The 72,089-nt window shown below is 41.9% G+C and overlaps 1 protein-coding gene across 2 annotated transcripts; it reads left to right on the plus strand.

Moving 5' to 3' along the window:
- Window positions 1-5,594: 5,594 nt before the first annotated feature.
- Window positions 5,595-47,089, plus strand: LOC306882777 (NACHT, LRR and PYD domains-containing protein 3-like). 2 transcript variants are annotated; one of them, XM_079437657.1, is made up of 12 exons: window positions 5,595-5,618; window positions 5,743-5,873; window positions 8,355-8,441; window positions 8,547-8,648; window positions 8,956-9,048; window positions 9,235-11,028; window positions 12,283-12,453; window positions 18,459-18,629; window positions 22,461-22,631; window positions 42,119-42,289; window positions 44,613-44,791; window positions 45,138-47,089. In XM_079437657.1, coding segments are annotated over exons 2-12 (2,991 nt in total). In that variant the 5' UTR covers window positions 5,595-5,618; window positions 5,743-5,823; the 3' UTR covers window positions 45,140-47,089. The 2 variants fall into 2 exon arrangements, with proteins under 2 accessions (XP_079293783.1, XP_079293784.1); XM_079437658.1 differs by having other exon boundaries at window positions 5,617-5,873.
- The last annotated feature ends 25,000 nt before the right edge of the window (window positions 47,090-72,089 follow it).

A 72,089-nucleotide genomic window follows, 5' to 3' on the forward strand; every position in this document is an offset into this window, starting at 1 on the left:
CAATAAAATGCACCTGTGTTCGTTGTCCATAACATACGCCTGCCCATACCATAACCCCACCGCCACCATGGGCCTCTCAATCTACAACGTTGACATCAGCAAACTGCTCACCCACCCGACGCCATACACGCTGTCTGCCATCTGCCCTGTACAGTGAAAACCGGGATTCATCTGTGAAGAGAACACCTCTCGAAAGTGCCAGATGCCATCGAATGTGAGCATTTGCCCACTCAAGTCGGTTACGACGACAAACTGCAGTCAGGTCGAGACCCCGATGAGGACGACGAGCATGCAGATGAGCTTCCCTGAGACGGTTTCTGACAGTTTGTGCAGAAATTCTTTGGTTATGCAAACCGATTGTTGCAGCAGCTGTCCGGGTGGCTGGTCTCAGACGATCTTGGAGGTGAAGATGCTGGATATGGAGGTCCTGGGCTGGTGTGGTTACATGTGGTCTGCGGTTGTGAAGCCGGTTGGATGTACTTTCAAATTCTCTGAAACGCCTTTGGAGACGGCTTATGGTAGAGAAATGAACATTCAATTCACGGCAACAGCTCTGGTGGACATTCCTGCAGTCAGCATGCCAATTGCACGCTCCCTCAAAACTTGCGACATCTGTAGCATTGTGCTGTGTGATAAAACTGCACATTTTAGAGTGGCCTTTTATTGTGGCCAGCCTAAGGCACACCTGTGTAATAATCATGCTGTCTAATCAGCATCTTGATATGCCACACCTGTGAGGTGGGTGGATTATCTCGGCAAATGAGAAGTGCTCACTAACAGATTTGTGAACAATATTGAGTTCAGCTCATGAAAAATGGGGGCGAAACACTTTGCAAAACTGTAGGCACAATTCACTGCACAACACTCTTTTTGCAGAACTTTAAACACAACTCACTGCTTACACTCAATTACCAAATTTACAACACACTCCTAGCAAAATTATACACATGTATGGCTATCATTAACACTATTTTGCCAACTGTCTGGCACACTTTCACATGTGAAAACTGTTTTAGATAATTACTGCACTTTGCAATCAGCCTAAGCACTATAAGTAAGCCACAGGTAAGCTGTCTGTGTGGAGTACAATGGAAGGAGCAGTAAGAGTGAGAAGAGTGAGAATCAGAGGAGGCCGAGGAGGCCGAGGGAGAGGACGTGGAGGTGAAGAAGCGAGAGGGTTAGAGGACGTTAGAGGAAGAGGAGAAGGAGGAGCAAGAAGAGGATGAGGAGGGGAAAGAGGAAGGGTAAGAAGAGTAAGAAATAGAATAACTAATGACATCAGAGCTACAATAGTGGACCATGTCATCAACCATGGGATGACCCTGAGGGAAGCTGGCCAACGGGTTCAGCCTAATTTGAGCCGCTACACTGTGGCAAGCATCATTAGGACATTTCGAAATGAGAATCGGTAAGTACTTTGTAGCACTGCCATACTCTAATGAGAAACACAACAGTACCATACATGCAAAAATACTGAAATTGTTACTTTACAGAATTGCTAGACGTCCAGATGTTGGGGGCAGAGGAAGAATGTTCACTCCAGAGCAAGAGACCCATATAGTGAACATGGTGATTGCCAATAATGCAATAAGACTGCGCGAAATACAGCAGCGCATAATTGATAATGACACCATCTTTCAAAATATACACAGTGTAAGCATTTCTGCACTAAGTCGTGTACTTGCGCGCCACAGAATAAGAATGAAGCAAATTTACAGAGTTCCTTTCGAGAGAAACACAGAACGTGTAAAGCAACTGCGATATGACTATGTGCAGGTAAGCTATAGTGTCATTGGTTCTGAATTTGGAAGTGCATACTGTAGTGCTGTGCATGGGCCTGATGTGTTGCATTTGTTTTGTCTTGTCCAGAGAGTGATGGAACTAGAAGCAGATGCCATGGGACATGAGCTAATTTTTGTAGATGAGGCCGGTTTTAACCTCAGTAAAACCAGGAGACGTGGCAGGAACATTATTGGACACCGTGCCATCATCAATGTCCCAGGACAACGTGGTGGTAACATAACCATGTGTGCAGCTATAAGCCAAAATGGTGTTGTTCACCATCATGCAACCATAGGCCCTTACAACACTGCACACATTATTGCATTCCTGGACACCTTACATGACATGCTCACTGTTCAGAGACCAGAGCATACCCGATATGTCATCATATGGGACAATGTTAGTTTCCATAGGGCTGCTTTGGTCCGCAACTGGTTTACAGACCACCCATCCTTCATGGCACTCAACCTCCCTCCATACTCTCCATTCTTAAATCCCATCGAGGAGTTCTTCTCTGCCTGGCGCTGGAAAGTGTACGACCGTCATCCTCATCAACAGGTAGCCCTTTTACAGGCAATGGAGGAGACATGTGGAGATATTGACCAGGCATCATGTCAGGCCTGGATACGGCATTCAAGGAGATATTTTCCCTGGTGCCTTGGACTGGAGGATATCGCATACGATGTGGACGCAATTTTGTGGCCGGACCCAGAAAGACGACATGATGTAGGCTGATTGTCTTTTTTTTTGTTGTTGTGAAATTACTATTTTGTGTTCTGACTTTGTCTTGGTTTTGATGAGTGTGAATAAACACCAATACTTGAAGTTTGGATCCTTGTATGTTTACATGACACTATGACAAAAGTATGACCTCAAATTGACATCTGTACACAGAGAAAGCAAAAGCCAGATGTGTTTTGTATTCATACCATCAGTGTGTAGTTGGCACATTGTGTGCTTAGTAGATGATGGCTTGTTTACTGTTTGATACGAAAACACCATTTTTACGAAGGTGTGAAGAGTTAATCTAGCTGTGTTCGCTTTTGCAAGAGAACTACAATGGTTTGATAATTGGGTGAAAGGTTTTCTTATTTGTGTGTAGAGTTTTGCAAAAATAGCCAATAGTTACAAAAAATGTGCTTAAGCAATCAGAAAAAACTGTAAGCTTGACAGTACCCTCCCTGACTAAAACATGCCTCAAAAAATATGAATAAAAAGTATGATACTACTAACTATTTTCTGCACCACTATTAAAGAGACCTGAATGGATTGCACATGTACAGTATTTGTGAAGCATTCGTATAGTTTGTATTTTTTATCTTCTATTTTTTAGTTTGTATAGGGTAATATTTATGTGAAGCATTCGTATAGTTGTATTTTTTTATCCTTTATTCTTTTAGTTTGTATAGGGTAAATACTTATATATAGTATACTTATAGTTAGGTTTATAGTGTTTTTTACTTCATTATTGTATGTCTGTATTTATGTAGCAACGTGGTCCTGCGAGACACGACATTTCGTTCCACTGTATGTCCCCACATGTAGCAGAATGACAATAAAGCTCAACTTGACTTGACTTGACTTGACTTGAATGATGTCATTTCTGGTAAATTATGTCACATATGGGTGGAGTCTAAAGTATTATGGGCGTAGAATGGTTAGTGTGATGGGGTTGAGTTCAGACTAAAGGACATAACTTTAAAGTCAATTTTTTATAAAATATTTTGCATTTTTTTGGAAAAATATTTTTTACAAGAAAGGAAGACAAATAAATACTTACATTGTTGCCAAAAATCACAGACACAATGCACATTTAGTTAATAATTTTCTAAGTACAAACTCGTTGAAGTGCTTCAGGGACATGACAAAATGTTTGGTTTAAGATAGATATAAGACATTATTTTATGCAAAAAAATATTAAAATGCAATAATTATTTGTATTCATTATAATGGGCATCCCAAAGTTTTCTGAAAAGCTTCTAACAATTAATTTTGGTGAACCACCACTTTAGAAACTTTGAGGGACTGAAATATTACCGAATCCCAGGAATGACCAGGAAACAAGATTCTGGTCAGTGCAATAAATGTGGACTTCCAGAAACTGTACTAATCAATTGTTTGGTGTATGACACGGAAAGAATTCAGTCAAAGAATGACTTAATTTCTGTTGGCACTCTTTAAACTCTTTAACTCTTTCTGCAAACTCTTTAACTTTGCAGAATATACTAAACAGTTCTTACAAAGGTAATGAAGCTCTTTTAATTCTTTTTTTGTTGAAAGTATCAAAGTTATATAAGAGAATATAGAAAGGTAGTTGTTCCTCTCTCCCCGGGGACATTTTTTGGGGACAGACTGCATTGGGTTCCTCGGAGTGTGCTCTTCCTGCCTGAAGAGGAAGGAGGTCAAGGCTTGGTGCATCTAGGATGGCAACTTTTCGACTATAGTTTGTACAAAGCTTTTTAATGAGCTCTACAGATTTAGTTTGATGAAACATGGCTAAAATGATTCTACAAAAAGTGGATGGACTTGGACTGGGCAGAGCTCTTTTTCTTGTGGACCCTAAGAAACTGCGCTTTAATGGTTGGCCTTGTTATATACAATAACAAACTCTCTTTTTTGGCTGCTAGAGGAACTTAAAAGGAGCTCTCTTGGATATAACAGATGATGTAACAGGCCTTACACAAATGTTGTCCATTAATAAAACTTTTAAACTGAGGAACCTGGTCAACGTAGCTGGACCTGAACTGAACAACATAGCAGTGGCGGCCTTGCTGGGGCTGAGATCAGTTCGCCATACTAAGACAATTGTGTACTTGTGGATGCAAAAGCTTGCTCAAGAGGAACTTGATTTGTTATCAGAATACAGGACAGGCCTTCTAGTCCCTGATGAAAGAGATCCTTTTCCAATACGTGGGACTTGAAGGACGTTTCTGGTACTTTGTTGAACATTGATGAACTGCAAAATTTGGATTTGGAGACTGTTAGTGGAAAAACAATGTATAAATATTTTGTTAAAATTTCAAATAAAGCTGCTTTGAATGAGAGGGTTGATACAGTGTGGAGGGATACGCTTGGGTTGGGAGAGGAAATAAAGCCAATTTTGAGTGTTCTTTATAAACCACCATTGAATAAGCGTTCGGGTGATTTGCAATGGAGAATACTACATGGTGCTGTCGGTATAAATGCTTTTGTGTCTGTTATAATGTGCTTTTTGTGGTTTAAGGGACACAATTTTTCACTGTTTTATGGAATGTGTAAGACTCGCCCCACTTTTTTCTTTGCTGAGTCGTGTTTTTAGATTTTGGTGAAAAATTTACGCCCAATGCTTTTGTTTTGGCTGCAGGTTACACTAAAAGAAATAGGATGAAATGGAAATTGATTAATTTTCAGATTGCGGAAACTAAATTGGCTGTTTATATAACAAGGAAAAATAGAATAGAAAACCAGAATGGTCAAGACATTATACTCCTTTTTAAGGCTTATGTCAAATCAAGAATTCTTGTTGAATTTAATTATTATAAAGCAATGAAAGATTTGCATTTGAGTTACAATGGTGTTTTAATAGCATCGTTTGTGCTGTGGTGGAAGGGGAACTAATCTTTACTTTTCTGTGGTGTTGAGTTGTATTTTTTTTATTTCACTAAGAGTTTGATCCTTGTTTTTTGATAATGATTTGTGAATAAAAGTTGTTTCTAAAAATAAAAAAACCTCTCTCTCTCTCCTGATATTAATGTCTCCCAGTAGATGGCGGATTTTGTACCAAAGATGGTTTGCATTAAACGTCGAAGAAGACGAAGAATGCGTGCGGCGTCACTGGCGCAGGTGAGTCTCTGCAGGTAACTTTCGCTTTCATTTTCTCCTGAAGGTCGTGTGTTCTTTGATGTTTGTTTTTAAGCAGATTAAGTGGTTTAGTTGTTGTTTCGTGTTGTCTGAGGTTGATTTCATCATTTGTGTTAACAGATTGTGTATTTGAGTGAACTCTCAGGATGTGTTCAGCTGAATGATTAGTTTGAGTAAGTGTTTGAGATCTCTCTCTTCATCATGAATCAGACACAAACACCCCGAGATCAAGAGCTTTCTCCAGGATGCAGGTACTTTACAGACTTACTATATTAACACTAATAACAGCAACACCAGAAACAGACATCAGAGAATTAATCTTATTAGAACACAAATAATACAAATGATCATTTAAGAGTTTGAAGTATTGAACTGCTTTTCTGAAACAGGCTACAAAGTTTAGTCTATAGCAGTCGCGCAGCTTCATCTGTGACAAGTTTGTAATTTTCCAAATGGATATTATTTATTAAACGACAGGGTACAACGGGGCAAAAGGCTCCTTTGATATTATTTTCATCTAAAAACATGGCGTAACACTTTCCAAAACATCCGCTTTTCAAGATGCAGGTGTTTATTTGTCTGATCTTTGACTCGATCGCGCGCAGCAGCACAAAGTTGATATTAATATTTTATGTTTTTTTTTTTTTAAATGTAGATTTAAGTAGCAAAGGAGAATCGCTAAAATTAATGCATATATTTTGAAACCAAGATCTTCTTCATGATTTTCAGTTTTGTTTAAGATAATTAAAGCAACAGGTTTTAAATAACGAAAGAATATGTAAAAGTATGGTATTTGGGGTAAAGCGCCCCTGCTGTTGGGGCTAAAGGCACTCAGTAATTAACATCATAATTAATAGATGGCTGAATAATCCATTTGTTGACATGACATGGTTCGATTCTGATGGTAAATATCATATATTATGTTGGGTGTCCATGTTAGAGATAATCACCTTGTTTAGAATGAAACCATCATATTTAAAAACATGATATTAATCATATCATATAATAAAATATCATTTGTTGTTACTACTGTAAATATATATTCAATTATAATTGGATCTCCTTCAATACTTTCAGAATCTTTACTTATTAAAATGATTTTATTTCTGTATTTTAAATATATTTTTTATATTAACATATTTTAATGACAGTAGGCCTATATTTATTGAACTATTTTATTTTATTTTTTTCAAATTAAGCAGAAAACAGTACAAACTTTGCTAAAGTGATTGTTTTGAACAAGTATTAACTTAGACATTATTAAGTATTTGTGTGGGGTAAAAGGGCCCTCTTGCCACCTCATACATTTATAAGATTTTTAAACAAAATAAACAACTTGAATGATTTATTTTCACACAAAATCTGTTGCTCCATTAATGTTCAATACAATGTATATATTTTTTCTGCAATTATACATTTTATTCAAATTTCTTAAGGTGGGCCTTTAGCCCCGTTGTACCCTACTAATAAACGTCTTATTTCACTAACTTTATTTATCAAAAATATTAAACGCTTGTTTTCATGGTCAATTACAGGTCGTTTCTTAGTTTTCCCTCTTCCTATAGGTGCATATCATCATACGCTTGTCAAAATGATGATTCGTCCGTTTCTGTTATGTTTACGACATAAGGGTATAATAGTAAAATACACGCATTTGTGAAGTTAAATATTAAAATAGCCTAGTGAAGCAAACATAAATCAGATCAATTCTTGAGCACAATTCAGACCACCTGCGGGTGCTGGATTTAATGCATTAACTAACATTAGCAATATATTTGTTACCGTGGCTATTCATCTATGTTAACCTGCTCAGGCAAATGTTAACTTTTTAAATGTTAACTTTTAATTTTAATAATGTCCTATTAGTACATTTTGAAATGAACATTGACATAACAAATTACTAATGTTAATGCATGCTTTAGAAGTACTGTGTAATGAACCTTGGTGCTTTATTTTTTGTTGGAAATTTGACATTTTCATATGCTACTACACACCTGGCCCACCCGGTTTTAGACCCACCCACTTACATTTACATTTATTAATTTAGCTGACGCTTTTATCCAAAGCGACTTACAATTGCTATATATGTCAGAGGTCACACGCCTCTGGAGCAACTAGGGGTTAAGTGTCTTGCTCAGGGACACATTGGTGTCTCACAGTGGATTCGAACCCAGGTCTCCAACACCAAAGGCATGTGTCTTATCCACTGCGCCATCACCACCCACTTAAACATTTCTGGCTATGCTAGTGGTCTATAGACCACAGAGTCTATATGTAAAAATATCTTGAATTATACCGTTAAAAGGGTGACAAACTGAGATACAAACATTTACAGAGAGATTATGAAAAATATACAAATTAAATTCATAACCTTTCAACATAAACATAATAAGCTAATGCTTAACAGCAACTTCTTATTAGATTTTTACTTAAAACATTAAGACCATACAGCCTCTTTATAAAGTGATTTTAATGTTTTATTTTTAAGGGTCCTTTATTAAAATGAATGTCATCATTAAATCTTTTCAGCAGAAGAGATCAGAGCCAGAGCTGTGTGTGTTTTTGTTTTATATTCATGTTAATATGGTATTCATATTAGTAATTATACCAGAGAGTCTATGAAAAAAATTTATGGTTTCTGTATCAACATAGTAAAAATGAAAACATCTTTCTTTGTTTTTTTAATCAAAGGTTAATATTAATTCATTAATTGAAAGGATTGTTTGTTATAGTTCAGTTGATCAGAAGAGATCAGAAGCAGAGCCCAGCTGTGTGTCTATGAAGAGTGACGAGTCTATAGATCATACACAACATTTCAGGTACAATATTTCATTAACAGACAGAATTGAAATATTTGTTTTGGTGTTTTATCATGTGATTATTTCATCTGATATTTTATCATTTGCTCTCACTCTCTGTTATAGTTCAGTTCATCAGAAGAGATCAGAAGCAGAGCCCAGCTGTGTGTCTATGAGGAGTGACGCTTCTGTGGATCATCCAATTGATTTTAAGAGTGATGACACAAGGTTTAACCTCAAGTATTAAATTGTTTGGTAAAATATATGATTATAGTAAGATATACTAAATTAAACTGGCATAATTATACAACACTATAATAAATACATATGAGCAGAAGTCTGGCTAGAAAATGCTGTAAATTAATGACAGCAATCACAGAGCAGAGAGTAGATTATTATTCTTTATTTCCATTTATTTAAATTGTATTTAATTTTTACAGACCTTGAGCAGGAGCATTTTTAATAAAGTCACAACTGTTATTAAGGTAATGAGAAAAATGTTACCAATGTCAGAGTGTTTGATTCTTGATTCAAGGTCAATCCTGCAACACAGATCAGTAACAAAACCCGTCTGTAAGAAATATGACCAGCCTATGAATCAACCACAAGACACGTATCCTGGTGTAAGGTAAACTGTGGGATTTATTAATGCAGTGCATCATCACACATTACTCAAATACATCATTAATAACTGACATTTCATAAAGCCTATGATATGTTCAGTGTCTCATAACACAGAAAACAAAAACATACACTTTACTCTGTACATTTACCTCTGTAGCTCATGTAATAATGTGGTATATTAATTTTCCAGCCATGAAGTCCTCAACACGTTCAGATCAAATCTGCTGAAGAAGTTTGAGTGTCTGTATGAGGGAACAGCGACGCAGGGTAACCCAACACTCCTGAATGAGATCTACACAGAGCTCTACATCACAGAGAGTGAGAGTGGAGAGATCAGTAATGAGCATGAGGTGAGACAGATTGAGACACAATCCAGGAGAGCAGCAACAGAGGACACAGCCATCAAATGCAATCACATCTTTACACCTTTACCTGGACAAGACAAAGCCATCAGAACTGTGCTGACAAAGGGAGTCGCTGGCATTGGAAAAACAGTCTCTGTGCAGAAGTTCATCCTGGACTGGGCTGAAGGGAAAGAGAATCAGGACGTCCAGCTCATATTTCCACTGCCTTTCAGAGAAATCAATCTGATGAAGGACAAAACACTCAGTCTTTCAGATCTTCTTCATGTGTTTTTCCCTGAAACTAAAGAAATGGAAATATCCAGTGATGAATATAAAGTGTTGTTCATCTTTGATGGTCTGGATGAGTGTCGTCTGTCTCTGGACTTTAAGAGTAAAGTGAAACTGTGTAATATATCTGAATCAGCCTCAGTGGACGTGCTGCTGATGAACCTGATTGAGGGGAATCTGCTTCCCTCTGCTCTCATCTGGATCACCTCCAGACCAGCAGCAGCTGATCTCGTCCCCTCTGAGTGTGTCCATCGAGTGACAGAGGTACGAGGCTTCAATGAGCCACAGAAGCAGGAATACTTCATGAAGAGAATCAGTGATCAGAGTCTGGCCGATACAATCATCTCACACCTGAAGTCATCAAGGAGCCTCTACATCATGTGCCACATCCCAGTGTTCTGCTGGATCTCAGCCGCTGTTCTGGAGAAGATGTTGAGTCCAGCAGAGAGTGGAGAGATTCCCAAGACTCTCACTCAAATGTATACACACTTCCTGATCCTTCAGACCGACATCAAACGTGAGAAGGACTATGAGAAGAAGGTGAGAGATGAAGACATGATCCTCAAACTGGGGAAACTGGCTTTCCAGCAGCTTGTGAAAGGAAACCTGATCTTCTATGAGGAAGACCTGAGAGAGTGTGGCGTTGATGTGAGAGAAGCATCAGTGTACTCAGGATTGTGCGCTCAGATCTTCAGAGAGGAGTTGGGCTTGTATCAGGGGAAAGTCTTCTGCTTTGTTCATCTGAGCATTCAGGAACATCTAGCAGCTCTATATGTGCACCTCTCCTGTACAAACCACAACAGAAATGTGTTTGAGCCAATCACCAAACAGAGTTTATGGTCTAAAGTGAAGGTCTTGTTTCAACATGTTTCATTATCTGAGCTGCATCAGAGAGCTGTGGATGAGGCTCTACGGAGTAAAAATGGACATCTGGATCTTTTCCTGCGGTTCCTTCTGGGTTTGTCAGTGGAGTCTCATCATATTCTCCTACAACGAATAATGAAGATGAAAAGAAGCAGCTCTGACAGCAATGAGAAAACAGTTAAGTACATCAAGGAGAAGATCAGGACCATTGACTCTCCAGAGAAATCCATCAATCTGTTCCACTGTCTGAATGAACTGGGTGATCGTTCACTAGTGGAGCAAATACAACAGTATCTGAAATCTGGAAATTTAAGTGAAGCCGAACTCTCTTCATCTCAGTGGTCAGCTGTAGTTTTTGTGTTGTTGACATCAGAAGAGGAACTGAATGAGTTTCGTCTTGATAAATTTGTTAAAGAAACGAATAATCCTGAAAATATGAAAGTTCTTCAGAAGCTGCTGCCTGTGATTAAAGAATCCAGATCAGTTCAGTAAGTATCAATGAAAACAATCACTTCACTGTTAAAATATTAAGAAAATCAGAGTCAAAAGCTCATAAATCTTCAGTGCTGTGGCTATTATTTTAGTGATCTGCATTTTGATATGTTTTCAATACAGAGACACTGTAAAAGATTTCTTCAGGCAAAGTCAGAGAAGTTGCATATAAATAATTCAGGTTTTCCAGTTAAAAATGTTAAAATTAAGATAAAGAAGGAATTTAAATATTTCTCATCTGGCATAAAATACCAAACAAGTGGAGAAGCAGCTCAAAACTCCTCAAATCTGACGAATCAGTTAATGGAGCAAAACAGCAGCATACTTCAACACACACTTTTGAAGAAACAGTTGAAACACATAAGGTAGTTAATTATTATAATTGTTATTTTTATATTTTTTTTAGTTTTGACATTTTACAGAAGGGCATCTGGAATGACGAGCTAGACTCAAATTTATGAACACATGAACTATCTGCCAGTTCACAGTCCAGCATGTGGATTATTCTTAAACATGTTAAACCAGTTAGAAGTTGAATTATATTAAGTTACTTTTTATTCAATTACCATACAATTACATATAATTACAATTTTATTCTATTAATAGATAAATGTTGATTAAATCCAGTCTTAACATTCTTTTAAATTTACCCATGAAACTTGGATAATTTGACAATGCATGTGCAGTTTTTCTTTTCTCTTAGTATTAATTAATTTAATTAAATTGGAATTGCAAGTTGTTGTTCATTGCAGCACGTTGTTTGATTGCTTTTTTGATAGCTGTTTGATAATGTTTCACATGATTTTCATGACGTACATTAAAACCTTTAGAATCTCTATTGAGTTCAACACATTTCTATTCAGTTTTAAGCTGCCAGATGAGACCAAACATGACACAATGATCAAATGTTTGATCACAAGAGTTAATAAATGAGACGTAATGGGGAACACGTGGCTCCTGTGAAGCAGATGTCCTCCTGTAGGTGTTTATTAGAGCAGCAAGTGACTGTTTCTCCAGACAGATCCGTCCTTATATCACTATGAAACAATATCTCACATTCAGCTCTGTGTGTCTATTCAGTCCTGAAGCACATGACAGTTTCAAACAGCAGCATTGAGCATCAACATGCATAAATCTCATTCTATCAGCAGCAGTATGTGGCAATGCTTGTCATTATATCTCCTCTCCTGCTCAATAACAAACTACACACACTTCAACTACAATTCACATTCTGTCATTGTTCTCTACAGGTTGAGTTATTGTGGCGTCACAGATGAAGGTTGTGCTGCTCTGACTTCAGCTCTGAGATCAAACCCCTCACACCTGAGAGAACTGAGTCTGTCTGAGAATAAACTAGGAGATTCAGTGAAGCTGCTTTCTGATGTACTACAGGATCCTCACTGTAAACTGGAGACACTGTGGTAAGATCATATATGACACACTGTAAAGTATACTGTATGTGAAGTGCAAAATAAATTACAATTTTAAACACAAAATTACAAATCCAAAAATGAAAAAAAAAACATTAAACACATTGCCAAATCTAAACCCAAAACAAGTCAGAAAACGTCTCAGGTTATGTATGTAACCATGGTTCCCTGAAGGGAACGAGACGCTGCGTCGAAACGCATATGGGAACGCCTTCAGCGTGACCAGGCTCTGAATATGATGTGTAATCAGTCAAACAAGGGCGAGGCGTCACGGGCGGGGTGACGTCACGACCAGGAAGCATATAAGCACGTGCGGCGGAGCCGGCTTCAGCTTCAAATCATGAAGCAAGCGCTGGCAGGGATGCCGGAAGTGTGGCAACGCGACGCAGCGTCTCGTTCCCTTCAGGGAACCATGGTTACATACGTAACCTGAGACGTTCCCTTCAAGGAACTTCGAGCTGCATCGAAACGCATATAGGAACGAGATACCAACGCCGCCAGACTGACAAGTCCCTGCCTGGTGTCAGGACGAAAGGACAGAGTCGAGGTTATAGAACCTAACGAAAGTCAGGGGCGTGGACCACCCAGCTGCGTTGCAGATGTCCTGCATGGAACACCTGCCCAGAAGGCCTTGGAGGCCGCCACACCTCGGGTTGAGTGCGCTCTGACTCCCACCGGCGGGGGGAGCTCAGAGGCCTCGTATGCCAAAGCCATGGCACCCACAATCCACCTACTAAGAGAGGGCTTCGTAGCAGGAAGACCCCTCCTAGGCGAACTATAGCACACGGGCAGCTGGTCCGACTTTCTCCACAGGGAGTCTTCTCCACAGTGCTCGCACTGGACACATACGGTTGTGCTTCTCCTGGTCTGGCTCCCCGAAGGGAGGAGGACAGAAGGCCTGCAGTACGACCGGCTGTGGAACGACCGATGGGACCTTCGGAACATACCCAACGCGGGGGTAGAGGAATACTTTCGCCGAACCGGGCGCAAAGTGAATAGAGGCCGTAGTCAGGGCCAGAAGGTCACCCACCCTCCTCAGAGAGGTGATAGCCAATAAGAAACGGTCTTGATAGTGAGGAGTCTCTCAGTTATCTCCTGAATGGGCTCGAAAGGTGCAATGCACAGAGCCTCCAGAACCACAGCCAGGTCCCACGTAGGGACGCGAGATCGTACCGGAGTCCTCAGCCTCAGCGCACCGCGGAGGAAACGTGTAACTAGGGGGTGTCTACCCACTGACTGGCCACCAATAAGGGCGTGGTATGACGAAATAGCTGCCACGTAGACCTTAACAGTGGAACGGGTTACCCCTGCGGAGAAACGGGCCTGCAGGAACTCCAGTACTGCACCAACGGGGCAGTTGACTGGGTCGAGCATGGCGGTCCCCGCACCAAGAAGTGAAGAGCCTCCACTTCAAGGCGTACAGTTTCCTCGTTGAGGGAGCTCTGGATTGGAGGATGGTCTCGACAACCTCGGTTGACAGACCGGAAGCTATGAGTTGTGCCCCCTCAGGGGCCACACCCACAGCTTCCATAACTCCGGGTGAGGGTGCACCTCGGTGCCCCCGGCCTGTGAGAGGAGGTCCCTCCTGACGGGCACTTCCCACGGAGTGCCGTCGAGGAGAGATATCAGGTCCGAGAACCATACTCGGCCCGGCCAGAACGGCGCTACCAACGGTAGACTGACCTCGTCCCGGCGCACTCTCGCCAGAACTCCCGGGAGCAGAGCGATCGGGGGGAAGGCGTACAGACGGAGCCTCGGCCACGTCTGTACCATAGCGTCCAGTCCCGGAGGAGCTGGAGGAACCAGAGGGGACATTGCGCTGACTCTCGAGTGGCGAAGAGGTCCACCTGTGCCTGGCCAAAACCTTCCACATCAATACCTCGGGGTGAAGCATCAATACCCCGGGCCTCGGCCCCTGTCTCGACAGGACGCCTGCTCCCACATAAAGATGCCCAGGAATGTGCACAGCTCTCAGTGATAGGCGCTTGCCCTGGGACCACACAAGGATCTGGTGTGCCAGCTTATACAAGGGGCGTGACCGCAGACCTCCTTGGTGGTGATGTAAGAGACCACTGCCGTGCTGTTGGTGCGCACCAGCACGTGGTGATCTCTTAGGTCTGGGAGGAAGTGCTTGAGCGCACGGAACACAGCTAGGATCTCTAGCTGGTTGATATGCCACGTCAGGTGGCGACCACTCCACAGACCGCGGGCAGGGTGGCCACTCATGACCGCACCCCAACCGGTGAGGGAAGCGTCCGTCGCTAGCGAGACGCGGCGACAAGGAGCTCCCAGCACCGGGCCCCGGGACAAGAACCAAGGATTCCTCCACATGTCTAAGGCACGGACAGCGGCGTGCACTTTGACAGACCACTGTAGGGGCCTCATGTACAGCAGGCCAGAAGGAATCACGCTGGACGCAGCTGCCATGAGCCCAAGCAGTCTCTGAAACTGCTTGACAGTGAATGGCTGGCCTTCTCACACTCTCTCGACTGCCGTGAGGATCGACTCGATCCGAGCAGGGGTCAAACGAGCCTGCATCGTGGTCGAATCCCACACTACACCTGGATAAGTGGTTCTCTGAGCTAGAGAAAGCACACTTTCCTTGGCGTTTAGTCTTAACCCCCCAAATCTTTCATGTGGGCGAGAACGACACCTCGATGCCGAATCGCCACCCGCTCTAATTGAGCGAGGATCGACCAATCGTCGATATAATTGAGTATGAGGATGCCCTGCAGTCGCAACGGGACCAGTGCCGCATCCACACACTTGGTGAAAGTGCGGGGTGAGAGTGCTAGGCCGAGGGGAAGAACCCGATACTGATACGCTTTGCCCCCGAAAGCGAACCTCAGGAACTCCCTGTGAGAGGGAAGGATGGGTACATGGAAATAGACATCTTTGAGGTCTGTCGTGACAAATCAGTCCTCGGACCTGATTTGAGACACGATCTGCCTGACAGTGAGCATCTTGAACTTCAGCTTTCTGTCTGAGCGGTTCAGAAGACTCAAATCCAGTATGGGCCTCAGCCCCCCATCCTTCTTTGGAACAATGAAGTACAGGCTGTAGCAGCCGGCGTGGACTTCGTGAGGAGGAACCAACTCGATGGATTCCTTCCTCAGCAAAGTATCGACTTCCTGTTCCAAGACCAGAGCCTGCTCGGGGCGGACCGTAGTCACACAGACCCCGTTGAACAGCGGAGGTGGCCCATCGAACTGGATTGAATAGCCAGCCTCTACCGTTCGCAGGACCCAAAGAGACACATTCGACAGTCGCTGCCAGGCTGCCAAATGATCTACTAAGAGAATCAGTCTCTCGAGACTGACCTCTGGTGTTAGAGAAGCGGCCAGACCGCTGCCTCTCTGCGGCGCACCGGCAGGAGACGCGTAATCTGGTGGCCGAGGCGAGTTTCTCAGGCCCGCTGAAATCACAGGCGGAAGAACCTGAGAGTAATACTCGCTGGGACCTGCTGTGCCCTGGAACTGCAGGGTTGACAGACAAATCCCCGGAGGGCACCGAGGGGAGACGGTCACCGTGTGCCGCGGTGTAAGCTGCTCCACCCCAGTAGGGGTCGTCCTCCGTAGTCCTGGGGCTCACCCGTCAGGACCTCTGAACGAACCAGACCCTGCAAGGAAGGACCCAAAGAGACACATTCGGCAGCTCGCTGCCCAATGATCTTCTAAGGGAATCAGTCTCTCGAGACTGACCTCTGGGTTCAGAGAAGCGGCCAGACCGCTGTCTCGATGCGGCGCACCGGAATGAGACGCGTAATCTGGCGGCTGAGGCGAGTTTCTCAGGCCCGCTGAAATCACAGGCGGAAGAACCTGAGAGTAACACTCGCTGGGACCTGCTGTGCCCTGGAACTGCAGGGTTGACAGACAAATCCCCGTAGGGCACCGAGGGGAGACGGTCACCGTGTGCCGCGGTGCAAGCCGCTCCACCCCAGTAGGGGTCGCCCTCCGCGGTCCTGGGGCTCGCCCGTCAGGACCTTTTGCGCGAGGAGCTGGTATGCGGAGGAGGCTGCGCCCGCCCAGCAGTCACCTGAGTTTAGAGAGCGCGCATACCCTCTGCCCACCAAAGATGTTGTAAGCAGAGCAGGAGCCTTCAAAGGCGATGCCATAGAGGGAGACAGATAGCTCGCAAGCGTCTGTTCAACCCGCGGCATCGCCGCGTACCCGCACTCAGTCAGTTCCCGCGGGAACGAATGGCCGGGACGAAAGATTTCACCCGCGATCTCGACACCTCGGTGAGGAGATCGGGGAAAACGGAAGGCTCCTGTGTAGAAGTAGCTCCTCACACTGGGGCGAGAGAGGCGGCGAAACCTCGTCAACGCTCGTCACATCAACCTCCTCGGAGGAAGAGAGACGAAGCGTTGAGCCCTCGTCTCGGGGGGAAGAGACCGCTTCCGAACCGAGAGACGGGGCGCCAGATCAGGCGCGGGAGGAGATAGGGACATGCCCGTCTGACTCTCGCCAGCCAGATCAGCCTATTTCTCTTTTTTTTTTCTCTGCAAGCCCCGTGAGCGCAGCCGCCGCTCTGCCTTTTTTTCTCTCTTTTTTACGGCAGAAGCGGGACCGGCTTATTTTTCTCTTTGTGCTTGTGCAAACACTGCAGCTTACAAAGCTCATAGTTATTCATATTGGGGTGACAGAGGCGGCGAAACCTCGTGAACGCTCGTCACATCAACCTCCTCAGAGGAAGAGAGATGAAGCATTGAGCCCTCGTCTCGGGGGAAGAGACCGCTTCCACACCGAGAGACGGGGCGCCAGATCTGGCGGATACGGGAGGAGATAAGGACATGCCCGTCTCACACTCGCCAGCCAGATCAGCCTGCGAGCCCCACGAGTGCAGCCGCCGCTCTGCCTCGGCAGCAGCGGGACCGGCACCGCGCGGGGAGCTCGCGAAGGCTCCCTTCTCGAAGAGAGCCCTCCGAGTGCGGAGACCGATTCTGCGTGCTCCGCACCCAGGCAGACCACGCACAAATCGTGTGTTGCCCTCGCTCGCTCGTGAGGGCAAGGATGCACACACGACTTAAAACGTGACCTGAAAGCTTCACCCCTGAGCTTGCCCTTGGCTTTGGCATGATACTGAATGCTTTCCACTTAAAACTAGGACAAACAACAGTAAATAAGACTGACACACACAGAGCGCTTCGCTGAATGACAAAAAGCTGAAGCCGGCTCCGCCGCACGTGCTTATATGCTTCCTGGTCGTGACGTCACCTCGCCCTTGTTTGACTGATTACACATCATATTCAGAGCCTGGTCACGCTGAAGGCGTTCCCATATGCGTTTCGACGCAGCTCGAAGTTCCTGGAAGGGAACACAATGACAAGCCAGACAAAACGGAAAATGTAGGTGTAACACTATAAATTAACCGCAGGTGTTAATATTTGTGTGTGTGTTTGTGACCCGAGACACTGAGATAGACTCCAGCCTCCACAAACCTGCAGAGGATAAAGCAGATTGAAAAATGGATGAATGTTATTACATAATGTTTTGTAATGGACTGCAATATACAAATAATATCTCACAGCGCAGGTGATCTCAGATTTTACTATCCATAGTGATGGATGAGAAATCTGTAAACACACACACACACACACACACACACACACAATCTCTCCTCCATACACACACACACATACACACACAATCTCTTCTCCATACACACACACACACACACACACAATCTCTCCTCCATACACACTCACACACACACACACACACACACACAATCATTCCTCCATACATATTAGTACAGATATATATATAATGAATATTGTCATTAATAAAACAGTGTAATAAAGAAACATTTATCTTTCTTGAATGAGACTTTGGATGTTTTATGATCATGATTGTGTTCTGTGACATTTTAGACCCGAGTCCAATGATCCATCAAACACTGATTTGTGCTTTAAGTTTGTACTTTCTCTTTAATAATGGATTCACAGCTAAACCGATCTGATCTGAGAGTGAAGAGTGTGTCATTGTTCTCTACAGGTTGTATGGTTGTGGCGTCACAGATGAAGGTTGTGCTTCTCTGGCTTCAGCTCTGAGATCAAACCCCTCACACCTGAGACACCTGCATCTGTCTGAGAATAAACTAGAAGATTCAGTGAAGCTGCTTTCTGATGTACTACAGGATCCTCACTGTAAACTGGAGACACTGTGGTAAGATCATATATGACACACTGTAACGTATACTCTATGTGAAGTGCAGAATAAATTACAATTTTAAACACAAAATTACAAATCCAAAAATGAAAAAAAAAAAAACATTAAACATATTGCCAAATCTAAACCCAAAACAAGTCAGAAAACACAATGACAAGCCAGACAAAACGGAAAATGTAGGCGTAACACTATAAATTAACCGCAAGTGTTAATATTTGTGTGTGTGTTTGTGACCCGAGACGCTGAGATAGACTCCAGCCTCCACAAACCTGCAGAGGATAAAGCAGATTGAAAAATGGATGAATGTTATTACATAATGTTTTGTAATGGACTGCAATATACAAATAATATCTCACAGCGCAGGTGATCTCAGATTTTACTATCCTTAGTGATGGATGAGGAACCTGTAAACACACACACACACACACACACACACAATCTCTCCTCCACACACACACACACACACACAATCTCTCCTCCACACACACACACACACACACAATCTCTCCTCCATACACACACACACACACACACTCAGACACACACACAATCTCTCCTCCATACACACACTCAGACACACACACAATCTCTCCTCCATACACACACTCACACACACACACAATCTCTCCTCCATACACACACACTCTCACACACACAATCTCTCCTCCACACACACACAATCTCTCCTCCATACACACACACACACACAATCTCTCCTCCACACACACACTCACACACACACACAATCTCTCCTCCATACACACACTCTCACACACACACAATCTCTCCTCCATATATATTAGTACAGATATATATAATGAATATTGTCATTACAGTTTTTTTACTATTGTTTACACACTAAAATAAAAATTTCCACACAATTTGCAAAATTCTACTCCAATGAGCAAAACACCTCCACAGATTTCCACAACATTACACACAATGTCTGCTTCACCCTTTTTGCAAAACATTACACACAGTGATTTGTAAAACACACGTTTTCACACCTTAGACACAGATAAGGATTGTGAGGTTACTTCCTTGTCATTACAAAGCCCCGGATTGCCAATGACCACACTAATGAACGAATTGGATAATCACATCCACCAGGTGTGAAAGCACACATGTGCTAATTTGAAAACGCAGCACTCAGGTGTGCTATAAAAGGCAGCAGGTGAGTTCACCTGTCTACACCTTCAACAAAAATGGAAGGAGCTAGAAGAAGAAGAAGAAGAGTGAGAATGAGAGGGGGAGCTCAAAGAGGAGATGAAGGAGGTAGAGGAAGAGGAGAAGGAGGAAGAGGAGAAGGAGGTAGAGGTAGAGGTAGAGGAAGAGGAGAATAAGATAGAGGAAGAGGCCTAGGTAGAGGAAGAGGTAGAGAAGGACTTGAAGAGTTGGGTGGTGATGGCGCAGTGGATAAGACACATGCCTTTGGTGTGAGAGACCCGGGTTCGAATCCACTGTGAGACACCAATGTGTCCCTGAGCAAGACACTTAACCCCTAGTTGCTCCAGAGGCGTGCGACCTCTGACATATATAGCAATTGTAAGTCGCTTTGGATAAAAGCGTCAGCTAAATGAATAAATGTAAGAGTTGATAGAACCTGAACAAAGAAGACGAGGACCAAATTTCACTCAAGAAATCCGTGCAACACTTATTGACCATGTTTTCAACCATGGACTGACACTGATGGAAGCTGGACAAAGAGTTCAACCAAATCTCAGCAGAAATACAGTTGCGTCAGTAATTCGGACATTCATCGAGAAAACAGGCAAGCTAACCACACAGTACATTGAAACTGAAGCTTTCTGTACTTATCGTCAATATTGTTTACTGTGACATTTGACAGTAGGCTGCATGTGTATTTTTTTTATATATTTTTTTTTTTTACATAGGATTGAGGGTCGAGGACACCAAGGTGGAAGGGGCCCTATGTTCACTCGTGCACAAGAGGCCGCCATTGTGAACATGGGTTTGACCAATAATTGTATCAGGCTGCGAGAAATCCAAGCCAATATCAACAATGATGACCATATTTTCAATAGCATCCAACGAGTCTCTCTGTCAACATTAGGTAGAATCCTCAAGAAAAATCAAATATACATGAAGCAACTGTATCGGGTACCATTTGACAGAAATTCAGAGAGAGTGAAACCTCTGCGCAATGAGTATGTGGCGGTATGTATTGTTCATCTTACTATGGTGTGGTATTGTGCACTGCTCGTAATGTTCTGGCACAAAAAAATACTGTGCAATAGATATTGAATAGCATCTTATTGTCTTTTACTGTGTTTCAGAGAGTCTTGCAAATGGATGCTGCAGAAATTCAACATGAATTTATATATGTGGATGAGGCTGGATTTAACCTTGCGAAACCAAGAAGAGGGAGAAATGTAATTGGACACAGGGCAATCACCAATGTGCCAGGTCAATGTGCCAGGTCAATGTGCCAGGTCAGCGAGGGGGTAACATCACCCTTTGCGCTGCTATTACACAAAATGGGGTCCTCCACCACCATGCAAATCTGGGACCCTATAATGCAAATCTAATACTTGCATTTCTTGACAGATTGCACAAGATTGTCACAGCATTAAACCAAGTGGACCAGATGCGGTACATTGTCGTTTGGGACAATGTCTCATTCCATCGGGCTGCTCTGGTCCAGAATTGGTTCCATGAGCACCCTGAATTTGAAGTCTTATACCTTCCCCCATACTCCTCCCTTCCTGAATCCAATAGAAGAGTTTTTTTCAGCATGGCGGTGGAAGGTATACGACCTGCGGCCCTATGACCGTTTGCCCATGGAGCAGGCCTGTGATCATATCGAAGCAGCTTCTGTGCAGGGGTGGATTCGTCACACGAGGCGATTCTTCCAACGGTGCCTTGCCAATGAAGACATAGCCTGTGATGTGGATGAAATCTTATGGCCTGATCCAGCCAGACGGAGAGATGATGAATAGTTACAGTATTCTTGTTGCTTTTACAGTAGTTTTTCTTCAGAGTCAAAGTGTATATACTTCATGCAGTAATTTTTATTTGTCTACAGATTTTATTTGTTTCATTGATTTCATTGTTGGTTGATTACTGTAACTGATTATGGTAAGAAATACTGTAAGTATTGAAATAAATACTTGAAATATTCAGTCTGCAGCATCAGTGTTGTGCAGTGCTTGGTAAGTTTATAGTAGGGCTATTTGTGTACATTCTCCCTATATCCCAAACTAATCATGAAGAATGTTGTGGGTTTGTCACAATTTTTTCATCTAAATTATCCCTTACATAACAATGTCTGGCCAAAAATCTAGCACATGCTATTTCCTAAAATTAGGTTTTTTACAAATGTGTTTTTTATTTATCACAGCGTGAAACTGGCTGCAATATTGTCTGATCATTGAGGACTGTGTTGGTTAAATGAAAACTTATAGCATTTTCACAAATATGTGTATATGCTTTGACTGAAGTGTGTCATTTTGCAAACAATCTAGGAATTATGCAAATTGAGTGTGGTGTTTGGATAATTGTGATTTATATTTTGAAAAAATGAACCCGGTTTTCAAAATTGCGTGTAAACAATTGAAAAAAAACTGTAATAAAACAGATTTAACATAATAACCTAGACATAGTGTAATAAAGAAACATTTCTCTTTCTTGAATGAGACTTTGGATGTTTTATGATCATGATTGTGTTCTGTGACATTTTAGACCTCAGTCCAATGATCCATCAAACACTGATTTGTGCTTTAAGTTTGTACTTTCTCTTTAATAATGGATTCACAGCTAAACTGATCTGATCTGAGAGAGTGAAGAGTGTGTCATTGTTCTCTACAGGTTGAGAGATTGTGGCATCACAGATGAAGGTTGTGCTGCTCTGGCTTCAGCTCTGAGATCAAACCCCTCACACCTGAGAGAACTGAATCTGTCTGAGAATAAACTAGGAGATTCAGTGAAGCTGCTTTCTGATGTACTACAGGATCCTCACTGTAAACTGGAGACACTGGGGTAAGATCATATATGACTCTCAAATGAAGCACATTTAAAGTAAATATGAAGTGTTCAGCCTCAGCTTTTTAGTATTAAATAAACAGCATAGTAAAAGTCATTGGTTCTGATGTTCACTGTAGTTTATATGTAGATGATATCTGCATTTGATACAGAAGCAAGTACATGAATACCATCAAGTGAAAAATCCAACTGAAGATAAACAAAATACAATCTTGGTCAAAACAGAACGGTTTCAAGTTCTCACAAACAGAAACTGTCTGTATGCATTAGGGATGTGCAACAGCGATCGAGTACTCGGCCGTGACAGCGATGATTGATCATGAAAACGATGATCATGGAGGAAAAAAACTATTCTGATTGGTTCTAGCATCACTTTGGGCGGTACCCTGACCTCTGATTGTTTAGCTTGCAACAGCATGCGGTTCAAAGTATAGATGTGAGAAGAGAGAGCAGCTTGGCTTTGAAGTCATGTAGTGATGTCTGGGTTAGCTACATACATATCAGATTAATCTAATATAGGATGCGTTGGGATATTGACATTTATTTACATGCTGAATGCACTGCATATTACCAGTGTTTAGTTTCATGCTCAAATGCAATGCCCGAAATTGACTGAGTTATTTGAGTTATTTCTTTTTTTAAAAATACTGATCCTATAATAATGTAGCAGTGATTTTTTTTCCCTCATATTTGTTCAACAGTAGGCATACTTCAATTAAAATAGTTTTCCTAATGGCTTCAAAAACACGCAGGCGATTTTAAGAATCACTTGATAATGTAGATGAAAATATAGCACGAATCTGCCAAAAACATTAATGACATAAGCATTATAATGAGAACTTTATATAAAATGTGAAATCAATAGTAAATTCTGTCCTTGTAAAACCTGTTTCAGCGCGCTGTTGAAAGCTCTCTCTCTCTCTCTCTCTCAATTCAATTCAATTCAGAAAGCTTTATTGGCATGACAAAAACATACATACACACACTCTCTCTCTCACACACACACTCTCTCTCTCACACAATTCAATTCAATTCAGAAAGCTTTATTGGCATGACAAAAACATACATTTTGTATTGCCAAAGCATGAAAACAACATAGAAAATGATTTAGAATACCTGAACATTTAGTAAAGCTTAAAGAAAATAATAGTAATAATGAAACTAAATGTCACATGTCGGTTTTCCTTTCAGTTCTGTTTTGACCTTATTTGGTAGTTCCTGTTCTGATTTAGTTAATTAGTAATCATCATTTAGTCTTGTCACCTGTGTTTGATTAATTATCTAGTTTGCTCCTTTGTTTCCTGTTTCTTTATAAGCATTCAGTTTTGTCCCAATCCTTGTCGGATCTTAAGTTTACAATGGTTTTATGTGAGTTGATGCTAAATAAAGATATCTTTTGTTATTCATCATCGTGGGCGCCGATTACTACAACCACCAACCATTACAGAAGATCCGACCACCAACTGAAGACGAAATCAACGCTCAAGATGCTTGAGCTTGTGCCCGTCGTTTGCGGGGGTTCACGCCACCGTTCGCGGCTCGCCCCTGCCCGTTCTGCGTGGGATGTTGGGCTGCCTGTCGCGGCTTACCCAGGCCACCCGTTTTGGGGAGAACGGGTCGCCATTCGCCGCTCGCCCATACCCACCGCCCAAAAGAAATTCGTCCCGCCTGAGACGGCGATGAATGTTCTGCCCGCGGCGAGGAGGATTCCGCCGCAAGGGGCAATGAACGTTGCGCCGTCCGCGCTGGAGAGGATCCCGCCGCCTATAACGGTTCACCCTGAACCACCGAGGAAGGAAAAGCAGGTGCCGGTAGGGATTTTGATAGAGTTTGAGGGCATGTCAGTCCCTCCAGTGCCTGCTCCTCGCCAGTGCCATCCAGTGCCTGCTCCTTGCCAGTGCCATCCAGTGCCTGCTCCTCGTCTGTGCCCTCCTATCCCTGCACCTCCCGTGCGCCCTCAAGTGTCCATGCTGCAAGAGCGCCCCCAAGTGTCTGCGCTGCAAGAGCGCCCCCAAGTGTCCGCGCTGCAAGAGCGCCCCCAAGTGTCCGCGCTGCAAGAGCGCCCTCTAAAGTCCGCGCTGCAAGAGCGCCCTCTAAAGTCCGCGCTGCAAGAGCGCCCTCTAAAGTCCGCGCTGCAAGAGCGCCCTCGAAAGTCCGCGCTGCAAGAGCGCCCTCCTGCATCTACGATGGTCCCGTCCAGCTCTCCTTCGTCTCCGCTGGTTCCGTCCAGCTCCGCGCCTCCCGTGCGCCCCCACGAGTCCGCTCCTCCAGAGCGCCCTCAAGTGCCCGCTCCTCCAGAGCGCCCTCAAGTGTCCGCTCCTCCAGAGCGCCCTCAAGTGTCCGCTCCTCCAGAGCGCCCTCAAGTGCCCGCTCCTCCAGAGCGCCCTCAAGAGCCCGCTCCTCCAGAGCGCCCTCAAGAGCCCGCTCCTCCAGAGCGCCCTCAAGTGCCCGCTCCTCCAGAGCGCCCTCAAGTGCCCGCTCCTCCCGAGCGCCCCCAAGAGTCCGCTCCTCCAGAGCGCCCCCAAGAACCCGCTCCTCCAATGTGGGCCCCGGAGGGGAACTTTCCCAAAGAAATTTTGGGGGGGGGCCATATAGCCGCAGTTTGTGTGGCCAGGCCAAAGGCCAAGGCCACAAAGGACCCAGATCCATCATGGCCTCCCGAGGACCCCGATCCGCCATGGCCGTCCAAGGACCCCGATCCGCCAAGGCCGCCCGAGGACCCCGATCCGCCATGGTCTCCCGAGGACCCCGACCCGCCATGGCTGCCCAAGGATCCAGATCCGCCGAGGCCGCCCGAGGACCCTGATCCGCCAAGGCCGCCCGAGGACCCAGATCCGCCATGGTCGCCCGAATCTCCAGTCCCGCCATGGCCTCCCGAATCTCCAGTCCCGCCATGGCCTCCCGAATCTCCAGTCCTGCCATGGCCTCCCAAGGCCCCTGATCCGCCCTGGGCTTCCCTGTTCTCCTCCCTGTCCTGATCCTATGCCAGCCTCCAGGACGCCCGATATCTGTCACATGTCGGTTTTCCTTTCAGTTCTGTTTTGACCTTATTTGGTAGTTCCTGTTCTGATTTAGTTAATTAGTAATCATCATTTAGTCTTGTCACCTGTGTTTGATTAATTATCTAGTTTGCTCCTTTGTTTCCTGTTTCTTTATAAGCATTCAGTTTTGTCCCAATCCTTGTCGGATCTTAAGTTTACAATGGTTTTATGTGAGTTGATGCTAAATAAAGATATCTTTTGTTATTCATCATCGTGGGCGCCGATTACTACAACCACCAACCGTTACACTAAATAAAGGCATTATTATATAAACACATGGCTAGATATAGCAAAAACATAAATAAAATAGTGTTAATAAAATAGTATTAATAAAATAAAGAATTATAATAATAAATAAAAGATTATACTATAGACATCATGTAACAACTGAACTTAGAAATGTGAACATTGTATAGATGATATAGATGTGTGTAGATCTAATGTGTGTGTGTTTGTGCTGTGAGTGAGTGTGCGTTTATTGGCTGTTTGTTTCTCTCTGGCTGTCTCTCAGTAGATGACAAGATGCTACAAATCTTGCCGCTATATTACAACATTTGGCTTCTTCACCAAGAATGAAACTCAGTTTTTGGGTTGGATTACATGTGTTAAATTGGGGGAATGTTTTACTAATTTTGGGGTAGTATTGGTCTCTGATAGCTTTATATTTTGTGCGTTCTGTGAGGAAGTGCAGCTCCGTCTCCGTCACTCCCAGGATGCAGTGCAAGCAGAGTCTGTCCTCACGAGAGAGCCAGGTCTGTCTGCGGCCCGTCTCTACGGCCAGACTGTGTTCCCTGCGGGGGTCTCTAGAGCTTCTGGTTCGGCCGTCTCCTGCCGGTCCTCCGCTTCAGGGCACCGAGCCAGCAGCTCTAGGCACGCCAGAGGCCAGTCTCGAGAGACTGGTTCCCTTTGGAGACCATCGGGCAGCGTGGGAACTACTGCCGATGTGTCTCTTTGGGTCCTGCCTTGCAGGGTCTGGTTCTTCAGCTTGGTCTTCCTAGGAATGACGTGGGTCTGAGGACCGTCGTTCATTAGGAGGCTGAGGCAGTCCTGGTGCTGTGCCCAGGACTTACGAGGGCAGACCCCTCTGGGGCAGATCGGGTGTCCGTCTCCCCCAGTGCCCTCGGGAGAGCAGTCTGCCAACCCTGCCAGAGTTCCAGGGCGCAGCTGGCTCCAGCGAGCGGTGTTCTCAGTTTCTTCCACCCCGAAGTGTAGCGGAGCTGAGAGGCTCGCCACCCCTGCGGGGTCCCTAGAGCTCCTGGTTCGGCCGTCTCCTGCCGGTCCTCCGCTTCAGGGCACCGTGCCAGCAGCTCTGGGTACATCAGAGGCCAGTCTCGAGAGACTGGTTCCCTTAGTAGACCATTTAGGCAGCGTGGAAACTACTGCCAATTGGATCTCATTGGGTCCTGCGTACTGTAGAGAAAGGCCTTTTGTATTCAGTTCGGCGCTCCGCCACCGCCTTTCCACGGGGTGATTCCCACGTGTGTGGGCCCCCAGCAGGCTCTGATCATGGAACAGGAAGTAGACACTCTCTTGGGGAAGGAGGCCATCGAGGTGGTCCCTCCTCACGGAAGAGAGTCCGGGTTCTACAGCCGGTACTTCATTGTTCCAAGGAAGGATGGTAGATCTGCGTCAGTTGAACCGCTCAGTCTTGTGACTGAAGTTCAGGGTGCTTTCACTCATCAGTCGTGTCTCTGACCAAATCCGAGGACTGGTTTGTCACGATGGATCTAAGGACGCATATTTCACGTCTCCATCCTTCCCTCTCATGGGAAGTCCCTCAGGTTTGCTTTTAGGGGCAAAGCTTACCGATATTGGTTCTTCCCGTTGGCCCTGCACTCGTACCCCGCATTTTACATCAACGATTGGTTGATTCTAGCTCGATCAGAGCAGGTGGCGACTCGGCATCGAGATGTCGTTCTCGCGCACATGAAGGGGTTGAGACTGAACGCCAAGAAAGTGTGATTTCTCCAGTATAGAGAACCACTTATCTAGGCGTGATGTGGGACTCGTCCACGATGCAGGCACATATGTCTCCTGCTCGGAGCGAGTCGAAAGAGTGAAAGAGGACCAGTCATTCACTGTCAGGCAGTTTCAGAAACTGCTGGGGCTCATGGCAGCTGCGTCCAACGCGATTACTTTTGGCCTCCTGTACATGAGACCCCTACAGTGGTGGCTCAAGACCAAGGGGTTCTCCCCGAGGGGAAACCCGCTTCGCATGATCAAGGTCACGCGGCGATGCCTACGTGCCTTAGACATGTGAAGCCAAGCTTGGTTCTTGTCTCAGGGCCCGGTGCTGGGAGCCTCTTGTCGCCGCGTAATGCTAGCGACGGACGCATCCCTCACCGGTTGGGGAGCGGTCATGAGTGGCCACCCTGCCCGCGGTCTGTGGAGCGGTCGCCATCTAACGTGGCATATCAATTGTTTGGAAATGTTGGCCGTGCTCGAGTGGGTTATTTCCTAGATCCCCTCTTCTATACCACAGCCTGTCGTGCTGCAGGCCCTCAGTCCTCCTCCCTTTCGGGAGCCTGACCAGCGGAAGCATAACTGTGTGTGTCCAGTGCGAGCACTGGACGCATACGTCCACAGAGTTGCTGTGGAGAAGGACGGACCAATTGCTAGTTTGCTTTGGTCCTCCTAAGCGGGGTCTGCCTGCTTCTAGGCAGACTCTTAGCAGGTGCATTGTGGATACTATTTCCTTGGCCTATGAATCTTCAGGCATCCCTTCACCTCTGGGGCTTAAGGCCCATTCAACTAGGAGTATGGCGGCCTCCAAGGCCTTTCTGGCAGGGGTTTCGATGCAGGATATCTGCAATGCTGCGGGTTGGTCCACGCCCCTCACCTTTGTTCGGTTCTACGGTCTTGATCTTACGGCCACTCCCGGCTCTTCTGTTCTCTCGCCCTCGTTGTGCTCCTAGTGATACACACAGGGCAGGTATTTGGAAGTCTGGTGGCGTTGGCATCTCGTTCCCCGTAGCGTTCGACGCAGCTTGAGTTCCAGGAAGGGAACGTCTCGGGTTACGTATGTAACCCTGGTTCCCTGAAGGGAACGAGACGCTGCGTCTCGAAGCCATACTTCCTGTATCCCTGCGGGCGGTTGCTTCATTCCTGGAAGCAAACGCCGGCTCCACCGCACGTGCTTACATGCTTTCCGGTCAGTGACGTCACCCGCCTATGACGTCTCGCCCTTCCATTGGACACGTTACACTTTGATTCAGAGCGCGGTCACGCTGTGGGCGTTACCCGTAGCGTTCGACGCAACGTCTCGTTCCCATCAGGGAACCAGGGTTACATACGTAACCCGAGACGTTTTTCTTTGGACTTTGAGTATTCTTTTACAGAAATCTAAATGTAGAGTTTCGATCGGGTGTTTTTCCCAATTTAAGAAGTCAAATTTTATAGAAGGACCCCACACTTCACTGCCATATAAAACAATTGTTTCAATTATAGATTTGAAAAGTTTGAGCCAGATTTGGATTGGGATGTCGATTTTAATGGATCTTTTTATGGCATAGAAAGCCCTTTGAGCTTTCTCTTTGAGTTCATTCACAGCCAAAGCAAAGTTACCGGTTGGAGTTATTTTCAGGCCGAGGTAAGTGTATGTTTTTGTGGTTTCAATGGTTCTGTGTGATAGTGTGAATGTGTGTGTTGGTCCCTGAGATCTGGAGCGTTTCTGGAACATCATTACTCTAGTTTTTTGGAGGTTGACCGTCAGGGCCCAGGTCTGACAGTAATCCTCCAGCAGATTCAGGCTGTCCTGAAGCCCCTCTTCAGTGGGCGACAGGAGGACCAGGTCATCTGCGTAGAGAAGACACTTTATCTCTGTGTCGTGTAGAGTGAGATCTTGAAAGGGAGTGTGTTCTAATATGTTGGCCAATTGGTTGATGTAAATGTTGAAGAGGGTGGGGCTTAAACTGCATCCCTGTCTCACTCCACGCCCCTGGGGGAAGAATTCGGTTCTTTGGTTTCCAATTTTAACCGCACAATGGCTGGCTGTGTACATTGATTTGATCAAATCATAGAATTTTCCCCCTATTCCACTGTCAATAAGTTTTAGGTATAATGCTTCATGCCAGATTGAATCTAATGCTTTCTTGAAATCAACTAAACAAGCAAAAATTTTTCCTTTGTTTTGATGTACATATTTGTCAATTAGTGTTGGTAATGTAAAAATGTGATCGGATATGCGACATTTTGTAAGAAAGCCAGTTTGGCATTTACTCAAGGCATTGTGCTTCGTAAGGAAGTGTAACAGTCTGGTGTTTAAGATGCTACAGAACACCTTCCCCAGGTTACTGTTCACACAGATGCCTCGGTAGTTGTTGGGGTCTAGTTTATCTCCGTTCTTGTGAATGGGGCTGATGAGGCCCTTGTTCCAGATATCAGGGAAGAACCCGGCACACAGAACATCATTGAAGAGTTTTAGCATGGCCAGTTTGAAGCTTTGCTCTGTGTGTTTCAGCATCTCGTTCAGGATGCTGTCGACACCACAGGCTTTCTTCGGCTCAAGGACCCGTAATTTATCTTCCAATTCTTTCATTGTTATGGGGAAATCTAAGTGGTTTTGATTTGCTTTAATCGATCTTTCTAAATTGTTAATTAATTATCTAATTGTTTATTAATTATTTCATTTTGATTCGAATTTAGAATTTGGGTTGGGCTATATAATTCTTGGAAATGAGTTTTCCACATCTACCCATCTTGGATGGTCAGAATTTCTTGATTTGGTTTGTATAATAATTTCCATGTATTCCAAAATTTGTGTGAATTTATAGATTTTTCAATTTCTTCAAACTGGTTTTGCAAAAACTGTGCTTTTTTCCGCCGGAGTGTGGCTTTATATTGTTTTAGTGCCTCACAGTAATGAAGGCGGAGGTCCGGATTATCTGGTTGTCGGTGTTTTTGATTTGATAGATTTCTGAGGTTTTTTCTCAGAGTCTTACAGTCCAGATCAAACCATTTGTCAGTATCTAAAAAAAAATTATTTGGTTTAACAATGGTCAAATGACTCTTTTGTGCTGTTTTGTATAATATGTTGTTTAGATCTTGTACTTCCTGATTGATGCCGAATTGATTTTTAGGGTATGCCTGTGTTTGGAATGAGTGTAAGAGGGACTGTATTTCTGGAGATTCAACAGCATTGATGTAATTTGTGGCGCTGTTTTCTGTCCATTTGAATGACATAATTTTGATAATTTGATATAGTGTCCTAATTGGTGTGGGGGATGTTTCAGATTGCTTTATATAGAGTGTGATTTGGCTGTGGTCTGAGAAAGGTTTCAGGGGTTTGACTGTGAATGCTCTCAAAGAGGAAAGGTGGAGATCTGTGATGGTATAATCTACAGTGCTGTTACCGAGAGCTGAGCTGTAGGTGTATCGGCCGAGCGAGTCTCCTCACAGTCTTCCGTTGACGATGTACAGAGCCAGTCCTCGGCAGAGCTGCAGCAGCTGCCATCCGTGAGCGTTCACTGTCTGATCACAGTTTTCTCTGGCTGGGTAAGAAGGGTACAAGTCGTTATTGCCAGTGATGAATCTGGTACCATGTGATTCTAAGAAATCTAATTCTTCTCCGGTTCTAGCGTTTAAATCACCCATAAGCAGCACGTTTCCCTGGGCCTGGAAATGGCTGATTTCTTGTTCAATGTTTTGAAAGGATTCCTCTTGGAAATACGGAGACTCGAGGGGGGGTATATATATGGCATAAAGGAAAACAGGCTGAGATGCTGATATTATTCCTTTTTGTATTTTCAGCCACAGGTGGTATTGATCTCTTTTAACTAATTCTATGGCCAGTTCAGATTTAATCTAGATGATCATCCCTCCCGAGTCTCTCCCCTGTGTGACTGATGTGAGTTTGACTGATGGTGATATTATCTCTCTGTATCCTGAGGGACAGCCAGTGAACACATCTCCTCTACACCAGGTCTCCTGTAAGATGATGACATCTATGTCTTCAAGTTCTTTCATAAAGTCACAATTTCTACTTTTTAGGCCAAAGACTGAAGAGTTTAGACCTTGAATATTCTATGTAGAAAAACTAAGTGATTTCATCACAAACTTTTAAAATAATTGGTATGGTTTGTTTGCCATTTTGAGAAAAGAGAATGATACAAAAATACAATAGAGTAAAAGAAAATAATGAATGATGGAAGTAATGTTATGGTATGAACTCAAAAACATCAACAAATCCATTTTAAATTACATGTACACTTACACTAACAATGTGGCTTGGTAAATGGTATATTTAATTATTTATTTATTTTTTTACCACTGTGTGTGAGTAAGTGAGAGCAGATGATACTCAGCATGTGTTGGATGTCATGGAGTTCAGCGTTAGCTCGGCTCGCTCCTCCGCTGACAGCTTGGGCGTAGCTCGGTCTGTCTGGCTGGGTCGGGCTCTGCTGTGGACGGGCTTCAGCCGCTGGAGCGTTGGGGCTGTTATAGGACAGTCTCTGTCCGTACGGATCCGCTCTGGGCGCTGAAGCTCTCTGTGGACGCCTGGGCGCTGAAGCTCTGGGCGCTGAAGGTCTGGGCGGTGCTCCGGTCGGGGCTCTAGATGAGGTGTTGGCTGGGATGTAGTTTCCTGAAGTGTGTCTCGTTGGGTTGGCTGGGTTAAAGCTGGTTCTACTTGTCTGGTTGGTCCTGTTTAGAGCGACATCTTTGAGTTTCTTTGCAAAAATATGTACCAGGTTCTTATAAAGGTGGATGTGGTCATATAGGCAGTCAGTGTCCAGGTCTGGATGGTGGGCCAAGTGTACGTTGGGCAGGAGGGCACAGTGTCTGGAGATACTAGAGTTTATTTTATTAATTGTTTTGGGATGGAAATCTTTCCTCTGGAGTAGAGTGGACAGGGTGATTTTTGAGTTGGGGAAGGTTTCTCGAGCTTTTTCCACGACGGCTCTGTGCGAGTCAGACACTCGGTCCTGTTGGCTCCGCAGGTCGTTGGTGCCCGTGTGGATTATGATGTGGCTGTGTCGGCCTAGCTGGGATTCTGTCAGGAGCTCCAGGGCTTTGTCGGTGGTGGGACACCAGAATTTAACAGCTCTGTGTCAGGGGAAAAATTTCTTTATATCAATGAATTTGCCGTTTGAATCGATGAGTAGAGCTACTTCAGGTTCCTCTGTGCTGGTTTGTGCTGGGCTGTTGTGAGACGAGGGCTGATGCTGTTGTGCTGGGGAGCCTGACAGGGGCGCTGTGATGGCTGTGAGCTGTCTGGGTCGGGTCTCTCTGAGTCTGCGCTGAGGGGTGGGTGTTGACTCCCTGTGTTAGGTGACTTTGGGGTGGAGGGCAATGTTTGAGCTCTGTGGGTCTGTGCTGGTTCTTCTCTGGCCAGGAGGAGTTCTCTCAGCTGCTCTTTCAGGGCCTGGATCTCGCTGTTCTGCTGCTCTCTCTGCTCTCTCTCCTCCTGTATCTCTCTCATCTGCTCTTTCAGGGCCTGGATCTCGCTGTTCTGCTGCTCTCTCTCCTCCTGTGTCTCTCTCAGCTGCTCTTTCAGGGCCTGGATCTCGCTTTTCTGCTGCTTTCTCTGCTCTCTCTCCTCCTGTATCTCTCTCATCTGTTCTTTCAGGGCCTGGATCTCGCTGTTCTGCTGCTCTCTCTGCTCCTGTATTTCTCGCAGCTGCTGCCTCATCTCTAGTGTGGACTTTTCTCTGTCCTGTAGCTGGAGTCTCAGTGCGGTCAGCTCACACTGATAGCTGTCCTTCTCCGTCTGAAGCGTTCTCATCTGCTGGGTGAGGGCTGTCAGTCTCTGTGTTTGGTGCTCTGTGTTCTGCTGGAGTTGTATGAGCTGCACATGTGTGTGACTGCTGCTGTTTGAGCACCGTTTCTCTGAGCTGCACCATCTCCATCTCCAGCTTCATGAAGTGCTCCTGAAGTATAGGGATGGATTTGAGCAGGGAGGATGGGATGTTCTCAGTTTTAGCCGTTTCTGCAGGAGTGGGCCTGAGATCTGAGCTGCTGTTCTGTGGATTCTGTTCTGATGACAGACTCTCAGATAGCAAAGCTTTCTCGTGTTTCACAGTTTCAGCTATTGCTCTGTAGTCAGCCTGGAATAAATTCAGGTTCCCCTGTACCATGACTGTTACGTTTTTGTAGATATTCACAGTTATCATAGTGCTATCGGGGTCTTGTGGTTCTCTGATTTTGACTTTCCATCCATTACAGATGCCTTCTTTTTTTACAGAGGGGTAATGTTTGATGATGGCTTTATGCCAGGCACTGGAGTGATCAGAGAAGAAAATGAGGTTGCAGATTTCTGCAGTTTTGAATAGATCTGCAAATAGAGTCTCTGGATTGTTAGAAAGAAGTTTCTGTTTGTAGTTTTTCCTTGCAGAGTCAGTTCTGATCTCAGAGGGATACTGTATGGTGGTGAGTGGGGAGCTCATCTGCATATGGCAGTGGGGTGATGGCAGCTGCTGCTCTGATTGGCTGATTTTCTCTGGCTCATTTGAATTGATACATTGAGGAATGCCAGAGTGTGGGCTAGCCATAGCTTTAGCTTTATAGCATTTTAGCTTATAAAAATACAAAAATTATAAATTTTATGCCCTTATATTTGGAAAAAACAAGCCCAAAAAAAAAGAAAAAAGGTTTCCAGTGGAGTTTTGTTTGTACTCACTGCTTCTCCCTCTGTGAATAAGTGGATCTTCTCTTGTTTTAACCTTCCCTCCAGTTTTCCAGCAGGCCTGCTGCTAGAAGTTTGATGCTCTGATCCTCTGCGTTGATTATTTGGTTTTAAAAGCATAAATACTGTATTTTCTGAGTTCTCTTCATGAACGTTTGTGTCTGTATGTGGTATTCTTCTAGATTTTGTAGATCTCTCTCTCTCTCTCTCTCTGTCAATTCAATACAGTAAATGTTGAACGTCACATGATGAAACCCGGAAAACAGGTCTCATCGCTTCCGCTTCTCGGAGAGTGCATTAATAACAGTATTAAATAATACCGATATCAATGGACTTTTAAGGTAATCAGTTAAATTAGCTAGCTGTTTTTATTATTGACATTTTATTCGACTTATATATAAATGTTAGTGAAAATAATAAAAATAAAAAAACATTTATTAATCAACCCACATATGTGATAGACATTAGTTATGATTATCTTCAGTGTCTACTTTGAAGGCATCTTGAGTAAAACAGCTTCATATTTAACGAGGCATATGCAAAATGCGTGAACCGGAAGCAACGAGACCAGGTTAGCAGAATACGGAAGTCTGTTGCGCATAACCCCAATTCAATTCAATTCAGTTCATATTGCTTTATTGGCATGACATACTTAGATACATATTGCCAAAGCATTGTACATAGCAGAATAAAAACAAAAATATATCATATATATCCATAAATAAACAAAACAAAACAAAACAAATGTAAAATACATCCATATATATATTTATATAAACATTAATGGTACTACTAATGCAGATGTGTTCACTCTTTACTTCTTAGTTTGTGGCATTTATAAATATGTTGTGCTACCAAAGAGGAAGCAGGTCCTTCAGCGAGTAATATTCTTAATTTTTCATTTTCATGAAGTGACTGGAACTCAGGAATAATCTGCTGTATTTGACTGTACAGTGCGTCTCTTAAGGACGTGTATTTGTCACAGTGGAGGAGGAAGTGTTCCTCCGTCTCAACTGATCCAGATCTACATTCGTTACAGATTCGCTCTTCTTTAGGTAACCACGTCTTTCTATGTGGTCCTCTTTCTATGGCCAGCTGGTGGTCACTCAGTCTGTACTTCATCAGTAAATGTCTGTGAGTTATATTCCTGACTGAGATCAGATAATCAGCCAGACTGTACTCTCTGTTGAGTTTCAGATAGCATTGGAGACCACTTTGGTCTTTGGTTTGTTCTTTCCAGTGCTGTATGTATGTCTCCTTCTCTTCATTCATCATTTCTTTGATTCTTCCAGGTTTTTCAGGGTTGGTGATATTGAGTGCTTTGTTAGTCAGATCTGACACCAGTACACAAAGATTACTTTTTTCGGCACTCATTTTTTGTGTTTGTAGTGCTTTAAAATGAAGAGAATCTTCAGAACTAGAGTTTAAGTGGATCCAAAACTCTTTTTTTAATTATTAGATTTAGGGGGAGACGGCCTAACTCCGCTCTGCAGGCGTTATTAGGTGTGTTTCTGTGCACACGAAGGATGCTTCTGCAGAACTCTACATGCAGAGCTTCTAAAGGGTGTTTGTGCCAATCTTTATGGCTGTAGTTACTCGTTGGGCCCCAGATCTCGCTTCCATACAGGGCAATAGGCAGTATGACACTATCGGAAATCTTTGTCCAGATTCTGATGGGGATGTCTATTTTGAATAATTTTGTTCGTATGGCATGCAGTGCCCTGCGGGCTTTTACAAGTAATGTTTTTATTGCCAAATTGAAATTTCCAGTGGGAGTTAAAACCAGACCAAGATAATTATATAGTAAAGCATGCTGAAGTGTGGTGTTGTTTAAAGTAAATATATGTTTATGTTCTAGATTTCTGGGTTTTTCTGAAATATCATTATCTTAGTTTTTTGGATGTTGATTTCTAAGTTCCAATCAAGGCAGTATTTAGTTAAAATGTCAAGGTTGTTCTGGAGACCTTCTGGTGTTTTAGATAGAATTAGCAAGTCGTCTGCATACAGTAAATATTTGACTTCTGTGTCGAATAATTGTAGTCCTGGACTGTCTGATTGGTCCAGTAGATCTGCCAATTCATTGATATATATGTTGAATAAAGTGGGGCTGAGGCAGCAGCCCTGTCTCACTCCTCGCTGTTGAGAAAAATAGTCTGTCCTTTGCTGTCCAATTTTTACTGCACATTTATTTTGGTTATACATGTTTTTAATTAAGTCATAAATTTTACCCCCTATGCCACTTTGAATGATTTTATAAAACAATCCATTATGCCAAATGGAGTCAAAAGCCTTCTTAAAATCTATGAAGGATGCAAATATTTTTCCCTCTTTCTTTAGGTGAACATGTTGATTTATTAATGTGTGTAGTGTGTGAATATGATCAGTGGTTCGATGTTTAGGGACGAAGCAAATTTGAGATTTGCTGATGACATTGTGCTGCTTTAAGAAAGATGAAATCCGAGAGTTGATTATAGAGCAAAATACTTTTGCCAAATTTCTGGTTACACATATCCCTCTGTAGTTATTAGGATCTGTTTTGTCTCCACTTTTAAAGGTAGGAGAAATGAGTCCTGTGTTCCAGACCTCAGGAGAAACGCCTGAACTCAGAGTCAGATTGAAGAGTTTGAGTAATGCAATCTGAAGTTCAGGAGAGATGTGTTTAAGCATCTCATTGTTTATGTTGTCAGGGCCACAGGATTTCTTACATTTGAGGGATTTCAGTTTTCCACTAAGTTATTGTTGTGTTATTGGATAATCAAGTGGATTTTGGTTGTTTTTGATACATGATTCAAGAGCGTTCAGTTTTTCAAGGGCTTTTAACTGGTTGGGATTATTCAGAGAGTCAGTTTGATGTGTATAGAGCTTCTCAAAATAATCTTTCCAAATTTGACCATCTTGTATGGCTAGTTCTTGTGGCTTTGTATTGTTCAGACTGTTCCAAGTGCTCCAGAACTGACCCTGATCAATTGTGTTGTCCATCTTCTGAAGTGTGTTGTTATAATAATCTAATTTCTTCTGTCTCAGTGTGTTTTTGTATTGTTTCAGAAGTTCTGAGTGCTTTAAGCGTAGTTCTGAGTTGACTGGATCTTTGTGTTTTTGATTTGAAATTAATCGTAGCGCTTGTCTTATTATTTCACAATCACGGTCAAACCACTTTTCAGAAGGTTTTTGTTTAGCTCTATTTTTGTGTTTATATGTGGTAGTTTTATTTAAATGAGCCTTTTTTGCTATATTTTCAAAAATATCATTAATATGTTTAATTGCTACATTTATTCCTTTCCAATTATTATCATATGTTGAATTGTTAAACAGTGCTATGGAATTGACTATTTCATTTGACTTCAATACTTTAATATATGTTTCAGCAGCATTACAAGTCCATCTATATGGTGTTTTGAGCTTATGTAGATGAATTGGCTTTTTCTGGATCTCTCTTGATTTGATGTTTTCACCTTTAATGCAAAGATTGATCTGGCTGACCTAAAGTTTGACAAAGGTGGGCTACCTCTTTCCCATGCCTATTGACTCCAGTATCCTGGTTATTTCTTCTAGGTAGAGTACTGAAGAGATCTTGGGGTAAATGTGTGAACAGATGTTTATCTGCCGATAAACTCTCTCTCTCTCTCTCTCTCTTTCTGTCTCTCTCTGTCTCTCAATTCAATTAAATTCAATTCAATTCAATTCAATTCAATATGTGCTTTATTGGCATGACAATTGTTACAATGTATTGCCAAAGCATAGTGTTTACATTAAATATAGAACAAGTATGTATATAAAAAAAAAAAAAAAAAAAAAGTACATGCATGTGTATATTGTGACGAGTCGGCTGCCTCCCCCCTGTCCATCATCACCACCCCGTCCCATATTCGCCGCCCTTCACCAGGCTCCCGACAGGAGTGGGTGTGTGAGAGAGGAGGGGCGCTGAAACAGCCAGGGCTGGCGGCGTGTGATGAGGCGCACCTGACGTGAATAGAGCCTCATCACCGCCGCCGTTAAATGCCGAACGCGCCTCTCCTCGGGAGACCGGTCTCTCCCCCGTGCATGCACGCTGGTGTCCTCGTGGGTCCAGGAAGGGAGCGTCGAGGAGGACTGCCGCACCCGTTAGGCGGCTGACGGGCCAGGATGCCGGGCCGCCGAATCCCCCAGAAGCGCCGGGATGCCCGAAGATGGACGAAGCCGCGCAAGAGACGCCGCCGCCACTCGCTCCCGGCCCCGAGAGGGGAGCGCGTGCGGCCACCGGACTCCGCCCCTTCCCTGGACCCTTCCCTCCTGAACACTGCCCTCCTACACAGCCCCGCAGCACGACGAGGACACCAGATCCCTGTTTATTTTGGACACTTTTCCCCCTTTGGACACTTTAGTTTAATATTTTGTTTAATAAAAACCTCTCCGAGGCTTGACGTCACGCCCACTGTGTCTGTCGTTGGCTCCTCCCGCCACAATATATAATTAAACAAAATAGAACAAATCAATTCTAGAATTCCGTGAACAGTTTAAAAGTGTGTGTTTGTGTGTGTGTGTGTGTGAGTGTGTGTGTTTGTGTGTGGGCGCATCACTGATTTGTTGACTCCTCCCTCTTTTTGTGACAGGCATCAATGTATCTTGCTGCTAGTGAGATACAATCTTGTTTTTCACCTAATAAATACTGAAGTTGTGTTTTCTTGTTTAACATTTTGAAGTCAGGGTAAAGTGTTTCAAATTTGGGATAAAATGCCTCTCTAATGTGTTGATAGTTAGGACAGCTGGTGAGGAAGTGTTGCTCTGTCTCCACTTCTCCATGAGTACAGTATGGACAGATGCGGCTCTCTCTGGGCAGCCAGTGCTGTCGATATCTGCCCGTCTCTATAGTCAGAGTATGACCGCTCAGTCTGTACCTCGTCATCTGTCTTCTTAGTTTACAGTCTTTCACTGTACTCAGATATTCTGCAGTTATGTAATCTCTATTTAGGGCCAAATAACATTCAAGTTTACTTTGTTTTTCTGTTGTTTCTTTCCAATAGGTTAGATAATTTTCTTTTTGTTCTTTTATAATTTGGTTGGGCCAAAGTTTGTGGATGATTATTTCAGTGTCCTGCTGCTGGATGTTAGTCATGTTAGTCTGTGTTTGCAGCTTCAGGACCATCTGAATCAGGGGACTTTTTTCAGGGTTCACTTCATGGTTTTTAAGGGCTTTAAAATGATAAGAGTTGGGGTCGCTCATTTTTAAGTGTTTCCAAAATTTGATGGCTCGTTTCTCAATGTGCATTAGTAGAGGGTATTGGCCTAATTCTGCCCTGCATGCGTTGTTGGGTGTGCTCCTCTGTACTCCGAGGATGCTCTTACAGAACTCAGCATGCAGGGCTTCAAGCGGAGTTTTGTCCCATTTTTCAAATTGGTGATTTAGGAGAGGACCCCACACTTCACTGCCATATAATGTAATAGGTTCTATGACTGATTGGAATATTTTGAGCCAGATTCTAATTGGTATTTGAATTTGGATAGATTTTTTGATGGCGTAAAAGGCCCTTCTTACTTTCTCTTTCAGTTCATTCACAGCCAAATTTAGTTTACCAGTTGCATTTATCTTCAGCCCGAGGTATGTGTAGTTTGTGGCATGTTCAATATTGCTCGTACCAAGGGTGAAATTGTGTCTCTTTCCCTGAAGTATTTTCTGAAATGTTAGTACTTTGGTTTTGTTAGGATTAATAGTCAGGGCCCAGGTCTGACAGAACTTGTGCAGGATGTCCAGGTTCTGCTGTAGACCCTCTTCTGTTGGAGACAGCAGAACCAGATCATCTGCAAACAGCAAGAACTTAATGTTGGAGTCATGTAGTGTGAGGCCAGGTGCTGCTGATTGTTCCAGGAGTTTCGCCAATTCATTAATGTAGATATTGAAGAGGGTCGGTGATAGTGGACAGCCCTGCCTCACACCCCGCCCTTGAGTGAAGAACTCTGTTCGTTTATTTCCAATTTTAATTGCGCATTGATTGTTTGAATACATTGTTTTTATAATATTGTATGTTTTACCCCCAATACCTGATTCTAGAAGTTTTGACAGCAGACCTTCATGCCAAATTGAATCAAAGGCCTTTTGGAAATCTACAAAGCAAGCAAATATTTTGGTTTTGTTTTGGTTAATGTATTTGTCGATCAGGGTGTGTAGGGTGAAGATGTGGTCTGTTGTTCTATAATTTGGTAAGAATCCAATCTGGCTTTTGCTGAGGACATTGTGCTCTGTAAGGAAGTGTACAAGTCTTGTGTTGATGATCTTGCAGAACAGCTTCCCCAGATTACTGCTCACACAGATGCCTCTGTAATTGTTTGGGTCTGATTTGTCTCCACTCTTGAATATGGGCGTTATGAGTCCTCGGTTCCAACTTTCAGGGAAATGACTAACACTCAGAACCAAGTTGAACAGTTTTAGTAGAGCCGATCTTAATTTGTGCTCTGTTTTCTTGAGCATTTCGTTGAGGATGCCATCTGGACCACTTGCTTTTTTGTTTTTTAGGGCCTGGATTTGATCAATCAGTTCATTTTCTGTAATGGGGTAGTCTAATGGGTTTTGATATTTACCAATTGTATGTTCCATATGAATCATTTTTTCATATTTTTGGGTTTGTTCTGGGGTCATTATAATTTCACTATAAAGTTGTTTAAAGTGATTTTTCCAGGTGTCTCTGTTTTGTATGGCTGCTTGTTCATGATGTTTTTTATGCAGGTAATTCCAGTTGTCCCAGAAATTGTTTGAATTTATGGATTCCTCTCTCTCTCTCTCTCTCTCTCTCTCTCTCTCGCTCTCTCTCTCTCATTTCCGGTGTGAGTGTGAGCGTGAGCGTTTGGAGCGTTGTGAGTGTGGAGCGTGTTTTTCTGAGTGAGTTTTCTTTTTTTCTCTCTCTTTTTTTTCTTTTTTTTCTTGTTTATTGTTTAGTTCGTTTTTTTGGGGGGGTCGCGTGGGGGTTTTCCCCTTGCGTGGACATGGCGGACTCACGAGTTGGTGTTCTAAAGAATCTCACGCGTCGTCACGGTGTCAAAATGGCGGCTGCGGTGAGTGTTGAAGATAGTTGTTTGGCAATGGGAGAAGTTGTTGGTCACGACAGTATTTTGTCGGCATCTAAAATGAATAGTGTTGTTGTGGTTTTTTTGAAGTCAGTCGAAAAAGCAAACGAACTAGTGGAAAAGGGTATTGTTGTTAATCTCTTCACACCTGTTCTTCCGCTTTCAACACCCTCAAAAAAAGTAACTTTGTCTAATATTCCACCTTTTGTTTCTGATGATACACTGGTTAAGATCCTTTCCCGCTATGGAAAGCTGGTTTCACCGATCAAGAAAATCCTCATTGGTACTGCTTCACCACTGTTAAAACATGTAGTCTCTTTTAGAAGATTTGCCTACATGATTTTGAAAGATAGCGAAGAACTTGACTTGACTTTTAACATTAAGGTTGACAACTTTGATTATGTTCTCTATGCCACAACGGATAAGATGAAGTGCTTTAATTGTGGTGGGGTAGGTCATCTGATTCGGACTTGCCCTAAAAGGAACAAAGAGGATAATACATCAACTGATGGGCAAAACATGGAGGTTTGTCTAAACAGTGATGATGAGGAAAGGGTTGTAGCAGGGACTATTAAAAATGTTAAAAGATTTTCACCATAAGTGTCTTAATATACTGTATGTTAAATGTTTTATGATTATGATTGTGTTCTGTGACATTTTAGACCTCAGTCCAATGATCCATCAAACACTAATTCATGCTTTAAGTTTGTGCTTTCTCTTTAATAATGGATTCACAGCTAAACTGATCTGATCTGAAAGAGTGAAGAGTGTGTCATTGTTCTCTACAGGTTGAGATATTGTGGCATCACAGATGAAGGTTGTGCTGCTCTGGCTTCAGCTCTGAGATCAAACCCCTCACACCTGAGAGAACTGGATCTGTCTGGGAATAAACTAGGAGATTCAGTGAAGCTGCTTTCTGATGTGCTACAGGATCCTCACTGTAAACTGGAGAAACTGAGGTAAGATCTCTCTGATAGTCACATGTCTTTGTCCTCACAGGACTCTAGACTCATTCTTCCCACTGGTCATCATTTGGAGCACATCATTTTTTTTTTTTTTTTTTTTTTTTTTTGCTACAACATGACTTTAGAAATTAACATTACAAAAATTCAAAAGGAATAAACTTACTAAGTCAGGAACACATCAACTCTACAGAAAATCTCTCTCCATGAGAGTAGGAAAGGGAAAGACTGCTTCAGTGGTACAAACACACATCAAACAAAGGTAGCCAAATATTCATTCAGTGCACCTGAGAAGACTGAGCTCCACCCATGGATAACTATGTCATGTGACCTCATTTGAATTCTCAGCAGTTATCATAGTTGTTATATAATAATGAGTGTTCAACATTCAACCCATTCTTTTTAATCAGTAGCCTATTATTATTATAATAGTGACAAACGCGTGAATCCACTAAATTGTTGCGCCAGTCATTGCTATGATTGACAGTGATAACTGTAGCAGCGGATAGAACCAACTATCTGACAAACTGATGTCAAAAATAGACCTGTGCATTAAGTGATACTGAGTAACATAACTACAGCAGTAACAAGTCTGTGTTGGCTGAATATATTAAGGACAGTTAAAGATAACTTAAAACACTCTTTTTGATGTGTCCTTTTTAAGACAATGTTTAAATAAGATTTTAAATTAAATATTTCAAAATATTAAATGCATTATTATTTAATTGTACTTGCTATACTACTTAAACACAGTATTAAAATTTGTTATAATAGTCATTTTATAATAAATCCAAAAGCAAGAAGTCAAAACTAAGGAGTGGAAATGGCAACTGAGCTAATGAGTGATCCTCTGCTTCCATCTACTGGATATAATGGTACATTTATGTAATTGTCATCTTAAGTCTTTGTTTTCCTCCAGGATTTTTGGCACATTTTTTCATGTCATCTCCATGAATGAAAAGTGAATCTTTAAAGTGAAATTAACAGCACAATTGTCGAGTTAAAAAATAGTAAAGGCTTTAAAATAATGTATTTAAAAAAAAAAAAAAAAAGGTTTTTGACAAACAATGAATTAAAAAATGTCTGTCACCTTTTTCACCCATGATGTGTTTGCATCCCTGATCCTTTAATGTCAATTTTAAGAATAAAATCAGCAATGTTCAGTAAACGTTAAATTTCAGCAGAAAGTTACTTTCATTTGTTTCCATTACATCACATGCTTTGCTTATGATAGTTTGATAAATAATGAATTTTCAGATAACATGTCAAATAGTAATCCAGAGTCTCTGTGACTTACTGCAGGATGAATATCTCAGAGGTTTAGATTTGAACAGACAAGAGTCTGAATGTGTTTAGTTTTAACTCAGTACTACAGTGATCAATGAGTGAATGAAAGTTATAATCACTTCAGCGTTTAGCATTATCATTGATAAAAGGAAAGACCATCAACACCTGTAAAACCACAAGCAGAATTTTTTATTTATTTATTTGTTTTATTTGCTGCTCTATCAGCAGTTTCATGTTCCTCTAATATCAGGGATGGATAACCTCAGTCCTGGAGGGCCACAGTCCTGCAGAGTTTAGCTCCAACCTCAATTAAACACAGCTGAAGCACAGGACTGGATTCTGATGCGGACCGATTTAAAGGCTCTCCTCGGTTAAAATTGTGTCCCAGGGAGAGCGGTGTTTCAGCTGGGTCCCCCTCTGCTCTAGTGTCCTGTACACCTGTGTGTTAATCCAGCCTCTTGCCCATCACTGTCTCGTATACTGAGAAAAATATTATTTAAGAAAAGAAAGTTCATCAAAGTGGAATATAAACACCAAAGAAAATAAAGCTGGAGGTAAACAGGCGATGAGCCAGAAGAAAAGCTCATTAACATGATCTCAGTGCATGTGTAGGCAAGAGGTCTACTTTGTAAGACCTTGAGAATCTCTATTGAGTTCAACACATTTCTATTCAGTTTTAAGCTGCCAGATGAGACCAAACATGACACAATGATCAAGTGTTTGATCACAAGAGTTAATAAATGAGATGTAATGGGGAACACGTGGGTGTTTATTAGAGGAGCAAGTGACTGTTTCTCCAGACAGATCCGTCCTTATATCACTATGAAACAATATCTCACATTCAGCTCTGTGTGTCTATTCAGCCCTGAAGCACATGACAGTTTCAAACAGCAGCATTGAGCATCAACATGCATAAATCTCATTCTATCAGCAGCAGTATGTGGCAATGCTTGTCGTTATATCTCCTCTCCTGCTCAATAACAAACTACACACACTTCAACTACAATTCACATTCTGTCATTGTTCTCTACAGGTTGTATGATTGTGACATCACAGATGAAGGTTGTGCTTCTCTGGCTTCAGCTCTGAGATCAAACCCCTCACACCTGAGAGAACTGGATCTGTTTAGGATTAATCTACGAGATTCTAGTAGGAAGTTACTCTCTGATCTGAAGAAGGATCCACATTATAAACTGGAGACATTGCACTTTTGTGAGTGTTTGTTTATTTAAAGTTTCTAAATTGAGTAACAGACCTCCTGTGTGTGTGATAATATAAGATAATCATTCAGCTCCACTTTAGTCTCTGTACTTTAAAGTGTGTTTAATTCTGTGATGTGACTGATTTATGAATAAATTAATATTTTAATCTCTTACAGAGTCTCTAAGTGATAGTAGTTGTTGATCATGTACTGTTATTAATCTCTGATCAGTTGTTCATTCATATCTCTGGCTGTAATATGAATATACTGTGTGTTTTCTGAGCTGGATCTGCTGATGTGATGTGACAGCAGTAATGTCTCAGACTCATATCTGACTGTCTGTGTGTTTTATTGTAGGACTCAGTATTTATGGGTCAGTGCAGTTTCCTCAGGATCAGCTGATGGTGAATAAGGAGCCGCTACAGAGACGTCACGGTCACACAATCAACAGAGACTGCGTGATGGGGACAAAAACTAGAGATGTTCATTTCGGTTAATTTTCCTGACCGACTCCCAACACTCGTTAACCAATCATTGACCGTTAACTGACAAAATTAAAATGTTAAGTTAGATTTAATTAAATTGGGGGCTTTACAAATACTTTGCCTAAAGGTTCAATTAATGGTTTAATTAAAAAAATATAGATTTTTCTGACTCGTTAGACTTTACAGGGTTAAAGAAGAATGCTGAACCTGGCAACAGAGTTTAGAGTTTAAGTAGAAATAATGTGTAATACTGTAGCTCTGACTATATTCTCTTTATCTCTTGATATCTGAACCCCTGAAATATTCCCTAAACCTGATGCAATAACAAACAGAAGCGGTTTGACTGCTTGTATCTCTGTCCACTCAGTGTTTGACATGAGAGAGTGTTTCTGAGTCTCTTCTCCAGGAGTGATGCTGATTTCTCAGCTGCTGAACAGAGGCCTGTCAAACACTGAAATACTGAATTAACAAAACACGCTTCACACTGAGACTTCATCCCCAAAGAGCCCATTAGATGAGCAACTGCAAACCAATGTACAGCCAGCTGGGAACAAAAGAGCTCGCTGTAATTGACTCAATTCAGATTGCTGTTAGAAACAATGTAAAATTAAAAAACGGATAAATCAAGAGTGATGTTCTGAGCTCATTCTAACTTTCAGCACTTATACTTTCACCTCAGATGCACTTCTGTAAATCTCACAGTTAATCTAGTTGTTACATGTTGATCTGTTTTAGTTGTGTTTTGCCATGTCTTCTGTTGACCTAGTTTTCCTTAGTTGCCCTGAATTAGCTCCTCACCTGTTTCTGTTTCCTCGTTATTACGTTCAGCACTTAAAGCCTGTGTTCTCCCATGTTCCTTTGTCTGCTATTATTTTGGATTTATGTTTGGTTGTGCCAAATGCCTTCTGTGGATTATTAAAATACTCTTTGATTTTGACTCAGACACACCAAACACGTAACACTAGTATTTGAAGCATATTTAATGAGACAAACCCTGTCTATAATATCTGCATCTCATTAGGCTTCAGTTAATAAGAGACCAAACATCAACCCCCGGTTTCACAGACAAGGCTTAAGCCTAGTCCTAGACTAAAATGTAAATTTTAGCTGTTTCAAATGAAATAAACTTGCACTGACTGATCTTAAAATATATCAGTGACTTTCTTTTGTCTCAAGATGCGCCCCAGTAATGTTTTTTTCTAAGCATGTTTATAAAAATTACTTAAATGTCCTAATTGAACTATGGCCTAATCCTGGTTTAGTCTAAGCCCTGTCTGTGAAACCGGGCCCAAGAGTAATTTGAGATTAAAACTGTGATTAAATCTTTTTTTTCAGGGATGGATGAGGAACTGAGAAAAAAATAAAAGTTGGTTTTATTTTATTATTTAAAAACATTTTTAAAATATTCAACATTTGGGGAATAAATTAAATAGCCTATATGCATAGATGCTGATTTGCACCTGTTTATATCTGAAATTAGTTTTAATCTGTCTAGATAGTTAAAATTGTGATATTAATATTTATAACATGTTTAAATCATATATCATAAGTATAAACATTAAGGAAAATATAAGATTAAGATTTTATTCTAGAGGGATGATGAACTGGGGAAAAAAGCACATGTGCAGCATTTTTATTTATTTTATATCTAAAAACATTAAAATGTTTGACATTTGAAAAAAAGAGACAGGTTAAAGAAACAGTATGGATGCTGATTTACATTTACCTTTTTAAATATGTATTTACTTTGAATCTATGTCTGTATTATATTTAGTTCAAATGATGGTGTATAAATGTTATTAGTGATATTAAACGCTTAATATTTATATCATGTTTCAATCATATCGTAAATCTGGACTGAAACGCGTTTGACCCGCGCGCTTTCCGTTCAGCGTCCCGTTGCTAAGAGACGTGTCCAAACTCTACTAGATTTTTATTTTTATTTTTATTAATGCTTTATTTTCAACAAGTAGCATGTACAGTGCCATATCCCATTATATAACAAAAAACATTACACATGCCTCAACAAGAAGGAACAAGGGAGAACGAAACAGAGAGGGTTTACAGACAGATATATGTTATACATATATTAACAATTCCACAGGATATTACAATACAATTCAAATACAGAAAATATACTTTGCAGCTCAGCACCATTCATTTATTTTTTTTATATTATGTGAAAATCTTTTAATTGCTTTACTATTTTTAGATTTTGACATCACATCTACATACATTTAATCTCCTTTTCAAGCTCCATAAAAGAGGTTTGTCTTTTGTAAACTTGCATTTATGAATGTGAAATTTACATAAAAATAAAATTAAATTGATAATAAAACCAACATCCTTTAAAGAGCGATCCTTGATCTAATAACCCAAAATCACATGTTTATAAGATAAAGAAAATGTTTTTAAAATATTATCAGCAATGAAAACCTCCATATTTGACCAAAACAAATGAGAAATAATTTCAGTGCAGCATTCACAGAAAGAGCATTTTAAATCAATATCAATTTTAAATTTTTGTAGGAATACCTTTGTAGGATAAACTCTATGAATTAATTTATATCAGATTTCCTTAACCTTATTTATAAGGAGGAATTTTTGAGGTAATGACCAAACTTGAGTCAAATTTACATTATTAAAGAAACTGTTCCAGTAGAAAATAACAATCTCTTTTTAAAACAAGGATCTAATTTTCTAATTGTCAGTCAGGTTTCAGGCCTCACCATAGCACAGAAACTGCACTTGTTAAAATTACAAATGACTTGCTTCTTGCTTCAGATCAAGGCTGCATCTCATTGCTAGTATTACTTGATCTTAGTGCTGCGTCGACACTATAGACCATGATATACTCATAGATCGATTACAAAACTATACTGGTATTCAAGGGCAGGCTTTAAGATGGTTTAGATCCTACCTGTCCGATCGCTACCACTTTGTTCATTTAAATGGGGAGTCATCACAATTATCACCAGCGCTCAGACAACATACAGAATTACCAAATTTTGCCATAAGTTAAACATATTAAGGTTCTGCAATATATAAATATATTGTGGAAACTTAATTTCCTGTAGAGCTGCTTTGCAATGATTTGTATCGTAAAAAGCGCTATACAAATAAATTTGAATTGAATTGAATTAGGCTTTACCCCAGAGAAACAGATAGAGCCGACTGAGGTATGTTCAGGTCTAGGAGGACAGACAGAAGGTGTGGATGTATATACACTGCTTTTGAACAGGATATGTACACCTGCAGGTATGGCCCTATAAGCTCCTTCAATTCTTTTAATGTAAGAGCTATTTTGTATCTTAAGACAAAGTCTGCAAACGTAAATAAATTCCCTTCATTATTAAATAACTGATTCACTAATAACAACCCATTACTAAACCAATTATGAAAAAATAAAGACTTATTTCTATACAAAATATTGGCATTATTCCAAATAAGAAAATTATGAGAGGAGAAGTTGTTTATAAATAAGACTCCAGGCAGCAAGTACTTGTTGGTAAAATTTAGAAAGTTTGACTGGAAGTTTTATAATTACACATCAAAAGAAATTCTAAGCCACCCAAATGAGAAAAAATAAACCGAGGAATTATATTCCAAACAGATGAAGAGTTTTGAAGATATTGTCTTATCCAATTTATTTTAAAGTTTCTGTTTAGAGAGCTAAAATCAATCAAATTCAACCCGCCTAATATAATGAATTTAGTTTTTCCACAGGAATTTAAACAACATACTGTCAATTAGTTTCCACAATATTACCTTTAATCCTCAATTTTCCAATATGATTATTTTTAGCTTGTTTCCTCTCAAGTCTAAAAAAATAAACAGAGCTCTTTTCGCCTCTTCAAGCCATTTCCTTCGAGACCTAATACAAGCTCCTTCAGCCTTTAGCTTCTGTTCAGTAAATTCTGCTTTATCCAATTCTGATGATTCTTCTACTCTTTTGGATAATAAAGTAGATATTTTAAATAAAATGTTATCCTCTTCAGTTTTCCTCTTTTTTGCAAACTCGCTACAGTACATCCTATAAAAAATCCCTACTTCAAATTTGAGAAGTTCCCAATTGCTACAATATTTTTTCTTTTTTAATTTTTGCTTTATTCTAATAAGTCAAAATATTTTTTTCTATGCCAGTGATTACTTCGTTATGTTGAAGTGCTGATTTATTTAATTTCCAGTATCCAGACTTTTGAGTTAAATTTACAGAAGAACTCAAGGCAATACTTATTGAAAAAGCCTTGTGATCCAAGAATGGAGATGGTATTATATCAGTAACAATATTATCTAAATATTGCCAATAATCAATCCTGGACTGACTAGATAAAGAATTATTACTCCAAGTAAAGCATTGTTGTGATGGGTGAGATTTTCTCCATGTATCAATTAAATAAAAGTTCTCCATAAATGTAATTACATAATCAGGACTTAGATTTCCAGCCTGAGGAGGCCATGTATCTAACCTGATGTCCAGGACCACATTGAAATCACCTCGAAAGATCAGAGAAGAGTTAGGATCTATGGCTAACATACGAGTCACCCGATCACCTAATCTGTCAAAAAAGGCATTATTTTCTCTTTGTAAGTTGAAACCATATACATTAATAACAATACAGGGTGAATTTAAACTTTCAAGGGCAAGTAAAATGTAGTGTCCAGACGTATCACACTCAGAACTTAATATTTTCCCTTTAAAACAATTTTTCAAGATACAAACCCCAGCAGAATGAGTAGTGCCGTGAGATAACCATAAATCTAGTCCCCATTGCGACCTCCAAAAATGTACATCTTGAGTATCAGAATGGCACTCTTGTAAAAAACTAAAATCTGTATTAAAGCGCTTCAAATACAAAAAATGGCTTTCCTCTTAACAATGTTACGTAACCCTCTACAATTAAGAGAAACAATAGATAAAGACATAAACCAAAAATCTATAGAAAATACAAAGTTAAACCCAGAAGATTTCTATAAAAACGATAGCAAATCTTAAACGGTTGCAGCAGGTGTATCCCGGGATGGTATACACCTGTATTATTGTATTATTGCCTCTTTTATAAATTTATAAAAATAAACATTTGAACTGGAGTCTCAGTCTCATTCGAGTCTTCAAACAAAGAAAAAAGGAGAGTAGCTTTGCTCTGAAAGAGGCTGTAAACCTTTATTTTCTTCCGGTTCCATTCACCTTCATTATGGCAGGGCATCCCTCGTAGTTTAAGTGGGTGGATAAATCTTAACGCCGTCTACAAAAGCACGACCACCGACGAAGAAATCTTTCTTGTTTTCCTTACGTGCTTTTTCGACAGCAGGCCATAATTTCAGCCTCTTTTCTCTGTCGGCAGGATACAAGTCCTCAGTGATCCTCAGGTGGTTGTTCTTCAGAAAGTCTGCATCTTTGGCAGCACACCAGACAGCATCCCTGAAAAAACCTGATGTGAACTGAAATATAATAATAAGAGAACTTGATTTATTTGAAGAGGAATGAAGAGACCCCTACTTACACTTAAATATTGATTTTATTCTCTCTATTAGAATATATGTAATTTTATTGGTTGCATCTGTTTTGTCTGATATGTGCCTTGCTTAATATGGGTTTATTTACATTTATTAGTGCCATTGTAGATGATTATGTTCAATAAAATGGGGAAAAAATAAAGTCCCTGCTGTTGAAAAAAAAAGAACTGAACGCGGCATGAGCTTCTCATTCTCTACTCTTTGCTTTCACCTGAACCTTGTTTTCCTAACAACAAACAGAGAACAGCAGAGCAGTGCAAACATTTACAGTATACTGGGGGGATAGTGATCGGTATCTGAAGCCAGTCACGAAGCATTTAAACATCTGCTTTGGTGTCTGGTTTGTTATGCATGGTTACACATGGAAAAAACCAACCCGTTCTCATCAATCTGCCTATAAATAAAACGGCTTTACACTTTCCAATTTTGCGTGCATATGATACGCCAATCCTTCCCATTATCTTCAGCGGAGAGCAGATGCGTCCAAACACCACGCTCATCTTCAGCGGAAGTGACGTCACCAGCGAGGCTCGGTTCACCTGATGCGCGTGCACCTTCAAACAGGTAAGGGTATCAATCTTTCCCTTTTTAATGAGATCATTATTTTAATTAGTGCGTTGCACGGTTTGTGCTAAAATGGAAGCGTATGCATTCAAATGAGTTGTTAGTGGAACAGAGCCTAGCAGCTGCTAAAGTTAGCCTAGCATATTCGCCTAAGCTAACTTCTATTATATACAGACCTGCTGCCGTTTGAAATAAATAAAACTGTTTTAAATCATGTTGTGACATCTTCAGCTTTTAGACGTGGCTGATGACTGCACTACAAATCAACCCAGTATCGCCTTATGACCAGTCCACACATTTACCATATTTTTACCATAGTAACTGTTTCAATGCAACATATTTACCATGCTTCTCGCACCATAACTGCAGTTTTACTATGGTATTTCTAGGTATGGTAACCACAACAATTTTGGTGATTTTACCATAGTAACGGTGTCTACTCTTTGTATTTAAAGAACAGTAACACAGCTTCTACCATGTTTTACTGCATATTTGTTGTTAAAGCACAATAACACAACTCTTAAAATAGTTTTACCACAGTAACTGTAGTTTTACTGTGGTGTTTGTAGTTAAAGCAGTAATTGTACTGAAGAAATTATTAATCAATATTGTTTTCTGTCTTGCAGTTCCGTCAGATCACATTCTCCAGCAGCTCTTTTAAGAAATCATCTTGTAAAAGCCATCACTTATTTTTAAGAACTGTAATCCATAATTAGGACATAGGAAGGAAGATGGCGGCACGATCGATCGCTGCGGCTGCTCCGGGTCCCAAAGATGGTGCTTTTATGTCGTCTGTTCGTCTCCAAATAGTGTCAGTTTACCGCTAACTCTTAAGGAAATCACCCCAGAATTCATCTATGATCGCCAAAGTCTTTTGGATATCGGCAACGCATACAAACAACAACTCTCGCCGGCGGCTACTGAGAAGCTACGAGGCCTTTGTTTACTGCTGGAGCCGGACCTCGAGACCGCGGCCTCGCCTCCTGATGCTACCCGCACAAGGCAGCGTCGCAAGCGGTGTGAGAGAGGACGGAAGCGCGGTAAGCGCGGAGGTATACGAGCTAGTCTAAGAGCTAACCCCTCAAGACCGGCTCTTCCAACACTCATGCTCTCAAACGTTCGCTCTCTGGAAAACAAACTGGATTTAATTCAACTCAGTCGATCTACACAGCATGAGGCAAGGGACTGTTGCGTGCTTGTTTTCACCGAAACATAAACGACAACATCCCGGACTCCGCCATTCAACTGCACGGGCTAACCAACGTCCGAGCGGACAGAGATTCATCACTATCTGGTAAGACACGCGGAGGTGGCTTGTGTGTGTATATCAACAAAGACTGGTGTAACAATACTGCTGTATTATCAAAACACTGTTCATCGCTGGTGGAGTTTATGGTTGTGAAGTGTGGACCATTCTATCTGCCGCGGGAGTTCACGGCCATTGTTATTGCAGCGGTTTACATCCCCCCGTGTGCAAACGGTAAGGACGCGCTTCGTGAACTGTACAGCGCCATCAGTGATCAACAAACAAAAAACCCCGACGGCTTTTTCATCATAGCCGGTGACTTCAACCACGCAAACTTAAAGACAGTTTTGCCAAAGTTCTACCAACATGTGAACTTTGCAACAAGGGGAAACAACACACTGGACTTTGTTTACACGACTACAAAGAACTCTTACAAGGCTGAACCCCGCCCCCACCTCGGATACTCAGACCACATCACTGTTATGCTAATCCCAGCATATAGACCACTTCTCAAACTCACCAAACCGGTTCAAAAGCAGATCACAGTATGGCCAGACAATGCCACCTCAGCACTGCAGGACTGCTTCCAGGACACAGACTGGAACATGTTTAAAGAGGCAGCCACCTACAACAACCACGCAGACCTGAATGAGTACACTGAAACTGTGACTGCTTACATCAAAAAGTGCACTGATGATGTGACAGTCACCAAGACCATCACCACACGTGCAAACCAGAAGCCATGGATGACAGCAGAGGTTCGTGGGCTGCAAAAGACCAGAGATGAAGCATTCAGATCAGGAGATAAAGCAGCCCTCAAAACAGCAAGAGCCAATCTGTCCTGTGGCATCAAAAAAGCAAAACGGTCATATGCCCAAAAAATCAACAATCACTTCACAGACAGCAGAGACACACGGAGCCTGTGGCAAGCCATTCAGACCATCACTGACTACAAGCCCCCGCCACAGGCATGTGATGAGGACACATCCCTCCCCGATGCACTCAACCACTTTTATTCACGGTTTGAAATGCAGAATGACACACCTGCACAAAAACTGCCCACACCTCCCAACGACCGGGCGCTCTGTCTGTCTCCAGCCGACGTAAGGAAGACCCTATCTAGGATTAACCCACGCAAGGCTGCGGGACCTGACAGCATACCTGGCCGTGTTCAGAGAGACTGTGCTGCACAGCTGACAGATGTCCTAACAGATATCTTCAACACCTCGCTGAGCCAGGCAGTCGTCCCCACATGTCTCAAATCCACAACAATCATACCGGTACCAAAGAAATCACCTGTGTCCTGTCTCAATGACTACCGTCCCATAGCACTGACTCCAATCATGATGAAGTGCTTTGAGAGGCTAGTCATGCATAACATCAAAACCAGCCTCCCCAACACACTCGACCCGCTCCAGTTTGCATACCGTCCAAACCGCTCTACGGACGATGCAATTTCCTCCACCCTCCACCTGGCTCTTACCCACCTAGAAAATAAAGACTCCTATGTTAGAATGCTGTTCATTGACTTCAGCTCGGCATTCAACACAATAATCCCACAACAGCTCATAAATAAACTAAACCTGCTGGGCCTTAACAATTCCCTTTGTAACTGGATCCTGGACTTTCTAACTGGAAGACCTCAGTCAATCCATGTCGGCCACAACACCTCGAGCACTACCACACTGAGCACAGGTGCCCCACAAGGCTGTGTGCTTAGCCCGCTGCTCTTCACACTGCTGACCCACGACTGCACTGCCAATGTTAGAATTATACAAGCTATTTTAGTCATTATACATGTTCCTGCATAGTTTTTCAATTATAAAATAATAGACAGATTTATTTGAGCACTAAAAAATACAAAAATAATTATTTGAGTAATAAAAAGGAAAAAAAATAGAAAAAAAATGCTTTGTATATAGTATGTATACTGAAGTATTCTTCGTTATTCGTTATTACAATGATAAATATCACTGCCAGACGTGAAGTGATATTGCCAGACATGGTCATAGAGTCAGTAAACACACGCTGATGTGCTTCCATTCAGATGATGATCATACAGATGGGCCATATAATCAATAATAGCTGATCAATGAATCACAATGATAGCCGTCATAGAGTCGCTAATAAACACGCTGATGTGCGTCCATACATATTATAATCATGCAGACACGGCCACATTCCCCACACAATGCACACACACACATATAAAAAATGTAGAAGAAAAACAAAAACAGTTTTTTATGGATAAAGCAGATCGCTAAGTTACGCCCCGCTCAGATGACAGTGTGCGTCACTGCCGGTGTAGCAGTCGATTCCGTTCCCCTTTGGAATTCCTGTTCCCCCTCGACGAAGCGTTTCTGCTTAGTGGGTTGCCAGGTCTGTGTAATATACCTTATACAAATTATTCATCAAACATTTGCACAAAGTAGCCAATTCCGCGGAAAAAAGACTGTGGATGTGGCAACACGGCAGCATGCAAATACACCAAAACACAACTGGATGTACGGAAAGCAAAAGGGGACAAAAGAGTTGGCGCTACTTTCAAATGCCTTGCTACAATGCAGCGTAATAAAATTATTCTCACGATCCCGTTAATGATCTGTGGTTTTTCTTATTCTTGCAATTGTTCCTTTGTTTTTGTCTAATGTCTGAGTTAATGCAGTTGAATTTTGCATATACAATTTAGCCTAAATTGTCGGTGCAGACATCTAAACTTGATGCCTCATATCATAGACTATATTTAATAAATTATAATATTTAATCTATCAGTCCTCTAAATGATAACTTAATGGCATATACTGAATTTGAACACTTAACATAATTGTCACAAGAAGGTCTCAATTTTGTATGTGCTCAGAATCTGTGAAGACAACACTTTTTAAAGCATACTGTATGTATAGGTGCTGGTCATAAAATTAGAATATCATGAAAAAGTTGATTTATTTCAGTAATACCATTCAAAAAGTGAAACTTGTATATTAGATTCATTCATTACACACAGACTGATATATTTCAAATGTTTATTTCCTTTAATTTTGATTATTATAACTGACAACTAATGAAAGTATTCTCTACTAAGTATAAACTATTCAAATTCAGTATCTCAGAAAATTAGAATATCAATAAGACCAATGCAAAAAAAATGATTTTTAGAAATGTTGGCCAACTGAAAAGTATGAACATGAAAAGTATGAGCATGTACAGCACTCAATATTTAGTTGGGGCTCCTTTGGCCTGGATTACTGCAGCAATGCGGCGTGGCATGGAGTCGATCAGTCTGTGGCACTGCTCAGGTGTTATGAGAGCCCATGTTGCTCTGATAGTGGCCTTCAGCTCTTCTGAATTGTTGGGTCTGGCGTATTGCATCTTCTTCTTCACAATACCCCATAGGTTTTCTATGGGCTTAAGGTCAGGCGAGTTTGCTGGCCAATCAAGAACAGGGATACCATGGTCCTTAAACCAGGTACTGGTAGCTTTGGCAGTGTGTGCAGGTGCCAAGTCCTGTTGGAAAATTAAATCTGCATCTTCATAAAGTTGGTCAGCAGCAGGAAGCATGAAGTGCTCTAAAACTTCCTGGTAGATGGCTGCGTTGACCTTGGACCTCAGAAAACACAATGGACAAACACCAGCAGATGACATGTCACCCCAAACCATCAATGACTGTGGAAACTTTACACTGGACCTCAAGCAACGTGGATTATGTGCCTCTCCTCTCTTCCTCCAGACTCTGTGACCTTGATTTCCAAAGGAAATGCGAAATTTACTTTCATCAGAGAACATAACTTTGGACCACTCAGCAGCAGTCCAGTTCTGACGCTGTCTCTTGTTCAAGAGTGGCTTGACACAAGGAATGCGACAGCTGAAACCCATGTCTTGCATACGTCTGTGCGTGGTGGTTCTTGAAGCACTGACTCCAGCTGCAGTCCATTCTTTGTGAATCTACCCCACATTTTTGAATGTGTTTTGTTTCACAATCCTCTCCAGGGTGCGGTTATCCCTATTGCTTGTACACTTTTTTCTACCACATCTTGTCCTTCCCTTAATTTTTGCACTAATCCCTTATTGTGATGTCTGGGAATTTTGCATATTACCTAGGCTTTATACCCATCCAAAAAAAAGCCATTCTGCTTGACCCACTTGGAGAGTCTGACAACAAGAAGAAAAGGTGTTTGGGAAAAACAAGGTATTTAATTCGCCAATCTGATGTAGTGTTTTTGGGAAGTTGTGTATGATTGAAAGAATGGAAAAATGTGTTTGTAGAGCAATGATGAGAAAAAAGGGAATTCCAGTTTCACACTGGGTGTGTGAAAGTCTGTCTCATCCACGTCAGATGGATGCTACATCATGTGGTGTGTTTGCTTTGAAGGTGTGTGACATGGCACATATGAAATGTTCCTTGAAATAGGAGGATTTGTTTAATTTCTTTAAACTTTTTTTTCAGTTTGCAGAACATATTCTGCTAAATACCAACATTGACTTCTCCAATGCACCACAAGACGTAGCCCAACTCAGACTGGAGATTGCATCAACACTGCTTGACCAATCTGGTATTTATTATTTTTACTTAACCATGAATGTTATTGATATAACGTTTGATGTGCATCACTTTCATAAGTGTTTTGAAAATTTGACCTAAAAAAAATCATACCCTGTCCATTGTACTGTACCTCAAAGATGACCTAAGTGACCTGTGTCACTTTTGTGGGGAAGCAGAAACATTTGATGACTGGGATGCAGATGATCTCTGGGTAACCAATTTATTTATTAAATTGGTGTGGTTTATTAAGGAATAAACTAGCACAACTGCTGACAATGTTACTAACATTATTATTATTTTTACAGATTTCCTGTGATGACTGTGGGCGATGGTTCCATATGGGTTGTGTTAATAATCCATCCACAGAAAAAAAATTACAAATGCTTTTCTTGCAATAAATCAAACTGAATTTTAAAACCATTGGTTTTGTAGTCTTTTATTTTTTTTTTGGAAAAATTGTTACACCTTCCGCAAAATTTGGCTCTTTATTTCACTCAAAATTAAGTGACATTTAAAAACATACAGACATTGTGTTTCAAATAGGCCTGCGCTACAGAGTTCTGCATAATAACCAAAGCCTCAAACATTACGCTTAAATCGGTTGTAAGTTGGGGAAAAACCTCGCTACTTAAATGCATTTTCAAGTTTCGGAGAAAAGACGGTATTTTGAACCATTTGACTTTCCGTACATCCAGATGCACTTCTTGTGCACACTAGTTCTGATCGTACGTTTGGTAACTAAGCAACTACGCAAGAATTGTAGTATGGTTGCGTAAAGGGAAACAGACATTCCGAGGGGAACAGAATCGACTGCTACACCGGCAGGAGGGAGCGCCAAATTCAAATAATCTATATTCCGCTTTTCTGAGACTTTTTTTCCGTAGACGGTCTCATTATTTTTGTAAAACCGTATGCTGTAACATCGTTTTGTTTTTTTACCACCAAGACGCTGTTTTTGAGCGTAATTTATTCCATAACGGACGCGAACAATAACTCTCTGAAGAAATGAAACGTAAACAAAGGAATATTCATCCTTATTACAACGTTATTGTTTCGCTGGACTAAAAGTGCTCGCTGGGATGTTGTTCTGTGGACCCTTACCTCTCTAACTAAACTGGGATTTCAGCAGTGGACGCGTTTGTGGCTCGTTATTACAATGATAAAGGTACGTACTGCTTTTTTACTCTGCGTGTTTGGATGTGTACTGCTTACACAAATGTAGCAAATTTGTGCCACTCATTCCTTATAAGCTTTCCATCGAAAAACAGCGATCTGTCGTCGATGCTTGAGGCTTAGACCCTCAGAATGATATATAGTTTGACAAGATTAACTTTGTCCCGTTTCATTTATTCTATTAGAAAACAATGACACATGCAAACAAAGATCGTTCAGTGCGAGGTCGCTCTGGTGAACGTTAATAGGTTCTCATAATTTTGATCAATTCTGACAGAAAGCTGCAGGGAACTCCCAATGCTGATCTTGAAGAAGCTGCCAAGGAGGCTGAACACATCCTTCAAAGATTCAACCCTTCACAGGTTTTGTTAGTTATATAATATCCTTATTTTATGTGTTAATAATAACATAAATATTTTGGTAACATCATTTTTAACACACTGTCTCAACATGTATTTCTCTTTGTTTCAGCTGGAAGGGAAGAGCAAAGGAGGGCCTGTCCTGGGATTTGATTTTGGCTGTATTGTGCGTTTACGGAGAAGACCAAAAGCTGCAAAGGCAAACACTTCCAATGGTACGTCTGTGTTGGTCTCAGCACCTTGAATGAACTGTACTGCAGATACATTTTGCACAGCATTAGATGTTTCTTAAACTTTGCTTATCCCACGGTCCCATCAGCAAGAACCCCCAACAAAGTGTCATGTCGAAGTAGTAATAATTCATACAATTTAACAAGTCAGCAAATTCTTACAATATTGTAGTAGCATACTCGTACAAAATACTACGACTTTTACTCCTCCTGCTGTCACTGGCCATTGCCTCAACTCTCATGCAGATTGTGCCCATTGTAAGTAGTGTTTATATCAAAGTTTATATTAAGTCCATTTTTTTTTTATTATTAACCTTAACAGATTAACAGTACCTTAACAGTCTCTTCCCGTTCTAACAGTACATGATATCTGTCCACACCTCAGAGTCTGCTTTTCTTTCCATGTTGATTTTTATTGAACACATCTGTCTAAAAAGCAAGAGTCTGGAAATGCTAGTTTAACTTGTCACGTGACAAATCAGATCTTCAGTTAATTTGGCCAAATCAGATCACTTAAAGCTGTTCACAGCAAGAACAAGATATATAATGGTAGATCTTTTAGCATCCACACCAACAGACGATACTGTTCTGTTTACTGTTATACACTCTGCAGTTACAGCATGTTGTTGTCTGCTATTTGTTGTTCTCAATGTTGTCTCACTTCCTGTCTTGCAGTATTTCTCATAGATTACTTGGTCCTTCTCCATCACCTCTCCACAACATCAGCTCTTCCAAAAGCTTCCACTTCTCTTCTCCAGTGAAAAAGTGTTCTGGTCTGAATCAGGAGAGAAGTCTGCACAGATCAAAACAGTCAAAACAGCTCTAAACAAATATGTGGCTGGAGTTTGATGTGAGAGATAACAGCAGATGCACTTTTTCACTGGAGGAAGAGTTATTATGGATTATGGACTCATATTTTAGTTAAAAACATCTTAATGCTTGATGTGTTTGATCTTTTGTCTTCTCCAGATGTTAACTGATGGACTGGAGTGGTGTGGATTATTGTGGTGTTTTTATCAGCTGTTTGGACTCTCATTCTGACGGCACCCATTCACTGCAGAGCATCCATTGCTGAGACACTGATGCAGTCACACATTTCTACAAACCTGATGAAGAAACAAACTCATCCTGATCTTGGATGGCCTGAGGGTGAGTTCATTGTAATTTTTGAATGAACTGTTCCTTTAAATCTTTATTGATAAGAAAAGCAAATACACAGCCCAACAGTGTTTCTGGTGTGAAGAAATTCAAAGCTCTAGCTGGATAAGTATGAAGTTTTATTTCAAGAAAGTGCCGCAGCGTAGTATAAGTCTCTTCCCTGCTGGTTGCTCGAACACACACCTGAGAAATGCTGCAGAATTGACCCTCCTGCTGCATCTCAGTGTGTGACAGCGAGGTTTGAGTTTCACAGTAATGCAGCGCTCTGCTCTCAGGCTGATAATGATAATGCTGGGTTAGATAACAGCCACGGCTCTCTGCTGCACTGTCACGCCTCCACGGCCCTCTTGTGTGGAATTGATTTCCTACTAAGATGTGATTTTACTGTTTCCAGACTGCCAATCAAATTATCTTCCTTTCACCGACAGGTTTTGCTGTATTAGAAATGATTATATAATCACAATTACACTCCACACAGAAGCCCGATATGAAACAATAGGTTTATTCTATTTAGATATAAGTCTCTATGTATTCTTGATTGGCTTAAAAAGGGTGTTTCGTCAGTTCTTCACTTAATGAATGAGGATGGGAGTTTGTTCTAAATACAGTTTACACTGTGAACGTAAACAATTTGAGTACGTTTTATAAATCTAGTCCAAAACACTTCTGTTATATGTCAGATGGATCATGTGAACTCCCATCACTTCTCTTTAATGGTAACGACCTCAAAGCAATGCTTCCAAACAAACTTACTCGCTCTTGTTTCAATTCTGTACTATATCCCACATCTTTATACCATATTTTTAACAATATTTTGCAAGTTTATGATAAGCTAACTATTAAAAAATTGCAAACTCGGTATATTAGCTTTCCAGTGGGTTTTAAAGCAAAGGAAACTCATTTTAAAATATTTAATGGAATATATCCTTCATCTGAGAAACAAGCCCAAGTGTGCATGTACTGCATCTAATCAGTCATCACCTTACTAAACACACACGCACGCACACACACACACACTCACGCACGCACGCTAGTGTTTACATTGATTTCAGTTTGTTGTGCTGTTCATTTGTTGCTTGCTTGCAAATTTTTAAAACCGTCTTATTAATTGTTATCATTTGTTGACTACATTACTGCATGCTACAAATGAAATAAACCTATATGAATGTATCTGTGGACATATTTTTTGTATAGCGTGTGATGATCCATGTCTTAACTTGCACTGTTCAGCATTCTCCGTGTTGTTTGGTTATAAACTATCATACACTGCTGGAAAAAAAAAAGTTGCTGGAATTGTCATTGTTTTTTTTTTTCATGTTTCTAATATATAATATTTAAACATTTGTACAAACAAATATAAATGTAAGATGATGACAAGTAAAGGTTTAAGGTTTCTCTTGCACAGTCAAACCAAAAATCCCAGAACACCTGGATGATTATGTCTACACTGATTTCCAATAGTAGTGCAGATTTAGACCATTTCAATTATTTATTGTTATGCTCTTCTGTTACCTTTTATGTTTTAAAACGGTCATCCTCTGGCAATGAATGAAATAAAGTTCACCACCATATCCGTGGCCTAAGAAAATTTTTCAACATGTTATTCTCTATCATCTGTTCTTGTGTTGTACTGTACCTGGATGATACACAATAATGATCATTTACTTTACTTTACTTTTAGTCATTTAGCAGACGCTTTTATCCAAAGCGACTTACAAATAAGAAAAAGTAACTAAAACTAAAAGTTAACACTCTGTAAATACTATATACACACCCATTTAAGAAAATACAGAAATTAAATAAAATTGACAAATGCATACAATAACAACATTTCAATAGTAAACATATAAAGGAAAAAAATAAAAATAAATAAAATAAAAATAAAAAGCGATACTTATATCCTTTGCCGGTGTCATTTATACAAATGCATGATCTATTTTGATGCACAGCAAACACTCTTTCAACATTATAAGTCATAACGTTTTTAAACATATATATTCTTAATTAACCTTTAAATAGAGGCACTTTAATAAATAAATAAAGTGGGATAATGATTGGATTGTGGCCTTGACTAGCTTTTGATAACTAGATGTTGTTATAATGTGTTTTGGTGTGGATGTTTAAGATTATGTGAGACAGTTTTGTTGTTAAAAAAATGAAATCAATAATGATTCACACTGAAAATCCATGAAAATGTAGTCATGGAGGATCTGATTAATATAAGTTTTACTGATTTTTGAGTATGAATCACTATTGAATTCTTGTTACAAACTAAAAAGATTTATGCATCAAAACAAGACTACATAGGAGAAAAGAGGGTGTGATGTAAATATCCTTGTTGAATTTGCTGTATAAAAATATGACACATAATAAAGCTATTCTAAGATCATGTAAGAGAGGTAAAACAACAACAACATATTTCTAAACGTGATTCTGGCATTTGACTCATCATTACCATTCAAAGGTTTTGGGATTACTATGTTGTTGTTTTGTATTGTTATTTTAAAAAATATATATATTTTTAAAGAAATATGCTTTTGTTTGACAGGGATGCATTAAATTAATAAAGTAAGTACATTTATAATGTTGCAAAAGATTTCTGTTTCAAATAAATACTGTTTTTCTGAACTTTCAATTCAAGGAATCCTGTGATTATAGGCCTAATGCTTTCCACACTTCATTAAGCACACTTTTCAGCTGTGATAATAATCAGAAATTTTTCTTGAGTAGCAAATCAGAATATTAGATTGAATTTTGAAAGATCATATAACACCGAAGAGGAAAAATCAAACTCTGACATCACAGAGAAAAACCTTAGAACAGAAATCAGAATCAGACAGAGCTTCATTGCCAAGTGTGTTTTACATACACAAGGAATTTGTCTTGGTGACAGGAGCTACCAGCGCAAAGAAAAATAATAATAATACAGACATAGTGCAGGCATACACATATTTTGACATGCATATAATAGGCATACGTTAAATTAAATGTTTGTTTAATCCAAAATTGTGCTTATGTATTAAAGGAACACTTTCATCCATGTGTGTGGTCTTGGATTCCTGTTCATTTTGTAAATATAAGTCAAACAGTTTGAACAATCACACCAAGATAGATAAAACATGATTAGTCCACAGAACCAAGTTTATTTCAGCTGTTGCACTCAAAAGATAACAATAGCAGACAGTTTTAAAGCATTGCAAGCTAAGCTACAGCACAACAAACTGAAATCAATGTAAACACTACCTGAGGTTTGCTGTGCTTTATCCTAACATTACACAAAGAATACCTGAATCATTCAGTCAGTGACGACTGCACAAAACCTGCAAACTATTAAAAACATTGTTACAAAATTATGAAATGTTGTTTAGGCATACGTTTGCACAACGCTGAAAATATTACCTTTTTTTCTCAAATATTCCATTAAAGCTGCTGAGATACAAGGAATAATGGTTTCTCATTGTGACAGTGATCTCATTGTAAATCCTAAGAATCGATAGATGCTGTTTTCACTTGATGCGTGAACAAAACTTAATGAAACACAATAAATCACCGTAAGTTTTGTTACTTGTGATATGAAACAAAGTGTCAGATTTCAGATTCTGTTAATTGCATCACTAAAGTTCAACAGTAAATACAGTTTAGGTGTTAAATGTAACGTGAAAAATAATTTTTGCAGCCGTGCAGAACTCACATGAACCGATCATCTCTTCCTCTTTACTTCTAGTTACCACAGCAAATAAACGTGAATGATCATCAGAAGGTATTGAAAGAAACAGAATCACATCTCATGTAATCGCTCAGAGTTTCAAGACGTCAAAGAAGCGGCTTGTAAACAATGTCAAAGAAAAGCCACTGAGTGACTATAAACTCCTAAACTTGTTACTTTACTAGAAAAAAAAATAAATAAAAAGGATAATTTTGCTAAATACCGTATATGCACTAGATGACATTCATTATATTTTATACTTAACCTGTTCTTCAATATGTAATGCAATTTTGAATAAATCAGTCACAAGTAATGACATCCATGTTTGTATTTCAGCAAACTGGTGAAGAAAAATAATATTATTTAAAAAATAATAATATAAAACCAGCCTTACATGCAATTTAAAATTTTCTTTACAAATTACTGTAATATACTAATGTACCAATTGACAGGGTTTATTGTATAGTTGCTGCATTATTTGAGCAAGATTTTGAACTCCCCTTTAGTTTTATATCTGAGTAAATCAATGACTAATGTTGTGTTTTTGGGATCTTGTTGTTCAGCATGTTTGAGAATGAAGACTGAAATCAACTGTAATTACATCCCGAGGAGCCCAAGTATGTACCTCAGTGAAGACATGGAGACACTCATTAAATAATATGTGCTAAGTGTATGTCAACCTGCTCTTTTTACATTAGAAATATCTTAAGGATATATTTACATTGATAGTTATGTTCATTTTCTTATTAGCATCACAGTCTCACTTGCCCATTTGTGTGTAGTATGCAGCAAATTAGCTCATTTTTGATTTGATAAAACTCACTATCTCTTAGTAGAGGTAAATAGAAGTTAGTATGAAAACTTGAGTATTGGTAAATGTTTTACAAGTTCAGTCAACTTAAATATTTAAGTACATTAAATTCAAAACAAAATCTTAATGAGCTTGTTCTCTACAGTTCATTTGATGAATTTGCACATTTGCAGCTCTTATAAATTATGGCAATGCAGAGTAAAGTTTAAGTACAAATAATTACAAAGAAAGATCGATTCATACATAGTAAAATACTGTTTTCTCGTTCAATGCTGTTTTTGTTTAATGCAGTGTAAGTGATATCAAGCCACTCGAGCGTCCTGGAACAACACGAGTGCTCATGTTTTTAAGCTCGGCTGTGTCCAGTTCCATCAGAATTCTCTTCTCCTTCAGGTAATATAGTTCAGAATAACTGGCTATACATTTCATTCTTTTTTTATACTGCCAGGCCGAAAAAGGTTGCTGTCTGGATTTAAGTAAATACTTGATATTTAAGGATTGACTCATTACTTGAAGTGATTAATATGTTTCTGGCATGTTGTGTGTTTGGTAACAATTCTTTTAGCCCTAACTGATGCAGTGTGTAGCCTTTTATTACTCAAACAACCAGGTCGGAAGTCGTACTCATGTCTATATTCCAGGATAACAATGTCAAGATTCATCAGGCTCAAACTGTGAAAGATTGTCCACCACAGAGTCCTGACCGAATCCCTACTGAAAGTCTTTAGGATGTGCTGGATTCGACTAGCCTGTCCAAAAAGTAGCTGCACACTCTAATATTTCATTGGACCACCTATAGCTGTCATAACGTGCTGTGTTGTGGCATTGTTTAAACAACATTTATTTCCATCAAGAGCTGCATTTATTTTTGGCCTGGATCTTGTATTGACAATGGGAGAGTGATACTCTGTAAAGTTGACTCCAGCACATCCTCAAGACATTCAGTAGAGTTAAGCTCAAGACTGGTGATCAATTCATACATGAAAATCATTCCTCGTTCTCACTGAACCACTATTTCACAAATTGAGCCTGATTAATGTTATTGTCATGCTGGAGTGTGTGCATTGTGTGAGCCGTGTCCCGGGCACCTATCAGCGTCGCCCTGGCAACGAAGGAGATTCACCTGCACACAATCACCACGGGCTGATCGGTCCCAGCTGAAGCTGATGAGGAGAGGACTACAAAAGCTGCACCCGAGAATACACGGGTGAGAAAGATCTCCAGACGACAGCCAGCTAATGTTGTGTCTCTTGTCCCTCCAGAAAGCGACTGACCGACCAGCCCGCCACCCGAGCACCGGACCCCGAATCCCCGTACACTCAGCCGGCCGGCGAACAGGATCACGCAGCACCGAGGACGAGCACCTGACACCTCTGGCACCTTCACGGTTATATCTGTTGGTCAATAAATACACCCTCCGGGGCTTTCACTTTCACTGCAACCTGTCGTGTGATTCTTCAGCCCGCCACACTGGTGGAGAATGCGGGCAGATTGCTGAAGAATCACCGACACCCACGACCCCACGGACTCACCAAGTTGTTTTTTTTTGTGTGTTTTTTTCCCCCTCTGTTTTTTCGTCAGGCGGTGACTCCTTCCCCAGCCATGGAAGAGCTCCTAAAACACCTGACGGAAATAAGCATTCGACAGCAGCAAATTGTCGAACATATGGCCACTCGGCAAGGAGAGACGGAGTGCGAAGTCGCCGCTCTCCGCTTCGCGGCTGCATCGCGGGTTCCGCTGCCAGACCCCCGCACTCAAGCCACCCAGCTCCTGCCGAAAATGACCGTCCACGACGACGTGGAACATTATTTGGGCATGTTCGAGTCCATCGCCACTCGAGAGGACTGGCCCCGCGAAGATTGGGCGCGGATACTGGCACCGTTGCTAACCGGGGAACCAAAGCCCGCCTATCCATCACATGTGTCCACGGTGACACCCAGAGCGTACCTACCCGACAGCTGACCATCTCCGCGAGGACAGGCACCTGGCCACTGGAAGTGGGCGTGGTCAAGGACTTGCCCGTGCCCGTACTGCTGGGGAGAGACTGGCCAGGCTTTGAACAACTGCTTACCCAAATCACCCAGCCTGCCAGCCCTGCCGGGAACCGCCAGAAGAGGAAGAAACTCAGCCGAGGTCCCCGACGACGCCCTGCCCTCCTAGCATCGGACAGCGCCCGAGATGGTGAGTCCCCCCCCCAAAGTTCTAACCTTTTCTATGATGTGTTTCAGCAGGTTAGGGGGGGGGGAATTTTGGGGAGGAGCAGCTCGGGGACGATCGGCTGAAGCACTGCTGGAAGCAAGTAAGGGTGGTTGAGGGAAAAGAGGTCCAACCACCACCACACCCAACCCCACACTTCGTTGTCCAGAATGGCCTGCTGTACTGTGTCACACAGCGGAGAGGGGAGGAGGTGAAACTGCTGGTAGTCCCACATACGAGGACACAGACGATCATCGAGCTCGCCCATTCCCATCCTATGGCTGGCCACCTAGGGGCGCAGAACACTACCCAACGGATCCGAGACAGGTTCCATTGGCCCGGCATGGAGGCGGAGATCAAACGATTTTGTCAGGCTTGCCCGGACTGCCAACGGACGTCGCCACATACCCCTCCCCCAGCTCCACTAATTCCGCTGCCCATCATCGAGGTGCCCTTTGAGCGAATAGGAATGGACTTAGTAGGGCCGCTGCCAAAGTCCGCCCGGGGACACGAACACATATTAGTCATCGTGGATTATGCGACCCGGTACCCCGAAGCCATTCCATTGCGCAAAGCCACCTCCAAGGCCATCGCCCAGGAGCTCTTCCTGCTGTGCAGCCGGGTCGGCATACCCCGAGAGATATTGACTGACCAGGGCACCCCATTCATGTCCCGGACGATGGCTGACCTCTGCCGCCTCCTCAAGGTAAAGCAGCTTCGTACCACCGTCTACCACCCTCAGACCGATGGGCTGGTCGAAAGATTTAATCAGACGTTGAAGCAGATGCTCCGTCGCGTGGCTGCGGACGACCGACGGGATTGGGACCAAATGCTGCCGTATGTCCTCTTCGGCATCCGGGAAGTCCCCCAGGCCTCTACAGGATTTACACCTTTCGAACTTCTGTTCGGGCGGCAGCCCCGTGGCCTGCTCGATGTCGCCAAAGAGGCCTGGGAGCAGCAGCCGACCACCCATCGGACCACGATCGAGCACGTGAGAGAGATGAGGGAAAGGATCGACCGCGTCATGCCCCTCGTCCGGGAACACCTGGCGGCAGCCCAAGAGGCTCAACGTCGTCGATACGACCGGGCGGCCCAACCACGGGAATTCCAGCCAGGGGATTACGTCTTAGTCCTCGTCCCAACAACAGCATGTAAATTTCTCGCCAAATGGCAAGGCCCATATGTCGTCACGGAGAAAGTGGGGCCCGTGACTTACAGAGTACGCCAGCCTGGACGTCGGAAGGGAAGTCAACTGTACCACGTCAATCTCCTGAAGCGCTGGGAGGGGACGAGGACTCAGGTTGCTGCCCTAGCCGCCACCTCTCCCGTGGTTGTTGACGTCAGCCCCCACCTGTCGGCCGCCCAGAAGACGGAGCTCCAACATCTGGTCGGTCAATTCTCTGATGTGTTCTCCCCACGACCCGGGCGGACCCGCATACTGCAGCATGACGTACGCACACCTCCAGGGACCATTGTGCGACAGCGACCCTACCGAATCCCGGAGGCCCGACGACACGCAGTCGAAGGGGAAGTTCGGGAGATGCTGAAGTTAGGGATCATCGAGCCCTCCCGCAGTCCCTGGTCCAGTCCCATAGTCATGGTCCCAAAACCGGACGGCACCCTCCGGTTCTGTAACGACTTCCGCCGCCTAAACGAGGTCTCCGAGTTCGATGGATACCCGATGCCCCGTGTCGACGAGCTGCTGGAGCGGCTGGGGAGAGCCCGGTTCATATCCACGCTCGACCTCACCAAAGGCTACTGGCAGGTGCCGTTAACGGAATCCACCAAACCGAAGACCGCCTTCTCCACCCCCAGTGGCCACTGGCAGTACCGGGTTCTCCCCTTCGGGCTGCACGGGGCTCCGGCTACCTTCCAACGGATGATGGACATCGTGCTGAGACCCCATCAGGCTTATGCAGCAGCCTACATCGATGATGTCGTCATCCACTCGGAGACCTGGGAGGACCACCTGGAGCGGCTCCGGAGGGTGCTTCTCGAACTGCGGCGGGCGGGGCTCACCGCCAACCCCAAGAAATGCCACCTTGCCCTACCTGAAGCAAAATACCTCGGTTTCCGGGTGGGCCGGGGCCTGATCCGTCCGCAGGAGGGAAAAGTGGCAGCCATTCTCTCGGCCCCGAGGCCCACCTCCAAGAAACAGGTACGGGCCTTTTTGGGGTTGGCTGGTTACTACAGATGCTTTATACCTAACTTCTCATCCTTAGCGACAGCCCTGACAGACCTCACTAAGAAGGGACAGCCGGAGAAGGTGAGGTGGGGAACCCAGGAAGAAGAAGCGTTCAGAAGGGTAAAAGCGGCGCTCACGTCTGAGCCAGTGTTGCGCGCTCCCAACTTTAACTGTCCCTTCTTATTGCAGACGGACGCATCCGACACCGGGTTGGGAGCCGTACTATCCCAAGTACAAGACGGTGAGGAACACCCGGTGGTCTACATCAGCCGAAAGCTGTCCACAACGGAACAACGGTACGCGGCGGTGGAGAAGGAGGCGCTGGCCGTCAAGTGGGCAGTCCTGGAGCTGAAGTACTATCTACTGGGACGGAAATTCACCCTCGTCACCGATCACGCCCCCTTACAATGGATGGCCCGGGCTAAAGATACCAATGCCCGGGTGACGCGGTGGTTCCTGGCGCTCCAGGACTTCCACTTTGACGTGCGACATCGAGCCGGAACCGCCAACGCCAATGCGGATGGACTCTCCCGCCTGTGGACAGCTTTCGCAGGTCTGTCAGGTGTTGTTCCTCCCCCAGCCCCCACCTCCCCCCTCGCCCGAGGGACCAGGGCGACGCTTAGGGGGGGGGGAGTGTGAGCCGTGTCCCGGGCACCTATCAGCGTCGCCCTGGCAACGAAGGAGATTCACCTGCACACAATCACCACGGGCTGATCGGTCCCAGCTGAAGCTGATGAGGAGAGGACTACAAAAGCTGCACCCGAGAATACACGGGTGAGAAAGATCTCCAGACGACAGCCAGCTAATGTTGTGTCTCTTGTCCCTCCAGAAAGCGACTGACCGACCAGCCCGCCACCCGAGCACCGGACCCCGAATCCCCGTACACTCAGCCGGCCGGCGAACAGGATCACGCAGCACCGAGGACGAGCACCTGACACCTCTGGCACCTTCACGGTTATATCTGTTGGTCAATAAATACACCCTCCGGGGCTTTCACTTTCACTGCAACCTGTCGTGTGATTCTTCAGCCCGCCACACTTGGTACGTCCTCCGACATAGTTGTTTATGAAATGAAAAGATACACACTGCATCAGTTTGGGATAAAATAATTATTGCCGAACATACAAAGCCGGAAACATAAATCAATGCAATAATCATCCAATTCTAGACTCTTCAGTATTTGCTTATTTAAATCAAATGGTGACTTTTTTTTTTTTTTTTTTTTTTTTTTGACCAGGCAGTGTACATTTGAATGAGTCTACGTATCCAAAATGTCAGAGTTTGTAACAAATGTGCCCTTAAAATGTCTGAATATGACCCTGTGACTGGCATTGGAACACTACTCATTCTCTTTGTTTATCCTCCAGGACTGTGAAAGTGCAGAGGCTGAGTCTGGAATTACACAGACAACAGCGGGCATGTACATCTTTCATTCAGAGGGTGCTGGTGCTGGTCCTGGAGACCAACCTACGGATGTTGGTGTGGAAGTTCTTCAATGTCACTCTTGGGTGTTTGATGCTTTTTGGACTGATTTATGTGCTTAACTGAAGCTATGCAACGGAGCTCAAGTGCAGGTTAGAAGAAACATTATTTTTAATGACAAAAAAAGCTGTCACCAAAGATCTCTTCAGTAATGACAACTGAGATGCCATTTTTGATTTCATTTTTGTACTTGAATCCATTTAAGTGTTAAAAGTTTAAAATGTAGAATGTTCCTTTCATACTCATGGACTCCTAACATGTAAATAATATGCATGGAAAGTGTGGTGGTTCAGAGTCACTCAACCCCTGAGTCTTATGGCATTTATTCTGACTATCATCCTATTGTTCTGAATTATTGCATGTCACAGATTTATTTTTTAAATGTTAGTGCAACTGATCTTATTTCTGCACTCTGTTAAAAATGGTTAATTATTTTTTCTGTTTAAGTTTTTTTGTTGCATTTATTTCTACAGTATGGTTGATTGTGGCAAAAATGTTTGAAAATAGTGTTTAACCTTAATGTGCATGTAAATATGAAGGCACTTTTTGTTTCTTGTTGTTGCACACAAGTGTATGAACATTGCATGTCTTGCTAGCTCATATATAGCCAAATGCTTTGAAGCATTGATTGATATAATGTAACAGGGTGGTCTTGCTATTCTTTTTTGTGTGTTGTAGCTAGATGTTGTTGTAACACAGTGTGATTGGGTGGGGTAGGATTAAATATATGAAATATGTTGGGTTTATTGATAAAAATGATGTAAATAGGTTGCATTTTAAGTACATTGGGTTTATTACCTAATAATAAATATACATGTTTCTTATGCATTTAAAACAAATTGGATTTATTGGTACTATTACATAAGTCTTATTACTTGATTCCTTTACATAAGGTCGGCAAATTTGCATCACATAAAGTTTATTAATTTGTTTAAGTTAAAAATATGTAATCAAAATGGATGGAAATTTGAAATTGAAATACATAAATCTTAAGAATTGGGCCTAAATATATTTTTGAGTGAACTAATAATTTGATTATAGTTATAACTAAATAAAACATTAAACAAAGTAATAATTATTGCTAATGATTATTATTAATATATTTGACAGAAAACTGCAGCATGACCTTTTAACATACAGGAGGCATATAACTATAATTTGTTTAGAAAGGTGTAAGGATTTATTATAAACGATTATGATTAAAAATCATTAACAGTAATTTCTTAATTTTTGTCAGGAAATGCTATGCATCCACTGAGAGAGAGAGAGAGAAACTCCTCTACACTGGAGAAAAACTACTTAGAAGTAATATTTTCTCTATTTTTACCCAAAATAAGGTGTAGTGAGTCCAGCTGTAGCTGTTTCATTCATACTGGTAGCGGCCCTCATGCAGTAAAACCATAAGTGAAAAAAATATCAAATGAAATCTGAAAAGCAGGTTGGAGGAGATCCCTATATGGACAAAGGCAATACATATTATGATGCAAGTGTAAATTGTCATCGGTATGCAAGTGATTGTTGTGGTGGTATAAAAGCACATTAAAGTGCAGAGCAGAATATTAAAATACATCTAAAATAGTATAATTTTATAATAGTAATAGTATATAATTAAATACTGAAATAATACAGAATAGTAAAATGAAGTCTTTAGGTTGAG

This window comes from Barbus barbus, assembly GCF_936440315.1.
Source record: "Barbus barbus genome assembly, chromosome: 16".
Classification (NCBI taxonomy): Eukaryota; Metazoa; Chordata; class Actinopteri; order Cypriniformes; family Cyprinidae; genus Barbus; species Barbus barbus.

What these genes read in the sequence shown, in the direction of transcription:
- LOC306882777 (XM_079437657.1), top strand. Translation starts at nt 5,824, where the DNA reads ATGAATCAGACACAAACACCCCGAGATCAAGAGCTTTCTCCAGGATGC. An exon ending in GATCATACACAACATTTCAG is followed by an intron (nt 8,442 to 8,546) that starts GTACAATATTTC and finishes TCTCTGTTATAG; the next exon opens with TTCAGTTCATCAGAAGAGAT. An exon ending in AAAGAATCCAGATCAGTTCA is followed by an intron (nt 11,029 to 12,282) that starts GTAAGTATCAAT and finishes TGTTCTCTACAG; the next exon opens with GTTGAGTTATTGTGGCGTCA.